General features: G+C 35.7%; 1 protein-coding gene and 1 long non-coding RNA gene across 2 annotated transcripts; one reads left to right on the plus strand and one right to left on the minus strand.

Annotated features, from left to right (window-relative positions):
* Positions 1-24,435: 24,435 nt before the first annotated feature.
* ppk26 (pickpocket 26) lies at positions 24,436-50,477 on the plus strand. The gene is made up of 9 exons (XM_075307669.1): positions 24,436-24,561; positions 24,704-24,910; positions 25,004-25,264; positions 33,910-34,170; positions 34,227-34,431; positions 34,489-34,628; positions 41,337-41,467; positions 49,793-50,054; positions 50,108-50,477. The coding sequence occupies exons 1-9, from the start codon at positions 24,506-24,508 to the stop codon at positions 50,361-50,363; spliced, it is 1,779 nt and encodes a 592-aa protein (XP_075163784.1). The 5' UTR covers positions 24,436-24,505; the 3' UTR covers positions 50,364-50,477.
* LOC142236442 (uncharacterized) lies at positions 36,629-37,108 on the minus strand. The gene is made up of 2 exons (XR_012722032.1): positions 36,979-37,108; positions 36,629-36,915 (listed from the first exon to the last, which is right to left on the minus strand). It is a non-coding gene; the product is annotated as an uncharacterized LOC142236442 (long non-coding RNA).
* Positions 50,478-72,089: the final 21,612 nt, after the last annotated feature.

A 72,089-nucleotide genomic window follows, 5' to 3' on the forward strand; every position in this document is an offset into this window, starting at 1 on the left:
GTAAGAAAAGGCATCTCATATTTCGTATTTCATCCTAATAATATGAAAGTTGGAGCTAAAGTCCATGAATTCAAATATGGGCCAATTTGCAATATCATCTGATCTACATCTACTACTTGTGCAAAGTTTCAAGCGGATAGCTTATTTCGTTTGGAAGTTAGCGTGATTTCAACAGACGGACGGACGTGGCCAGATCGACTCACAATTTCACCACCACCCAGAATATATATACTTGATGGGATCTAACACCAATATTTCGATGTGTTACAAACGGAATGACAATGCTAATATACAACCTATCCTGTGGTGAAGGGTATAAAAATGATTCATTTTTTTGTGAAATTCTGGCACCTGGGAAATTTGTAGTCGATTGGTCTAAAATTACGAACTAGTCATGATTACAAAAATGTGTTCATAGACAAACTGGTGTAGGATACAAATATTAACGGTTGCAGTGGCCGTGTCAAATGTCGGATCGATCTGAAAATTTGTATGAATTCTTCTAACTTTATATGCACCATACACTATATACATAACAGGTTGGCTGATAAGTCCCCGGTCTAACAAAGAAAATTACATTTTTCTTCAAAATTCGTTTTTATACCCTCCATCATAGGATGGGGGTATATTAACTTTGTCATTCCGTTTGTAACACATCGATATATTGCTCTAAGACCCCATAAAGTATATATATTCTGGGTCGTGTTGAAATTCTGAGTCGATCTAAGCATGTCCGTCCGTCGGTCTGTTGAAATCACGCTAACTTCCGAACGAAACAAGCTATCGACTTGAAACTTGGCACAAGTAGTTGTTATCGATGTAGGTCGGATGGCATTGAAAATGGGCCATATCGGTCCACTTTTACGTATAGCCCCCATATTAAGGGACCCTCATATTTGGCTTGTGGAGCCTCTAACAGAAGCATATTTCATCCGATCCGGCTGAAATTTGGTACATGGTGTTGATATATAGTCTCTAACAACTGTGCAAAAATTGGTCCACATCGGTCCATAATTATATATAGCCCCCATATAAACCGATCCCCAGATTTGGCTTGCGGAGCCTAAAAGAGAAGCAAATTTCATCCGATCCGGCTGAAATTTGGTACATGGTGTAGGTATATGGTCTCTAACAACCGTGCAAAAATTGGTCCACATCGGTCCATAATTATATAAAGCGCCCATATAAACCGATCCCCCGATTTGGCTTACGGAGCCTTTAAGAGAAGCATATTTCATCCGATCCGGCTGAAATTTGGTACATGGTGTTGGTATATGGTCTCTAACAATCACGCAATAATTGGTCCACATCGGTCCATAATTATATATAGCCCCCATATAAACCGATCCCCAGATTTGGGTTGCGGAGCCTCAAAGAGAAGCAAATTTCATCCGATCCGGCTGAAATTCGGTACATGATGTTGGTATATGGTCTCTAACAACCATGCAAAAATTGGTCCACATCGGTCCATAATTATATAAAGCGCCCATATAAACCGATCCCCAGATTTGGGTTCCGGAGCCTCAAAGAGAAGCAAATTTCATCCGATCCGCCTGAAATGTGGTACATGATATTGGTATATGGTCTCTAACAACCGTGCACAAATTGGTCCACATCGGTTTATAATTATGTGTAGCCCCCATATAAACCGATCCCAAGATTTGGCTTGCGAAGTCTCCAAGAGAAGCAAATTTCATCCAATCCGGTTGTAATTTGGAACATGGTGTTAGTATATGATCTTTAACAAGCGTGCCAGAATTGGTCCATATCGGTCCATAATTATATATAGCCCCCATATAAAACGTTCTCCAGATTTGACCTCCGGAGCCTCTTGGAGGAGCAAAATTCATCCGATCCGGTTCAAATTAGGAACGTGGTGTTAGTATATGGTCGCTAACAACCATACCAAAATTGGTCCAATCACACAAAAGTTGGTCCATATCGGTTCATAATCATAGTTGCCACTAGAGCCAAAAATAGTCTACCAAAATTTTATTTCTATAGAAAATTTTGTCAAAATTTTATTTCTATAGAAAATGTTGTCAAAATTTTATTTCTATAGAAAATTTTGTCAAAATTTTATTTCTAGAGAAAATTTTGTTAAAATTTTATTCGGTTCATAATAAAATTTTCATCATTGTCAAAATTTTATTTCTATAGAAAATTTTGTTTAATTTTATTCGGTTCATAATCATAGTTGCCACTCGAGCAAAAAATAACCTATTTTATTTCTATAGAAAATTTAGTCAAAAGTTTATTTCTATAGAAAATTTTGTGAAAATTTTATTTCTATAGAAAATTTTGTTAAAATTTTATTTCTGTAGAAAATTTTGTCAAAATTTTATGTCTACTTTGTCAAACTGAATTGGATCCATCTTTTTTTGATTTAATATATACCACGTATGGACTTACATACAATTTAGAAGATGGTGTTAGGAGGTTTTAAGATACCTTGCCATCGGCAAGCGTTACCGCAACTTAAGTAATTCGATTGTGTATGGCAGTGTTTAGATGAAGTTTCTACGCAATCCATGATGGAGGGTACATAAGCTTCGGCCTGGCCGAACTTACGGCCGTATATACTTGTTATTATTCAACATAGTTCCCTTCAAGAGCGATACAACGATTATAACGACCTTCCAATTTTCGAAGCCCAATTCATGAATTTTTGCTATCGTTCTCAATGACTTGTGGCACGGTGCGTTGTCTTGGTGGAACAACACTTTTTTCTTCTTCATATGGGGTCGGGGACCGGGGACTTATCAGCCAACCTGTTACACTATGGGAGGTACCGTAGTGCAATGGTTGACATGCCCGCCCCGCATACACTAGGTCGTGGGTTCGATTCTTCGAACGAACACCAAAAAGTTTTCAGCGGTGGATTATCCCACCTCAGTAATGCTGGGGAAATTTCTGAGGGTTTCAAAGCTTCTCTAAGTGGTTTCACTGCAATGTGGAACGCCGTTCGGACTCGGCTATAAAAAGGAGGTCCCTTGTCATTGAACTTAACATGGTATCGGGCAGCATTCAGTGAGAAGAGAGAAGTTCACCAAAGTGGTATCACAATGGACTGAATAGTCTAATTGAGCCTGATACCTCGGGTTGCCACCTAACCTAACCTAACCATACACTATATTTGCTTTTTTGTAGTTGTTGCTCAAATTCCTCATTTTTATACCCTCCACCATAGGATAGGGGGTATATTAGCTTTGTAATTCTGTATCGAAATATTGGCCTTAGACCCCATCAAGTATATATACACTGGGGTGAAATTCTGAGTCGATCTGATGATATCTGTTGAAATCACGCTAACATCTGAACGAAACAAGCTATCGACTTGAAACTTGTACATGTAGGTACTATTGATGTAGGTCGCATGGTATTGCAAATGGACCATATCGGATCACTTTTACGTATAGCCCCCATTTAAACCGACCGCCAGATTAGGTTTGCGGAGCCTTTTACTGAAGCAAATTTCATCCGATCCGGTTGAAATTTTGTACGTGGTGTCAGTATAAGACCTCTGACACCCGTTCAAAAATTGGTCCATATCGATTCATAATTATATATAGCCCCCATATGCACCGATACCCAGACATTGCTTGCGGATCCTCTTGGAGTAGCAAATTTCATCCGATCTGGTTGAAATTTGGTATGTTGTGTAAGTATATGATCTCTAACAACCATGCAAAAATTGGTTCATATCGGTTCATAATTATATATAGCCCCCATATAAACCGACCTTAGATTTTATCTCCGCAGCCTCTTAGAGGAGGAAATTTCATCCGACTCACTTGAAATTGTGTACGTTGTGTAAGCATATGACCAACCATGCCAAAATTGGCTTTCAAAGTTTCATGGAGGAGCCAATTTCATCCGATCACATTGAAATTTGGTACATTACGCTATTATATGGCTAACAACCATGCCAAAATTAGTCTATATCGGTCTATAGTTATATATAGCCGATCCCCAATCACACAAACATTGGTTCATATTGCCCAGAATAATCTACCAAAATTTTATGTCTATAGAAAATTTTGTCAAAATTTTATTTCTATAGAAAATTTTGTCAAAGTGTTATTTCTATAAAATTGTTTTGTAAAAATTTTGTTTCTATAGAAGGTTCTGTTAACATTTTATTTTTATAGAAAATTTTGTCAAAATTTTATTTTTTTTAGAAAAATTTTATTTCTATAGAAAATTTTGTCAAGGTTCAAGTGTAGTTCACTTTGGGTTGAGTGAATTACACGAATTTATTCTGATAATTGGTTGATAGTTTTGCTGTAAGTGGAGGATGCTGATGAGGAATGTGGTAATTCCGAAACGTGCGTCCATCCAACCATCTTGCAGTCTATAGGGCTTTGCCCAAATAAATTTGACAAGCACACTTTTCTTCTGTTGGTTAAGCTACACTTGTAGTTTAGTCAATGCATGGTTTTAAGCTGAGATCAAAAACAACAATAAAATTTTATTGCTATAGAAAATTTTGTCAAAATTTTATTTCTATAGAAATTTTTGTCAAAATTTTATTTCTATAGACAATTTTGTCAAAATTTTATTTTTATAGAAAATTTTGTCAAACTAAGTCATATACGTATTTTATCGGCCTTTTTTTGTTTAATATATACGCCGTATGGACTAACTTACACACAAAGAAAATTTCATTAAAATTGAGCCAACAAAAATTTTTCATTGATACAACGAAACATTTTCATTAAGACAATGAAACTATTCGTTAATAGTACGAAACGTTTCGTTTACTAACAGAAAATACGTTATAATAACGAAAAATTTCATTATATCAATGAATTTGTTTCATTGGCTCAATTTTAATGACACATTTCATTAATATAACGAAACTTTTTCTACCAGTGTACAGTTTGGAAGACGGTGTTAAGAAGTTTTAAGATACCTTGCCATCGGCAATTGTTATCGCAACCCAGGTAATTCGATTGTGGATGACAGTCTTTAGTAGAAGTGTGTATGCAATACATGGTAGAGGATACGTAAGATTCGGCCTGGCCGAATTTACGGCCGTAGATACTTGTTTTTTTTTTGGTCTTTGCTTTTTTTTTAATTTTAGAGATATCCGAGAAATTTCTCGTTTCCACAGGTGGTAAAACAAAACTGCGATTACCATCTTCCCGAAATTTCATCCATGTCAATACGAGACTTCAACAAACTATTTTATAGAAAAATAAATATTTTCATTTACATTACAAGTTTGTCCTTTTAGCCATGGGACTTTTTATTTCCATAGAATTTAATTTATATTCGCAGACACCGAAATATATCCCACAGGATCTGAATTTTTGTCAACATCAAGCCAATCCCTTTGGGTTTCCAGAAAAACTATTCCCAACGAGCACAATATAGATTCCATTAAAATGTTGTCACTGACAAACAATTGTGTCGGTTTTAATTAGCGTCGTAAGCATGTGGATAAAATGATGTGAATGAATATTAAGGTGGGTTATGAATGAATACGGTCGGGATGATAAGTTCTTGATTGTGAAGTCTATCGAGCAATGCCCGTCCTGTTGGTATCGCGTTAACTTTCTCTTTCGTTCGACTTCATAAAGAATTTTCTCCAATGTGTTTGACTAAAAAAAAAAAGAAAAAAATATCCGTTGATAAACTAAAGCTAAATTTAACTTATTTTAATGCAAAAATTATTTGGTTGTATTTAAATTTTATTCGTTTTTCGAATTTTTCCACAGACCAATGAAATCACTTTATGAACTAATCGTGGGTTCAATATGAACTAAAGCATTAGAATATTGTCGTACGACTCCTAACAATAGTAAGATCACTCAAAAAGAAGTGAAGTCTCTATTTCCCTAAAGCCAATTTAGCTTTATTTTAGTACGTGGAATTATTATGTTTCGGGAAATTTCCTTCACTATAATAATTTTTTGTGTACTTTAGTTAAATGAATTAAATAACAAGTAAGAGCCGTGCCGAAACTTAACCCTTTGGCGACGAATGCGACATATATGTCCCTTTTCGTTTTTCCATTGTAAAATAAAAAAAATATTTCAAGTATTGGTTGTCTAAGGTGGCTGTATTTTTGGTATAATGTGTATCAACTCATCCTCCATCGATAACGGTTTAAATGAAAAAATTCGGCTAAATGGTTTTTCTAAAAAGGTACCCACACTAATGGGACATATGTGTCCCATTCATCGTCTGGGGTAAGACAAATGATCAACCAACACAATGTCGGGAGTTTATGGATATTCATTACTACTATTAGCCCAAAAAAAAACATTAAACTCTTCTTGGCTTATAGGAAAAATAACAACTTTTTCAGCAATACATTTTGGTTTGCGAGCAAGCTTACACAAAGTGCTCAAAACCATGAACACTTGCTAAGTCGCATTTACTAATATTGAAAATTATTTGAAGACTATGTTTTTTATAATCCTATAAAAATACCGTCATGGTAACTATGATTTGTTGCGTATATATCCCCCGCACACTAGATATGCTAGTGTCTTCAAGACGTCAGATATCACTACTGATATCTGCTATAACGGGTTGCTGCCTGGTAGTCGAATTTGCAAACACTATTGAAACGAAGTATAATAATTATTGCATGAGCTGTCATAATGCAGAGGAAAAGGAATCCATTAAACGCCTCTTGCGTGAGTGTCTTGCAGTTAGAACAACTTCCAAATGTTTTGCTGAGTACTTGTGTAAAGTTTCATATCAACAGACGGACAGACGGACTTCGCTAGATCGGCTAAAATGTTACCACGACTCAGAATATGTATACGATTTATGGGGCCTGAGACCAATATATCGATGTGTTACAAGCAAAGTGACATAGTTCGTATACCCGATGAAAAAATATGATGTTATCAGTTCAATCACTTGATATATACCTACTAAATATTTTTCTCAGATTTCACAGCAAACAAACAATAAGGGCTTGTTCACAACAAATGTTCTCTATCGAGACATTTGTATCTTGACGCTCACTTCATACCGGTATACCTGGTATATGATGGTATAAACTAGTAACAGCAGAGTTATGTTCGGCCCGGCCGAAGCTTATATACCCACCACAATGGAAATGCAGAGAAATTCTATTAACATTGAGTTTTTATACCCTCCACCATAGGATGGGGGTATATTAACTTTGTCATTCCGTTTGTAACACATCGAAATATTGCTCTAAGACCCCATAAAGGTTATATATTCTGGATCGTGGCGAAATTCTGAGTCGATCTGAGCATGTCCGTCCGTCCGTCTGTTGAAATCACGCTAACTTCCGAACGAAACAATCTATCGACTTGAAAATTGGCACAAGTAGTTAATATTGATGTATGTGGGATGGTATTGCAAATGTGCCATATCGGCCCACTTTTACGTATAGCCCCCATATAAACGGACCCTCAAATTTGGCTTGCCGATCCTCTAAGAGAAGCAAATTTCATCCGATCCGGCTGAAATTTTGTACATGCAGGTAGTATATGGTCTCTAACAACCATGCAAAAATTGGTTCACATTGGTCCATAATTATATATAGCCCCCATATAAACCGATCCCCCGATTTGGCTTGCGGAGCCTTTAAGAGAAGCAAATTTCATTCGATCCGGCTGTAATTTGGTACATGATGTTGGTATATGGTCTCCAACAACTATGCACAAATTGGTCCACATCGGTCAATAATTATATATAGCCTCCATATAAACCAATCCCCCGATTTGGCTTGCGGAGCCTCTAAAGGAAGCAAATTTCATCTGATCCGGCTGAAATTTGGTACATGGTGTTAGTATATGGTCTCTAATGACCATGCAAATATTAGTTCAGATCGGTCCATAATTATATCTAGCCCTCATATAAACCGATCACCAGATTTGACCTCCGGAGCCTCTTGGAAGGCCAAAATTCATCAGATTCAGTTGAAATTTGGTACGTGGTGTTAATATATGGCCTCAAACACCAATGTAAAAATTGGTCGAAATCGGTCCATAATTATATATAGCCCCCATATAAACCGATCCCCAGTTTTGACCTCCGGAGCCCCTTGGAGGAGCAAAATTCATCCGATTCGGTGGAAATTTGGTACGTGATGTTAGTAAAGGGTGATACGGTCAAAATTTGGTCTAGGGAAAACGCGTGTAAATCGGTGAAATCGTATATTTAAACAAGTATATACGGCCGTAAGTTCGGCCAGGCCGAAGCTTATGTACCCTCCATCATGGATTGCGTAGAAACTTCTGCTAAACACTGCCATCCAGAATCGAATTACTTAAGTTGCGGTAAAGCTTGCCGATGGCAAGGTATCTTAAAACCTCCTAACATAATCTTCTAAATTGTATGTAAGTCCATACGTGGTATATATTAAATCAAAAAAGATCGATCCAATACCTATATAATTCAGTTTGACAAAGTAGACATAAAATTTTGACAAAAATTTCTACAGAAATAAAATTTTAACAAAATTTTCTATAGAAATAAAATTTTCACAAAATTTTCTATAGAAATAAAAATTTTGACAAAATTTTCTATAGAAAGAAAATTTTGACAAAAATTTCTACAGAAATAAAATTTTAACAAAATTTTCTATAGAAATAAACTTTTGACAAAATTTTCTATAGAAATAAAATCTTGGTAGATTATTTTTGGGTCGAGTGGCAACCATGATTATGAACCGAATAAAATTTGAACAAAATTTTCTATAGAAATAAAATTTTGACAAAATTTTCTATAGAAATAAAATTTTTACAATGATGAAAATTTTATTATGAACCGAATAAAATTTTAACAAAATTTTCTCTAGAAATAAAATTTTGACAAAATTTTCTATAGAAATAAAATTTTGGTAGATTATTTGGGCTCTAGTGGCAACCATGATTATGAACCGATATGGACCAATTTTTGTGTGATTGGACCAATTTTTGTACGGTTGTTAGCGACCATATACTAACACCACGTTCCTAATTTGAACCGGATCGGATGAATTTTGCTCCTCCAAGAGGCTCCGGAGGTCAAATCTGGAGAACGTTTTATATGGGGGTTATATAATTATGGACCGATATGGACCAATTCTGGCACGGTTGTTAAAGATCATATACTAACACCATGTTCCAAATTACAACCGGATTGGATGAAATTTGCTTCTCTTGGAGACTTCGCAAACCAAATCTGGGGATCGGTTTATATGGGGGCTATATATAATTATGAACCGATGTGGACAAATTTTTGCATGGTTGTTAGAGACCATATACCAATATCATGTACCAAATTTCAGGCGGATCGGATGAAATTTGCTTCTCTTTGAGGCTCCGCAACCCAAATCTGGGGATCGGTTTATATTGGGGCTATATATAATTATGGACCGATGTGGACCAATTTGTGCGTGTTTGGTAGAGACCATATACCAACACCATGTACCAAATTTCAGCCGGATCGGATGAAATATGCTTCTCTTAGAGGCTCCACAAACCAAATTTGGGGATCGGTTTATATGGGGGCTATATATAATTAAAAACCGATATGGACCAATTTTTGCATGGTTGTTAGAGACCATATACTAACACCATGCACCAAATTTCAGCCGGATCGGATAAAAATTGTTTCTCTTTGAGGCTCCGCAAGCCAAATCTGGGGATCGGTTTATATGGGGGCTATATATAATTATGGACCGATGTGATCCAATTTTTGCACGGTTGTTAGAGACCATATACCAACACCATGTACCAAATTTCAGCCGGATCGAATGAAATTTGCTTCTCTTTTAGGCTCCGCAAGCCAAACGTAAAAGTGGACCGATATGGCCCATTTTCAATACCATCCGACCTACATCGATAACAACTACTTGTGCCAAGTTTCAAGTCGATAGCTTGTTTCGTTCGGAAGTTAGCGTGATTTCAACAGACGGACGGACGGACGGACGGACGGACATGCTTAGATCGACTCAGAATTTCACCACGACCCAGAATATATATACTTTATGGGGTCTTAGAGCAATATTTCGATGTGTTACAAACGGAATGACAAAGTTAATATACCCCCATCCTATGATGGAGGGTATAAAAATCAAATTAAATTTCTTTTTATACCCTCCATCCTCTGATTTGGCTTGTGGAGCCTCTAAGAGAAGCATATTTCATCCGATCCGGCTGAAATTTGGTACATGGTGTTGGTATATGGTCTCTAACAATCATGCAAAAATTGGTCCATATCGGTCCTTAATTATATATAGCCCCCATATAAACCGATCCCCAGATTTGGCTTGCGGAGCCTCAAAGAGAAGCATATTTCATCCGATCCGCCTGAAATTTGGTACATGGTGTTGGTATATGGTCTCTAACAATCATGCAAAAATTGGTCCACATCGGTCCATAATTATATATAGCCCACATATAAACCGATCCCCAGATTTGGCTTGCGGAGCCTCAAAGAGAAGCAAATTTCATCCGATCCGGCTGAAATTTGGTACATGTTATTGGTATATGGTCTCTAGCAACCGTGCAAAAATTGGACCATATCGGTCCATAATTATATATAGCCCCCATATAAAACGTTCTCCAGATTTGACCTCCGGAGCCTCTTGGAGGAGCAAAATTCATCCGATCCGGATCAAATTAGGAACGTGGTGTTAGTATATGGTAGCTAACAACCATACCAAAATTGGACCAATCACACAAAAAATGGTCCATATCGGTTCATAATTATGTTTGCCACTAGAGCCAAAAATAATCTGCCAAAATTTTATTTCTATAGAAAATTTTGTCAAAATTTTATTCGATTCATAATAAAATTGTCATCATTGTCAAAATTTTATTTCAATAGAAACTTTTGTTCAAATTTTATTCGGTTCATAATCATGGTTGCCACTCGAGCCAAAAATAATCTACCAAGATTTTATATCTATAGAAAATTTTAAAATTTTATTTCTGTAGACATTTTCGTCAAAATTTTCTTTCTATAGAAAATTTTGTGAAAATTTTTATTTCTATAGAAAATTTTGTGAAAATTTTATTTCTGTAGAAAATTTTGTTAAAATTTTATTTCTGTAGAAAATTTTGTCAAAATTTTATGTCTACTTTGTCAAACTGAATTATATACGTATTGGATCGATCTTTTTTGATTTAATATATACCACGTATGGACTTACATACAATTTAGAAGATGGTGTTAGGAAGTTTTAAGATACCTTGCCATCGGCAAGCGTTACCGCAACTTAAGTAATTCGATTGTGGGTGGCAGTGTTTAGAAGAAGTTTCTACGCAATCCATGATGGGGGGTACATAAGCTTCGGCCTGGCCTAACTTACGGCCGTATATACTTGTTCAAGTTCAATTAGTATAAAATTAGGGAAAAATATTCAGTTATGCTTTCGCTTTTCCAAATCCGAATTGCCGGGCCTCACGCTTGACACCTGCCATCAGATTTTGTACAGCCACCCTGTCCACCTTCTTCGCCGCAGAAAGCCAGTTTGCCTTGAACTGCTGCTCGTCCTTAGCAGTTTTTTGGTCTTATGTAGGTTCCGCTTGACAATAGCCCAGTATTTCTCAATTGGGTGGAGCTCTGGCGTTTTGGGAGGGTTCTTGTCCTTGGGAACCACCTGCACGTTGTTGGCGGCGTACCACTCCATGGCCTTTTTACCGTAATGGCAAGATGCCAAATCCGGCCAAAACAGTACGGAACAACCGTGTTTCTTCAGGAAAGGCAGCAGACGTTTATTCAAACACTCTTTCACGTAAATTTCTTGGTTGACAGTCCCGGAAGCTATGAAAATGCTGCTCTTCAAGCCACAGGTACAGATGGCTTGCCAAACCAGATATTTCTTTGCGAACTTTGACAGTTTTATGTGCTTGAAAATATCTGCTACCTTTCCCCTTCCTTTTGCCGTATAAAACTCCTGTCCCGGAAGCTGCTTGTAGTCGGCTTTGACGTAGGTTTCGTCGTCCATTACCACGCAGTCGAACTTCGTCAGCATCGTCGTGTACAGCCTCCGGGATCGCGCTTTGGCCGTCGTATTTTGTTTATCATCGCGATTTGGAGTCACTACCTTCTTGTAAGTCGATAGTCCGGCTCGTTTTTTGGCTCGATGCACGGTTGTAGACGTTTGCGGCATCTCGGAGAGAGAGGTTAGGGTTTCGCTTGAAACTACCGGCAACTCTCTTTGTCGTCTCAGCGGCTTCCGGTTTTCGATTTCCCCCCGATCCAGACTTCCTGGCTGTCGACAAACGTTCCCCAAGCACTTTAAGTACATTTGTAACGGTTGATTTGGCAATTGTAACGGTTGATTTGGCGAATAAAAATGAAATTCCGGGATTTTTGGCAAATATTGTGAAAGATTCGGGACACTTCCTCAAGCACTTTAAGTACATTTGTAACGGTTGATTTGGCGAATAAAAATGAAATTTGGCAAATATTGTGAAAGATTCGGGACACTTCCTGGAGACGAAATTCCGGGACAATCCTGGGAATCCCGGCCATCTGGCAAGCCTACCTTCAATGTGCAATGCAGACACTGTCGTTGTCAGTTTAGAAATAGCCAAATGCAAATATTGGGTATCTTCGGTCTACATGGGACATGATAGGAAGATGCCTCCAAGTGCCGTTAACATCTTAGTTGAGGAGTCATTGAAAACAAAGACAAAACTCATTATGGGATGCGACGCAAATGCACATCATAGTATATGAGGAAGTGGTGTTTTAATACAAGAGGAGAGTAACCCCTAGAGTTTATTTTGCATACTAATTTGGTAGTTTGCAATAATGGAGATGCCCCAACCTTTGTCACTAAAAACAGGCAAGAGGTTTTGGACGTCACCTTGGCCTCGCAAGAACTGAATGAAATGATATCTGAGTGGCAGGTTTTAAGTGAATATTGCTTCTCAGATCAGTTTCAAATTTGATGTTCATACCACCAATACCATATTTCCGCCAAATGTTAAAATACTGGAAATACCAGAGAGAAATATGAGCACTGTGCAAGCTATCGAACACGCAGTGGAGGGGATTACTAAGGCCCTCAACATCTCACTGAAAGCTGCGTGCTCTAAAGGGAAGCCAAGAGGGAAAATCGACCGCCATGGTGGTCTACGGAGTTAAGTAATATGAGGAAATCCTGCAGGAAGCTCTTTAACGAAACAAAGTCCACCAGAGCTACGGAGGATTGGGACGCTTATAAAAAGAATCTGAGAGGATACAAGCGAGAACTGAGAAAGACTCAGCAGTAGTATTGAGAATACGTATCGGAATCTACACTGGTAGAAAAAGTTTCGTTAATACGATGAATTTCTACGTTGCATTAACGAAATTCTTCATTAAAAGTCAGCCAACGTAGCATTTCGTTATAACAACGTAATTTTACGTTATATTTACGAAACCCTTTATGGAATACATTTCGTAGTATTAACGAATAATTACGTTGCTATTACGTAGCGTTTTCGTTGTATTAACGACTATTATTCGTTGTATGCATGAAATTTATTCATTGTATGGATGCAGCTTATACGTTGTATGAATGAAAATCATTCATTGTATGAACCCAGTTTTTCATTGTATGAATGAAAGACGAACGTTGTATAAATGAACACAAACGTTATATTAATGAAACCCAACCAATTAGTGCATTTGAGTGTAGTCATTGGTAGTGATTTTTATACCCACCACCATAGGATGGGGGGTATATTAACTTTGTCATTCCGTTTGTAATACATCGAAATATTGCTCTAAGACCCCATAAAGTATATATATTCTGGGTCGTGGTGAAATTCTGAGTCGATCTGAGCATGTCCGTCCGTCCGTCCGTCCGTCTGTTGAAATTACGCTAACTTCCGAACGAAACAAGCTATCGACTTGAAACTTGGCACAAGTAGTTGTTATTGATGTAGGTCGGATGGTATTGCAAATGGGCCATATCGGTCCACTTTTACGTATAGCCCCCATATAAACGGACCCCAAAATTTGGCTTGCGAGGCCTCTAAGAGAAGCAAATTTCATCCGATCCGGCTGAAATTTGGCACATGGTGTTACTATATGGTCTCTAACAACCATGCAAAAATTGGTCCACATCGGTCCATAATTATATATAGCCCCCATATAAACCGATCCCCCGATTTGGCTTGCGAGGCCCCTAAGAGAAGCAAATTTCATCCGATCCGGCTGAAATTTGGTACATGGTGTCAGTATATGGTCTCTAACAACCATGCGAAAATTGGTCCACATCGGTCCATAATTATATATAGCCCCCATATAAACCGATCCCCCGATTTGGCTTGCGAGGCCGCTAAGAGAAGCAATTTTCATCCGATCCGGCTGAAATTTTGTACGTTATGTTAGTATATGGTCTATAACAACCATGCAAAAATTGGTCCACATCGGTTCATAATTATATATAACCCCCATATAAACCGATCACCAGATTTGACCTCCGGAACCTATTGGAAGACCAAAATTCATCTGATTCAGTTGAAATTTGGTATGTGGTGTTAATATATGGCCTCAAACTCTCATGCAAAAATTGGTCGATATCGGTCCATAATTATATATAGGCCCCATATAAACCGATCCCCAGATTTGACCTCCAGAGCCCCTTGGAAGAGCAAAATTCTTGCCATTCGGTTGAAATTTGGTACGTGATGTTAGTATATGGTATCCAACAACCATGCAGGAATTGGTTCCTATCAGTCCATAATTATATATAACTCCCATATAAACCGATCTCCAGATTTGACCTCCGGTGCCTTTTGGTGCCTTTTCATCCGATCAGCTTGAAATTTGGTACGTGGTGGTAGTATATGATATTTAACAACCATGCCAAAAGTGGTCCATATCAGTCCATAATTGTACATAGCCCCATATAAACCGATCCCGAGATTTGGTTTTGGAACCTCTTGGAGGAGCAAATTTCATCCGAGTGAGTTGAAATGTGGTACATTGTGCTAGTATATGGTCGTTAACAACCATGCCTAACTAGGTCCATATCGGTCTATAGTTATATATGGCACTCAGATAAATCGATCCCCAATCACACAAAAATTGGTCCATATCAAGTTCATAATTGTATATAGGCCCCATATAAGCGACCCCCATATTTAAATTCTTGCTCTCTACGTACAAAAAGTCCATATCGATTCGTTATTATTTGTAGACTTAACTATACATAACTTTTTTGTCTAATATATACCATGTATGGACTAAATCACAGTCTTTCGTAGAAGTTTCTACGCAATCCATGGTGGTGGGTACATAAGATTCGGCCTGGCCGAACTTGCGGCCGTATGTACTTGTTTTTGTTAAGATCTTTGAAATATGGTTTATATACAGTAGGAAATAATTTTTACTGATAATTTAAGTAATTTAATAATCATATATTGTGACTTTCACTTAAGAAAAAAGCCTCTTATTTCTAAGATCAAAAGCTGATACACACAAAGAAAATTTCATTAACGAACTATTTCATTGATATAATGAAACATTTTCATTGCGACAATGAAAATATTCGTTAATAGTACGAAACGTTTCGTTGATTAACAGAAAATTCATTATAATAACGAAAAATGTCGTTATATCAACGAATTTGTTTCATTGGGTCAATTTCAATGACACATTTCGTTAATATAACGAAGTTTTTTCTACCAGTGTAATCGTATCGCCGTGTCCATTTATCCAAGTTTTCTGCAACCAAGGTTCGTTACGGTAATTGTTCCGCCTTCTTCATCTGAAAGTTCACTTCCCCGGGGTATTTTCACTAAAGATTAAAAATGTACACTAAATTTCTTGCGAATATACAAAAAACACCAATTTAACTCACCCACCATCTATGTTTTTTATTCACAACGAAACTGTAATGAGCATGTGCACTCTTCAGCGAAAAGATCGTAAATGTTGTTAAGGTTTGCCCATCAGACAAGTTTTCTGTTGAACTTTTTACCGTTTGCTTTTCAAGACGCACACGCAAACATGTGTTTATTGCCTTGCTTAGATGTGTATGTACAAATTACATAGACGCTACAGACGTATTAGAGAGAGTATGGAGAGACGGTTTAGAGAGAGAGAGATAGAGAGTAAGGAGATGCAGAAATACTCAAACTGCCATTCGTATTATTAATGAACGTATTTCATTAATATGACGAAATTAACAATTTAAGATCCATATCATTATATTAACGATCGCTTTCGTTTCATAAATGAAATTTTCAATTCCAGTTTCGGAGTGTATAAACGACTGTTTTAAGGGCTAAAAGTTTCCAAAAGTTACCCTCTATGTGCAAATGATTATAATAATTTCATCTTGGAAAAAAATTTTATACTATTTCTTGAAAAAATTACAAAGTTAATATTCGTAATATTAACGAAACGTGTTTCATTAATATAACGAAAACCCAAAGCACAAAATTGTCTTTTAACGATTGATTTCGTTGTATTAACGATTACTTTCGCTCTTATAACGAAAAATTTCGTAATATTAACGAAAAATAATCAACGAAGCCCGTTCGTTAATAGTACGAAACATTTTTCTACCAGTGTAGAATAAAATGGGCGTTAAATAGTTTTGGATCATTCAAATCCCCGGGACATTATGGAATTACTCCGGCGGAGTTACAAACAGTGACAGACAGAATTATCCCCTGGTTGTCGGCGATATATACAGGATGTATCAACTTAGCATATATTCCAGAAAAGTGGAGGGAAACAAAAGTTGTTTTCATACGACTTTTGAGGATGATAGATATTTATCTTAGAACTAGCGTCGATTCAAGTTTGCTATCTAAATGACAGCATACATACTCGAAGGGCAGGTCTACTGAGACCGTATTACACGAACTAGTCAGCTTTATTGAAAGCTGACTAGTTCGTGTTTCTGGATATCGAGGGGGCATTCAATAACGTCCATCCGAGCTCGATATTAAATGGGCTGGCAACTCTGAATATTGATCCAGGTATACTTAGGCTGTTAGACGAACTTCTAATGAGGAGACATATTTTAGCCACACTAGCACAAGCAAACATACAGAGGTATGTGAACAGAGGCACTCCCCAAGGAGAAGTTCTATCACCTCTTCTTTGGAATGTTGCTATAAACAACCTTATGGTTTCCCTAGAAAAAGAAAGGATAAAAGTAGTGTCATACGCAGATGATGTTGCTCTAGAAGTCAGGGGAAAATTCCCATCCACAATCAGAGATATTATGCAGACAGCCTTCCAGATGACTGAGACATGGGCGAAAGAGAATGGTCTTGAGGTAAATCCTGCAAAGACAGAACTAGTCATGTACTGCAAAAATCGCAAAACTCCCACGGTTAAGCCCATATCCTTAAAGGGTATTGAAATTCCCTTTGGTGAGTGTGCAAAATACGTTGGCGTTATTTTGGACAGGAAGTTGAATATTACGCTTAATATTGAAGAAGGGGTGAGAAAAGCCACGGTAGCCTTGTATTCGTGCAAAAAGGCAATAGAAAACAAGTATATACGGCCATAAGTTCGGCCGGGCCGAAGCTTATGTACCCTCCACCATGGATTGGGTAGAAACTTCTTCTAAACACTGCCATCCAGAATCGAACTACTTGGGTTGCGGTAACGCTTGCCGATGTCAAGGTATGTATCTTAAACCCTTCTAACACCGTCTTCTAAATTATCAGTAAGTCCATATGTGTTATATATATTTAATTAAGAAAGACCGATTAAATACGTCTATAATTCAGTTTGACAAAATTTCCTATAGAAATAAAATTTTGACAAAATTTTTTATAGAAATAAAGTTTTGACAAAATTTTTTATAGAAATGAAGTTTTGACAAAATTTTCTATAGAAATGAAATTTTAACAAAATTTCCTATAAAAATAAAATTTTAACAAGATTTTCTATAGAAATAAAATTTTGACAAAATTTTCTATAGAAATACAATTTTGACAAAATTTTCTATAGAAATAAAATTTTGGTAGGTTATTTTAGGCTCGAGTGGCAACCATATAATCATATGAACCGATATGGACCAACCAATCATATGAACCGATATGGACCAATTTTGGCATGGTTATTAGCGACCATATACTAACACCACGTTCCAAATTTCAACCGGATCGGATGAATTTTGCTGTTCCAAGAGGCTCCGGAGATCAAACGGTTTATATGAGGTCTACACTGAAAGGAAAAAGTACGTCATGAGGATGAATCTTTACATCACGGTGACGAATTTTTCGTCAAAAATGAGCTAACGTAACATTTCATCCCATTGACGATTTTTTCGTCATAGCGATGAATTGAATTCATCCCTGTGATGAACTTATTTACATCCCATATACGACTATGTTACGTCCATCTATGTGATGATATTTTTCGTATCTGCGATTATTCTCTTTCATCCATGCGATGATAAAATTCTTCAAAAGTACGATTCTCGTTCGTCATCGCTACAAACGCCTTCGTCATAGCGATAAACTCATTCCCTAAATTTAACGTAATCCATTCATCAATATGATGTAATAGATTCATAAAATTTGATGTAATCGATTCATCAATACGACGTAAACATTAAATTGATAAATTGATTATTAGAAATATTTTCTACGACACTTTTAATAAAGAACCATATTGTTTTTTTTATACCTACCACCATAGGATGGGGGGTATATTAACTTTGTCATTCCGTTTGTAACACATCGAAATATTGCTCTAAGACCCCATAAAGTATATATATTCTGGGTCGTGGTGAAATTCTGAGTCGATCTGAGCATGTCCGTCCGTCCGTCCGTCCGTCTGTTGAAATCACGCTAACTTCCGAACGAAACAAGCTATCGACTTGAAACTTGGCACAAGTAGTTGTTATTGATGTAGGTCGGATGGTATTGCAAATGGGCCATATCGGTCCACTTTTACGTATAGCCCCCATATAAACGGACCCCAAAATTTGGCTTGCGAGGCCTTTAAGAGAAGCAAATTTCATCCGATCCGGCTGAAATTTGGTACATGGTGTAAGTATATGGTCTCTAACAACCATGCAAAAATTGGTTGACATCGGTCCATAATTATATATAGCCCCCATATAAACCGATCCCCCGATTTGGCTTGCGAGGCCTCTAAGAGAAGCAAATTTCATCCGATCCGGCTGAAATTTGGTACGTGATGTTATTATATGGTCTCTAACAACCATGCAAAAATTGGTCCACATCGGTTTATAATTATATATAGCCCCCATATAAACCGATCACCAGATTTGACCTCCGGAACCTCTTGGAAGACCAAAATTCATCTGATTCAGTTGAAATTTGGTACGTGGTGTTAATATATGGCCTCAAACTCCCATGCAAAAATTGGTCGATATCGGTCCATAATTATATATAGGCCCCATATAAACCGATCCCCAAATTTGACCTCCAGAGAAGAGCAAAATTCTTCCCATTCGGTTGGAATTTGGTACGTGATGTTAGTATATGGTATCCAACAACCATGCAGGAATTGGTTCCTATCAGTCCATAATTACATATAGCTCCCATATAAACCTATCCCCAGATTTGACCTCCGGTGCCTTTTGGAGATGCAAAATTCATCCGATCTGCTTGAAATTTGGTACGTGGTGGTAGTATATGATATTTAACAACCATGCCAAAAGTGGTCCATATCATTCCATAATCGTACATAGCCCCATATAAACCGATCCCGAGATTTGGTTTTGGAACCTCTTGGAGGAGCAAATTTCATCCGAGTGAGTTGAAATTTGGTACAATGTGCTAGTATATGGTCGTTAACAACCATGCCTAACTAGGTCCATATCGGTCTATAGTTATACATGGCCCTTAGATAAATCGATCCCCAATCACACAAAAATTGGTCCATATCAAGTTCATAATTGTATATAGCCCCCATATAAGCGATCCCCATATTTCAATTCTGGCTCTCTACGTACAAAAAGTCTATATCGATTCGTAATTATTTGTAGACTTAACTATACATAACTTTTTTTGTCTAATATATACCATGTATGGACTAAATCACAATTTAGAAAACGATGTTAAGAAGTTTTAAGATACCACAACCCAAGTAATTCGATTGTGGATGATAGTCTTTCGTAGAAGTTTCTACGCAATCCATGGTGGTGGGTACATAAGATTCGGCCTGGCCGAACTTGCGGCCGTATATACTTGTTTATTTTAATTAAATTTAAATTTTATTTATTTGAAATATGTTCAACTAACGAAGTAAAAACGTATACAATATTTTTCATACACATCTACCAATGCTGTTGATTTTGATAAATTGACCATCTAGACACACAAACATTCTGGTACCTTAATTAGTGTTTAGATCACCAAGGATGAAAAGTTTTATGGGTTCATCCTGTGGAGTAAAAAAAATATAAAGAAGAATTTAAAAATTCAAATTTTAAATTATTGTAAAATATATTCGATATTTTTAGAACAAAATTTAACTCACCCTTTTTGTGTCCAACTGTTCCTTTCCGTTTTGAATTGTTTGCTCATCCAATTCATCTTTATTCTTCAATTTCTTTATCCGTATTCAGTTTTCACAGAACGAAAAATGTTGCGGCATTTATCTGTAAATTTAGAAATACTTCCATAAACATATAAATGTTAAACAAGTATATACGGCAGTAGGTTCGGCCAGGCCGAAGCTTATGTACCCTCCATCATGGATTGCGTAGAAACTTCTGCTAAACACTGCCATCCAGAATCGAATTACTTAAGTTGCGGTAAAGCTTGCCGATGGCAAGGTATCTTAAAACCTCCTAACATAATCTTCTAAATTGTATGTAAGTCCATACGTGGTATATATTAAATCAAAAAAGATCGATCCAATACCTATATAATTCAGTTTGACAAAGTAGACATAAAATTTTGACAAAAATTTCTACAGAAATAAAATTTTAACAAAATTTTCTATAGAAATAAAATTTTCACAAAATTTTCTATAGAAATAAAAATTTTGACAAAATTTTCAATAGAAAGAAAATTTTGACAAAAATTTCTACAGAAATAAAATTTTAACAAAATTTTCTATAGAAATTAACTTTTGACAAAATTTTCTATAGAAATAAAATCTTGGTAGATTATTTTTGGGTCGAGTGGCAACCATGATTATGAACCGAATAAAATTTGAACAATATTTTCTATAGAAATAAAATTTTGACAAAATTTTCTATGGAAATAAAATTTTGACAATGATGAAAATTTTATTATGAACCGAATAAAATTTTAACAAAATTTTCTCTAGAAATAAAATTTTGACAAAATTTTCTATAGAAATAAAATTTTGGTAGATTATTTTTGGCTCTAGTGGCAACCATGATTATGAACCGATATGGACCAATTTTTGTACGGTTGTTAGCGACCATATACTAACACCACGTTCCTAATTTGAACCGGATCGGATGAATTTTGCTCCTTCAAGAGGCTCCGGAGGTCAAATCTGGAGAACGTTTTATATGGGGGCTATATATAATTATGGACCGATAAGGACCAATTCTGGCACGGTTGTTAAAGATCATATACTAACACCATGTTCCAAATTACAACCGGATTGGATGAAATTTGCTTCTCTTGGAGACTTCGCAAACCAAATCTGGGGATCGGTTTATATGGCGGCTATATATAATTATGAACCGATGTGGACAAATTTTTGCATGGTTGTTAGAGACCATATACCAATATCATGTACCAAATTTCAGGCGGATCGGATGAAATTTGCTTCTCTTTGAGGCTCCGCAACCCAAATCTGGGGATCGGTTTATATTGGGGCTATATATAATTATGGACCGATGTGGACCAATTTTTGCATGATTGGTAGGAACCATATACCAACACCATGTACCAAATTTCAGCCGGATCGGATGAAATATGCTTCTCTTAGAGGCTCCACAAGCCAAATTTGGGGATCGGTTTATATGGGGGCTATATATAATTAAAAACCGATATGGACCAATTTTTGCATGGTTGTTAGAGACCATATACTTACACCATGTACCAAATTTCAGCCGGATCGGATAAAAATTGTTTCTCTTTGAGGCTCCGCAAGCCAAATCTGGGGATCGGTTTATATGGGGGCTATATATAATTATGGACCGATGTGATCCAATTTTTGCACGGTTGTTAGAGACCATATGCCAACACCATGTACCAAATTTCAGCCGGATCGAATGAAATTTGCTTCTCTTTTAGGCTCCGCAAGCCAAATCTGGGGATCGGTTTATATGGGGGCTATATATAGTTATGGACCGATGTGGACCAGTTTTTCCATGGTTGTTAAAGACCATATACCAACACCATATACCAAATTTCAGCCGGATCGGATGAAATATGCTTCTGTTAGAGGCTCCACAAGCCAAATCTGAGGGTCCCTTTATATGGGGGCTATACGTAAAAGTGGACCGATATGGCCCATTTTCAATACCGTCCGACCTACATCGGACGGTATTGATCTAGACGAAACTAGATCATCAATGTGACGAACTATGAAAAGAACAAACATTGACTTTGATGATTGATTTCGTCACGTGGACTACCGAAATACTCCCATGGACGAAACTTTTCATCGCATAGACGAAAACGCATTGATGAAATTCAATCGTCAAGGTGACGAACGCTTTTTCTTTCGGTGTATATATAATTATGGTTCTATATGGACCAATTTTTGTATGGTTGTTAGAGACCATATACTAACACCACGTTCCAAATTTCAACGGATCGGATGAATTATGCTCCTCCAAGAGGCTCTGGAGGGCAAATCTAGGGATCGTTTTATATGGGGGCTATATATAATTATGGACCGATATGAACCAATTTTTGAATGGTTGTTAGAGACCATATACCAATTCCATGTACTATATGTCAGCCGGATCGGATGAAATTTGCTTCTCTTAGAGGATCCGCAAACCAAATCTGGGGATCAGTTTATATGGGGGCTATATATAATTATGGACCGATATGGACCCATTTTTGCATGGAGGTTTGAGACCATATACCAATACCATGTACCAAATTTCAGCCAGATCAGATGAAATATGCTACTCTTAGAGGTTCCGCAAGCCAAATCTGGGGGTCCGTTTATATGGGGGCTATATGTAAAGGTCGACCGATATGTCCCATTTGCAATACCATGCGACCTACATCAATAACAACTACTTGTGCCAAGTTTCAAGTCGATAGCTTGTTTCGTTCGGAAGTTAGCGTGATTTCAACAGACGGACGGACGCATATGCTTAGATCGACTCAGAATTTCACCACGACCCAGAATATATATACTTTGTGGGGTCTTAGAGCAATATTTCGATGTGTTACAAACGGAATAACAAAGTTAATATACCCCCCATCCTATGGTGGAGGGTATAAAAAATAATGTAGAATATTTGGTAGACGTTTCGTGGTTATATTCGTAAAATGTTCTTCGTAAAACCTACGAAAATCAATGAAAATTGAGGAGAATTTTTTCGGTGTATGGATCGATATGGACCACTATTTTCATCGTCGGTTCCGCAAGCCAAATCTGCGGGTCGTATAAAATGGAGCGTTCAACTCCAGCTTCGATCGAACACCAACAAGTTTTTCAGATGTGGATTATCCACTCTCAGTAATGCTGGTCATATTTCTGAGTGTTTCAAAGCTTCTATAAGTGGTTTCACCGCAATGTGGAACGCGGTTCGTACTCGGTTATAAAAAGTAGGTCCCTTGTCATCGAGCTAACACTTAGAATCGGGCAGAACTTAGTGATAAGAGAGAAACAAGGGATTGAATAGTCTAAGTGAGCCTGAAATATTACCAGACCCCTTTTATGCAATACCTTGGAAATGATGCAATTTACAGCGAAACCTCTCAAACTTGGACACTCTGCAAACAGGACACCTACAAAATGTGAACGGTTTTCTAGGGAAGTTTGCTATATTAAAATATTAAAACTAACCTCTCATAATTGGGCATCTCACAAATGTGGACAAAATTTAGGGGACCGTGAGTGTCCACCTTTCACGGGGGGTTCACAATGTAGTTCACTTAAGTTCACTTTATTCACCTTGTTTCTATTAGCGTTTCAATTCGATTTAGTTTAATTTAATTTCAAACTCAATTCATTTCATTTGAATTAAATAAATTCTGGACTCATCAGCTCTCTCTAAAAATTGACCCTTTCTAATGTGTCTTCTTTTACTTAAGCTTAAGCGAAAATAACTAATGAAATTAATTCCTTAGGTAAAGGGGTAAACATGACATTCACACACCAACCACTATGGGACATCATCTCCCAAGAGCGAGGGAATATATGTGCTTAGACAACCAAAAGATTATTGTGAAGTCCCAAAGGTGTAATAGGACGAAGCGAGTGTTTTTACAAAAATGCGATAAGACAATGTAACACAACGTGTGAGTGGCTTTATCCCAGGACTGCTTGTACCATTGGGCGAGTATATAAAAGGTGAACTCATCCATGATAACTTTCAATAGTCGTGGTTAAGACGTAGTGGTGTTCGTGTCAAACGTATTCCAATTTTTCGTAAAACCTAGTGAACGTCTTTTACTCGGGCAAGATGGAGCCAGAGAAGCGTCCTGAAACCGGGCCCCCAGTGAAGACATCACTGCAATGGTACGATGATAAAGCAGCATCGTCAAGTTGCATCATACAGACAATTGGATTTTGTGCTAAACGAGAATAGCAAAGAACTAAGGGACCTCATGCTCATGTTACATCCGCATCTAATGAGATTTGTTTTGTCTTATCCAATTAGGCAGCGTGCTGCATTGATGGCCAAGACCATAACAGCCTTTAAGGAAACCGTAGATGTGGACAGTGATGAAGATGTCGATAACAAGCAACAAATCAAGTATGGCAAACCATCACAGGCCGCCTGGGCCATATTTTCGGAATACTGTGACAACAGTACCATCCATGGGATTAAATATTTGGGAGAACAAAAACGGCCTGTATGGGAAAGGTATTCCACGATGATGGTGATCGCTTCTTAGAAAAAAGACTCCGTTTTGAGATTTGAAACAATGAGCTTATTGTGTATGTGTGTGTCTTTTAGATTATTCTGGATAATGGTGTTTGTCTTCTCCATATATCTGTGTGCCTCATTGACCATGAATATTTGGTTCAAATGGAACAATAATCCGGTTATTGTCAGTTTTGCTGAAAAATCAACGCCAGTCTGGCAAATACCCTTCCCTGCTGTAACTATCTGCACTGAGACAAAAGCCCGACAATCCTATTTCAATTTTACTGATACCTATTGGAGATACTTCGATTTCTATACGAATGTGACAATGGAAAATGTCACAAGTCAGGAGTAGGTTTTTATGAATTTGTGATGATATCATTTTATGCACAACATGAATTTGGGACGTGAAACTGAAGAGAACAAATTACGATTGTCGTATGTCTGTCAAGGTGAGTTTTAGGTATCAAAGATCGTAACATCATAGACCAATTAAAATAGAGACATACCTTGATAATTCACCATGGTGTTGTTTATTTGCAGTGCGCAGTCATTCCACTCAATTGCGCAGTCAAGTGACTCAATTTCTTTTTGGAAAAGAGAATTACCGTACAAATCAGTCAATTTGCATTACAAAAAAGATGTGGATGTATAGAATTTTACATGTTTTTCCAATATTTGGTGTTTCATCAAAAGAACAAACGAAAGAAACCGAATTAAAGCCAAATTTAAAAATCACTCAATTGCAGACGAAAAAGAGCCATCTACGGTGTGCAGACAAACTACAGCGATGTGAATTCACTTTCGTTGTCTATACCTTCCTTGGTCTATGGTAACATGAATTTATCCAAAAAGACAATAGCCCAATAGCATTAGCAATTTAGAATTTTTAAAAGTGGTAAAAAAGTGTAATTTTCAATCAAAAAATGGGAAAAAAAGTGCAACTTTTTTTTATACCCACCACCATAGGTTGGTGATGGAGGTATAATATGTTTACTATTCCGTTTGAAACACATCGACATCGATCGATTTCCGACTATTGAAGTAAATATATATTTTTGATGGGGGAAAATCTTACACTCGAACCAAGTAACAGGTTGGCTGATAAGTCCCCGGCCTATCAAAGAAAAACACATTTTTTTATACCCTCCATCATAGGATGGGGGTATATTAACTTTGTCATTCCGTTTGTAACACATCGAAATATTGCTCTAAGACCCCATAAAGTATATATATTCTGGGCCGTGGTGAAATTCTGAGTCGATCTAAGCATGTCCGTCCGTCCATCCGTCCATCCGTCCGTCCGTCCGTCTGTTGAAATCACGCTAACTTCCGAACGAAACAAGCTATCGACTTGAAACTTGGCACAAGTAGTTGATATCGACGTAGGTCGGATGGTATTGAAAATGGGCCATATCGGTCCACTTTTACGTATAGCCCCCATATAAAGGGACCCTCAGATTTGGCTTGTGGAGCCTCTAACAGAAGCATATTTCATCCGATCCGACTGAAATTTGGTATATGGTGTTGGTATATGGTCTTTAACAACCGTGGAAAAATTGGTCCACATCGGTCCATAATTATATATAGCCCCCATATAAACCGATCCCCAGATTTGGCTTGCGGAGCCTAAAAGAGAAGCAAATTTCATTCGATCCGGCTGAAATTTGGTACATGGTGTTGGTATATGGTCTCTAACAACCGTGCAAAAACTGGATCATATCGGTCCATAATTATATATAGCCCCCATATAAACCGATCCCCAGATTTGGCTTGCGGAGCCTCAAAGAGAAACAATTTTTATCCGATCCGGCTGAAATTTGGTACATGGTGTTAGTATATGGTCTCTAACAACCATGCAAAAATTGGTCCATATAGGTTTTTAATTATATATAGCCCCCATATAAACCGATCCCCAAATTTGGCTTGTGGAGCCTCTAAGAGAAGCATATTTCATCCGATCCGGCTGAAATTCGGTACATGGTGTTGGTATATGGTCTCTACCAATCATGCAAAAATTGGTCCACATCGGTCCATAATTATATATAGCCCCAATATAAACCGATCCCCAGATTTGGGTTGCGGAGCCTCAAAGAGAAGCAAATTTCATCCGATCCGCATGAAATTTGGTACATGATATTGGTATATGGTCTCTAACAACCATGCAAAAATTTGTCCACATCGGTTCATAATTATATATAGCCCCCATACAAACCGATCCCCAGATTTGGTTTGCGAAGTCTCCAAGAGAAGCAAATTTCATCCAATCCGGTTGTAATTTGGAACATGGTGTTAGTATATGATCTTTAACAACCGTGCCAGAATTGGTCCATATCGGTCCATAATTATATATAGCCCCCATATAAAACGTTCTCCAGATTTGACCTCCGGAGCCTCTTGGAGGAGCAAAATTCATCCGATCCGGTTCAAATTAGGAACGTGGTGTTAGTATATGGTCGCTAACAACCGTACAAAAATTGGTCCAATCACACAAAAATTGGTCCATATCGGTTCATAATCATGGTTGCCACTAGAGCCAAAAATAATCTACCAAAATTTTATTTCTAGAGAAAATTTTGTTAAAATTTTATTCGGTTCATAATAAAATTTTCATCATTGTCAAAATTTTATTTCTATAGAAAATTTTGTCAAAATTTTATTTCTATAGAAAATTTTGTTCAACTTTTATTCGGTTCATAATCATGGTTGCCACTCGACCCAAAAATAATCTACCAAGATTTTATTTCTATAGAAAATTTTGTCAAAAGTTTATTTCTATTGAAAATTTTGTTAAAATTTTATTTCTGTAGAAATTTTTGTCAAAGTTTTCTTTCTATAGAAAATTTTGGCAAAATTTTTTATTTCTATAGAAAATTTTGTGAAAATTTTATTTCTATAGAAAATTTTGTTAAAATTTTATTTCTGTAGAAATTTTTGTCAAAATTTTATTTCTGTAGAAATTTTTGTCAAAATTTTATGTCTACTTTGTCAAACTGAATTATATAGGTATTGTATCGATCTTTTTTGATTTAATATATACCACGTATGGACTTACATACAATTTAGAAGATTATGTTAGGAGGTTTTAAGATACCTTGCCATCGGCAAGCTTTACCGCAACTTAAGTAATTCGATTCTGGATGGCAGTGTTTAGCAGAAGTTTCTACGCAATCCATGATGGATGGTACATAAGCTTCGGCCTGGCCGAACTTACGGCCGTATATACTTGTTTCTGGTTGTATCTTCAAATATACAGTGCACATTTAAAGGTTATATAGACGAACGGACAGACATCGCTACATGGACTTTCACCTCGGTCAAGGCTATATACGAGGGCGGTTCGGGAACTTCTTAGCCTATCAATGAAAGAGAATAGTTAGTTTTTCAAAAATATTTTTATTTTTCAATATAATCTCTTGAAGCTTCAATACACTTAGTCCAACGCTTTTCTACCAATTCTATCCCTTGATTAAAATAGTTTTCCTCAAGGCCTTCAAAATTGTGGTTTACAACTGTAATTGCATCTTCATTTGAGGCAAAACGCTTGCCAGCAAGGAATTTTTTTAGATTTGGGAACGAGTAAAATTCACTGGGAGCTAAATCAGGAGAATAAGGTGGGTGGTCAAGCAACTCGTATTTTAATTCGTTGATTTTAGCCATTGTTAAAACACTCTTGTGCGCTGGTGTGTTGTCTTGATGAAAAATAATTTTTTTGTGTTGTAAGCCAGGACGTTTCTCGAATTTGTACATTTAATTGATCCAAAAGGTTGCAATAGTACTCTGAATTTATTGTTTTACCCCTTTGCAGATAGTCAATCAATAAAATACCTGTGAAGTCCCAAAAAACCGTTGCCATAACCTTACCAGCCGATTGAATTGTTTTTGCACTTTTGGGGCACTTCCTCCAGATTCAGTCCATTGTTTGGATTGTTCTTTTGTCTCTGGAGTATAGCGGTGGATCCATGTCTCATCAAAAGTTATGAAACGACGCTTAAAATCCATTTTATTTCGCTTAAAACGGTCCAAACAAGTTTGAGAAATCTTCATTCTTATGCGTGTTTGATCGACTGTTAACAAATGCAGCACCCATCTTGCAGAAAGCTTTTTCATCTGTAGTTCTTCTTGCAAAATTAAATGGACTCGACCATTTGAGATGCCCATGATATTAGCCATTTCACGCACTTTTATTCGTCGATTATTTAATACCATATCATGCACTTTGGCCACAATTTCTGTTGTTGTTGCTGTTTTTGGACATCCACTACGTGGTTCATCTTCAATGCTTGTACGACCACGTTTAAATTCAGCAACTCAATTTTTTACTGTTGCATATGAAGGAAAACTTTTACCTAACACATTCACCATATGAATATGAATTTCTTGTCCCAATAAACTTTTTTATGTAAATATTTAATGGCAGCACTCATTTCTAATTTTTCCATTGTAAAAAATTGGGGATGCGTCTTTTTTGAACACCTGTTTGTATATGAAGGAGTTGTCAGATCGAAACAAAATTTAACACGTGTTCATAGCAGAGATGGAAGTTTTCAAAACACTCAAGTTTTTTCTGTTTATACCGCGCTTTTTGTGCTAGGCTAAGAAGTTTCCGAACTGCCCTCGTATACTTTATTGGGTCTAAGATATAACAAGAATATACGGGCGTAAGTTCGGCCATGTCGAATCTTATGTACCCTCCACCATGGATTGCGTAGAAACTTCTAATACAGACTGTTATCCACAATAGAATTACCTGGGTTGCGGTACGCATCTTAGGTATCTTAAAACTTCTTAATACTGTCTTCTAAATTGTTAGTCCATACGTGGTATATATTAAACGAAAAGGCCGATAAACTACGTATATAATTCAGTTTGACAACATTTTCAATAGAAATAACATGTTGACAACATTTTCTTTAGAAATAAAATTTTGATAAAATTTTGACAAAATTTTCTATAGAAATAAAATTTTGAGAAAATTTTCTACAGAAATAAAATTTTGACAAAATTTCCTATAGTAGTAAACTGTTGGCAAAATTCTATAAAATTTTCTATATAAATAAAATTTTGAAAAAATTTTCTATCGACATAAAATTTTGACGACATTTTCTATAGAAATAAAATGTTGAAAAAATTTTCTATAGAAACAAAATGTTGACAAAACTTTCCATAGAAATAAAATTTTAACAAAATTTTCTATAGAAATAAAATTTTGGTAGATTATTTTTGGCGATATGGACCAATTTATGTGTGATTGCAATGTACCAAATTTCAACCGAATCGGATGAATTTTGCTCCATATAATTATGGATCGATATGGACCAATTTTTGCAAGGGTGTTAGAGACCATATACGTACATGACGCACCAAATTTCAACCGGATCGGATGATGTTTGTTCTTCCAAGAGGCTCTGGAGTTAAAATTTGGGGATCGGTTTATACTGAGCCTATATATTATTATGGACCCATATGGACCAATTTTTGCATGATTGTTAGGGACAATGTACAAACACCACGCAACACAATTTTGCTCTTCCAAGAGGCTCCGGAATCTGGGGATCGGTTTATATGGGGGCTATATATAATTATGGACCGATATTGACCAATTTTTGCATGATTGTTAGAGACCATACACTTAAACCACGTACCAAATTTCAACCGGATCGGATGAATTTTGCTCTTCCAAGAGGCTCCGGAATCTGGGGATCGGTTTATATGGGGGCTATATATAATTATGGACCGATATTGACCAATTTTTGCATGATTATTAGAGAACATAAGTGTACGTACCAAATTTTAACCGGATCGGATGAATTTTGCTCCTCCAAGGGGCTCCGGAGTTCAAATCTGGGGATCGTTTTATATGGGGGCTATATATAATAATGGACCGATTTGGACCAATTTTTGCATGGTTGTTAGAGACCATATACTTGCAATATGTATCAAATTTCAACCTGATCGGATGAATTTTGCTCCTCCAAGAGGATCCGCAAGCTAAATCTAGGGGTCGGTTTATATGTGGACCATACATAGAAGTGGTCCGATATGGCCCATTTGCAATACCACCCGTCCTACATCAATACTGACTACTTGTGCCAAGTTTCATGTCGATAGCTTGGTTCGTTCGGAAGTTAGCGTGATTTCAACAGACGGACGGACATGTTTAGATCGACTTAGAATTTCACCACGATCTAGAATATATATACTTTATGGGGTCTTAGAGCAATATTTCGATGTGTTACAAACGGAATGACAAAGTTAATATACCCCCAACCTATGGTGGAGGGTATAAAAAAGTGAATATATTACTCTCAATTAAACGTTTACTTGGATCCACAGATTTTTGCTTTCCTTTATGGATTTCGGTACTGATTTCGAAGCAAAGATTCTTTTTAGGGACCTATTTAGCTTTAAATCTAGGATCAATTAAATTAAAAGCGTTTTAATCTTAAATCTAAAGTTTCAGTATATCAGTTTATTTAAAGATGTTTTCTTTAGATCATTTACAGGGGCTATTAGAATAATTTTTGTATCGGCAAAATTATTTAGACCACTCTCAGCAAACAATGGAGCACTATTTCAGCAGGATTTTAAGGGAGTGAGGCAGTACCAACTGCTTACAAATGCTTACAAAACAACCGAATCAGCGCTGATTTCTGTGGGCGATGTTCCGATTTAGAGCAGCTTCTACATATCGCTGATATATTTGCTCATTTTAATAGAAATATCAGAAGTGATATATAATCTTGAGTATAGCATTGTTGGCGTGAAGGAAAACAGCACTACCTTTAATGCATCTATACTGCATGAATTGGTTGCAATAACGTAAACGAATGATCATAAACTAGTTTGATTACTCGTTTACGTTATTACCATCGATTCATTCAGTGTGGATGCACTGCCTACTTTATTGTATATCAAAAAGCGCAACTAAACTCTTACTGTTGAAGTATTTTTTGCTGGGCTCTTTAAAGAAGAAAATTCGATTGATTGAAATCCATGACTTTTTATACCCTCCATCATAGGATGGGGGTATATTAAATTTGTCATTCCGTTTGTAACACATCGAAATATAGCTCTAAGACCGCATAAAGTATATATATTCTGGGTCGTGGTGAAATTCTGAGTCGATCTAAGCATGTCCGTCCGTCCGTCCGTCCGTCTGTTGAAATCACGCTAACTTCCGAACGAAACAAGCTATCGACTTGAAACTTGGCACAAGTAGTTGTTATCGATGTAGGTCAGATGGTATTGAAAATAGGCCATATCGGTCCACTTTTACGTATAGCCCCCATATAATGGGACCCTCAGATTTGGCTTGTGGAGCCTCTAACAGAAGCATATTTCATCCGATCCGGCTGAAATTTGGTATATGGTGTTGGTATATGGTCTTTAACAACCATGGAAAAATTGGTCCACATCTGTCCATAATTATATATAGCCCCCATATAAACCGATCCCCAGATTTGGCTTGCGGAGCCTAAAAGAGAAGCAAATTTCATTCGATCCGGCTGAAATTTGGTACATGGTGTTGGTATATGGTCTCTAACAACCGTGCAAAAATTGGATCACATCGGTCCATAATTATATATAGCCCCCATATAAACCGATCCCCAGATTTGGCTTGCGGAGCCTCAAAGAGAAACAATTTTTATCCGATCCGGCTGAAATTTGGTACATGGTGTTAGTATATGGTCTCTAACAACCATGCAAAAATTGGTCCATATCGGTTTTTAATTATATATAGCCCCCATATAAACCGATCCCCAAATTTGGCTTGTGGAGCCTCTAAGAGAAGCATATTTCATCCGATCGGGCTGAAATTTGGTACATGGTGTTGGTATATGGTCTCTACCAATCATGAAAAAATTGGTCCACATCGGTCCATAATTATATATAGCCCCAATATAAACCGATCCCCAGATTTGGGTTGCGGAGCCTCCAAGAGAAGCAAATTTCATCCGATCCGCCTGAAATGTGGTACATGATATTGGTATATGGTCTCTAACAACCGTGCAAAAATTTGTCCACATCGGTTCATAATTATATATAGCCCCCATATAAACCGATCCCCAGATTTGGTTTGCGAAGTCTCCAAGAGAAGCAAATTTCATCCAATCCGGTTGTAATTTGGAACATGGTGTTAGTATATGATCTTTAACAACCGTGCCAGAATTGGTCCATATCGGTCCATAATTATATATAGCCCCCATATAAAACGTTCTCCAGATTTGACCTCCGGAGCCTCTTGGAGGAGCAAAATTCATCCGATCCGGTTCAAATTAGGAACGTGGTGTTAGTATATGGTCGCTAACAACCGTACAAAAATTGGTCCAATCACACAAAAAATGGTCCATATCGGTTCATAATCATGGTTGCCACTAGAGCCAAAAATAATCTACCAAGATTTTATTTCTATAGAAAATTTTGTCAAAAGTTTATTTCTATAGAAAATTTTGTTAAAATTTTATTTCTGTAGAAATTTTTGTCAAAATTTTCTTTCTATAGAAAATTTTGTCAAAATTTTTATTTCTATAGAAAATTTTGTGAAAATTTTATTTCTATAGAAAATTTTGTTAAAATTTTATTTCTGTAGAAATTTTTGTCAAAATTTTATGTCTACTTTGTCAAACTGAATTATATAGGTATTGGATCGATCTTTTTAGATTTAATATATACCACGTATGGACTTACATACAATTTAGAAGATTATGTTAGGAGGTTTTAAGATACCTTGCCATCGGCAAGCTTTACCGCAACTTAAGTAATTCGATTCTGGATGGCAGTGTTTAGCAGAAGTTTCTACGCAATCCATGATGGAGGGTACATAAGCTTCGGCCTGGCCGAACTTACGGCCGTATATACTTGTTATAAATTATAGTTTTCTTAGGGGAGGCTTTAACCAAAACGACATGTTTCAATTCTTGTTAGCATAAAATGATATCGTTTACCATTTCATCGTGTGTGAAATCAATAAAATATGAAATCATACATTAAAGGTTTATTCAATTGAATTCAGCGCTACAAGTATGCGATGCTCATTTGATGGAGTTCACCAATGGTGAGAATTTTACCAATAGCAAACAACTTCTGGACACTCTAAGTGATATTATGCCAGAATTCTTGGAGATATTCCAAAAGTGCAAATGGCGCAATATGGCTACCGAATGTAATGAATTATTTCATACATTTGTAACCGATGATGGACCCTGTTATACATTTAATACACTCAGTGCCTTTGATATCTTCCGGAAAGAAGGGTACGGATTTGCACTCTTTGGAAATGCAGTTTCAATAATTGTGAGAAATATTTTAGATTAATTAAAGATTTCATAGTGCGCATGGAGAATCCAACAACAACCGATTGGAATGTAGAAGATGGCTATAGTGCTAATGCAAATACGGAAACCTATCCCTATCGTGTTTTGGGTTCTGGTGCCAAAGCTGGACTCGATTTACTTTTAAGTGGTGTGGAGAAGGATTTCGATAATCTTTGTCGTGGTCCCATACAAGGATTTAAGGTGACATGCATTTGCACTAGAGTTCCAGGTCTAATACCAAAATCTTTAATTTTTCAGTTGGTTTTACACACACCTGGAGAGATACCTCAAGTTGCCAAACAATATTTTCGTATACCATTCAGTCAAGAGGTTTTAATAGCCATTAAACCAAAAATTATCACAACATCGGATGGTCTAAAACATTATGAGCCCCATAGGTGAGTACACACAAAAAAATATCTTTTTTTGATTTACAATCACGAAATTGATTGATCCGATTAATTTTTAATTGAAATGTGTTCAATCACAGAAATGATAGTATCAATTAAAACATTAATTGAAAGCCAATTAAAAAATCCAATTAAAAAACAAGTATATACGGCCGTAAGTTCGGCCAGGCCGAATCTTATGTACCCTCCACCATGGATTGCGTAGGAACTTCTACTAAAGGCTGTCATCCACAATCGAATTACTTGGGTTGCGATAACACTTGCCGATGGCAAGGTATCGTAAAACTTTTTAACACTGTCTTCTAAATTGTAAGTTAGCCCATACGGGGTATATATTAAACAAAAAAAGGCCGATTAAATACGTTTATAATCTAGTTTGACAAAATTGTCTATAGAAATAAAATTTTGACAAAATTTTCTATAGAAATAAAAATTTGACAAAATTTTCTATAGAAATAAAAACTTGACAAAATTTTCTATAGAAATAAAATGTTGACAAAATTTTCTATGGAAGTAAAATGTTGACAAAATTTTCTATAGCAATACAATTTTGACAAAAATTTCTATAGATATAAAATGTTGACAAAATTTTCTACAGAAATAAATTTTTTACAAAATTTTCTATAGAAATAAAATTTTGACAAACATTTCTATAGAAATAAACTTTTGACAAAACTTTCTATAGAAATGAAATTTTAACAAAACTTTCTATAGTAATAAAATTTGACAAAATTTTCTATGGAAATAAAGTTTTGGTCGATTACAAAATTTTCTATAGAAATAAAATTTTGACAAAATTTTCTATGGAAATAAAATTTTGACAAACATTTGTATAGAAATAAACTTTTGACAAAACTTTCTATAGAAATGAAATTTTGACAAAACTTTCTATAGTAATAAAATTTGACAAAATATTCTATGGAAATAAAGTTTTGGTAGATTATTTTTGGCGATATGGACCAATTTTTGTGTAATAAGTCATCGGCTATATATAACTAAAGACCGATATGGACCAATTTTTACATGGCTGTTAGAGGCCATATATTGACAAAATGTACCAAATTTCAACCGTATCGGATGACTTTTGCTCCTCCAAGAGATTCCGGCGTCAAATCTGGGGACGGTTTATATGGGAACTATATATAATTATGGACCGATATGGACCAATTTTTGCATGGTTGTTAGAGACCATATACTAACACCATGTACCAAATTTCAACCGGATCGGATGAATTTTGCCCCTCCAAGAGGCTCCGGAGGTCAAATCTGGGGATCGGTTTATATGGGGGCTATATATAATTATGGACCGATATGGACCAATTTTTGCATGGTTGTTAGAGACCATATACTAACATCAGGTACCAAATATCAATCGGATCGGATGAATTTTGCCCCTCCAAGAGGCTCCGGAGGTCAAATCTGGGGATCGGTTTATATGGGGGCTATATATTATTATGGACCGATATGGACCAATTTTTGCATGGTTGTTAGAGACCATATACTAACACCACGTACCAAATTTCAACCGGATCGGATGAATTTTGCTGCTCCGGGAGGCTCCCCAAGCCAAATTTGGGGATCGGTTTATATGGGGGCTATACGTAAACGTGGTCCAATATGGCCCATTTTCAATACCATCCGACCTACACTGGTAGAAAAAGTTTCGTTAATACGATGAATTTCTACGTTGTATTAACGAAATTCTTCATTAAAAGTCAGCCAACGTAGCATTTCGTTATAACAACGTAATTTTACGTTATATTTACGAAACCCTTTATGGAATACATTTCGTAGTATTAACGAATAATTACGTTGTTATTACGTAGCCTTTTCGTTGTATTAACGAATATTATTCGTTGTATGAAGGAAATTTATTCATTGTATGGATGCAGCTTATACGTTGTATGAATGAAAATCATTCATTGTATGAATGAAAGGCGAACGTTGTATAAATGAACACAAACGTTATATTAATGAAATCCAAGCAATTATTGCATTTGAGTGTAGTTATTAGTAGTGTATTATTTTTTGTTAATATCTTTGAAATATGATTTATATACAGTAGGAAATAATATTTATTGATAAATTAAGTAATTTAATAATCATATATTGTGACTTTCACTTAAGAAAAAAATGCCTCTTATTACTAAGACCAAAAAATGATAATCGTATGTTATCGCCGTGTCCATTTATCCAATTTTTTTGCAACCAAGGTTCATTGCGTTAATTGTTCTGCCTTCTTCATCTGAAAGTTCACTTCCCCGGGGCATTTTCACTAAAGATTAAAAATGTATACTAAATTTCTTGCGAATATACAAAAAACACCAATTTAACTCACCCACCATCTTTGTTTATTATTCACAACGAAACTGTAATGAGCCTGTGCACTCTTCAGCGAAAAGAACGTAAATGTTGTTAAGGTTTGCCCATCAGACAAGTTTTCAGTTGAACTTTTTACCGTTTGTTTTCCATGACGCACATACAAACATGTGTATATTGCTATGCTTACATGTGAATGTACAAATTACATAGACGCTACAGACGTATTAGAGAAAGTATGGAGAGACGTTTTGGAGAGAGAGTGTAAGGAGAGGCAGAAATACTCAAACTCCCATTCGAATTATTAATGAACATATTTCATTAATATGACGAAATATAACAATTTAAAATTTATTTTTTAACGATCCATATCATTATATTAACGATCGCTTTCGTTTTATAAATGAAATTTTCAATTCCAGTTTCGGAGTATATAAAACGACTATATTAAGGGCTAAAAGTTTCCAAAATTTACTCTCTATGTGCAAATGATTATAATAATTCCATCTTGGAAAATTTGTTTATTCTAATTCTTGAAAAAATTACAAAGTTAATATTCGTAATATTAACGAAACGTGTTTCATTAATATAACGAAAAGCCAAAACACAAAATTGTCTTTTAACGATTGATTTCGTTGTATTAACGATCACTTTCGTTCTTATAACGAAAAATTTCGTAATATTAACGAAAAATTATCAACGAAGCCCGTTCGTTAATAGTACGAAACATTTTTCTACCAGTGTACATCAATAACAACTACTTGTGCCAAGTTTCAAGTCGATAGCTTGTTTCGTTCGGAAGTTAGCGTGATTTCCACAGACGGACGGACAGACGGACGGACGGACGGACATGCTTAGATCGACTCAAAATTTCACCACGACCCAGAATATATATACTTTATGGGGTCTTAGAGCAATATTTCGATGTGTTACAAACGGAATGACAAAGTTAATATACCCCCATCCTATGGTGGAGGGTATAACAAGTAAGGAAAGTCTAAAGTCGGGCGGGGCCGACTATATTATACACTGCACCACTTTGTAGATCTAAATTTTCGATACCATATTATATGTGTCAAATGTGTTGGGGGATATATATAAAGGTTTGTCCCAAATACATACATTTAAATATCACTCGATCTGGACAGAATTTGATAGACTTCTACAAAATCTATAGACTTAAAATTTAAGTCGGCTAATGCACTAGGGTGGAACACAATGTAAAACAAGTATATACGGCCGTAAGTTCGGCCAGGCCGAAGCTTATGTACCCTCCATCATGGATTGCGTAGAAACTTCTGCTAAACACTGCCATCCAGAATCGAATTACTTAAGTTGCGGTAAAGCTTGCCGATGGCAAGGTATCTTAAAACCTCCTAACATAATTTTCTAAATTGTATGTAAGTCCATACGTGGTATATATTAAATCAAAAAAGATCGATCCAATACCTATATAATTCAGTTTGACAAAGTAGACATAAAATTTTGACAAAAATTTCTACAGAAATAAAATTTTAACAAAATTTTCTATAGAAATAAAATTTTCACAAAATTTTCTATAGAAATAAAAATTTTGACAAAATTTTCTATAGAAAGAAAATTTTGACAAAAATTTCTACAGAAATAAAATTTTAACAAAATTTTCTATAGAAATAAACTTTTGACAAAATTTTCTATAGAAATAAAATCTTGGTAGATTATTTTTGGGTCGAGTGGCAACCATGATTATGAACCGAATAAAATTTTAACAAAATTTTCTCTAGAAATAAAATTTTTACAAAATTTTCTATAGAAATAAAATTTTGGTAGATTATTTTTGGCTCTAGTGGCAACCATGATTATGAACCGATATGGACCAATTTTTGTGTGATTGGACCAATTTCTGTACGGTTGTTAGCGACCATATACTAACACCACGTTCCTAATTTGAACCGGATCGGATGGATTTTGCTCCTCCAAGAGGCTCCGGAGGTCAAATCTGGAGAACGTTTTATATGGGGGCTATATATAATTATGGACCGATATGGACCAATTCTGGCACGGTTGTTAAAGATCATATGCTAACACCATGTTCCAAATTACAACCGGATTGGATGAAATTTGCTTCTCTTGGAGACTTCGCAAACCAAATCTGGGGATCGGTTTATATGGGGGCTATATATAATTATGAACCGATGTGGACAAATTTTTGCATGGTTGTTAGAGACCATATACCAATATCATGTACCACATTTCAGGCGGATCGGATGAAATTTGCTTCTCTTTGAGGCTCCGCAACCCAAATCTGGGGATCGGTTTATATTGGGACTATATATAATTATGGACCGATGTGGACCAATTTTTGCATGATTGGTAGAGACCATATACCAACACCATGTACCAAATTTCAGCCGGATCGGATGAAATATGCTTCTCTTAGAGGCTCCACAAGCCAAATTTGGGGATCGGTTTATATGGGGGCTATATATAATTAAAAACCGATATGGACCAATTTTTGCATGGTTGTTAGAGACCATATACTAACACCATGTACCAAATTTCAGCCGGATCGGATAAAAATTGTTTCTCTTTGAGGCTCCGCAAGCCAAATCTGGGGATCGGTTTATATGGGGGCTATATATAATTATGGACCGATGTGATCCAATTTTTGCACGGTTGTTAGAGACCATATACCAACACCATGTACCAAATTTCAGCCGGATCGAATGAAATTTGCTTCTCTTTTAGGCACCGCAAGCCAAATCTGGGGATCGGTTTATATGGGGGCTATATATAATTATGGACCGATGTGGACCAATTTTTCCATGGTTGTTAAAGACCATATACCAACACCATATACCAAATTTCAGCCGGATCGGATGAAATATGCTTCTGTTAGAGGCTCCACAAGCCAAATCTGAGGGTCCCTTTATATGGGGGCTATACGTAAAAGTGGACCGATATGGCCCATTTTCAATACCGTCCGACCTACATCGATAACAACTACTTGTGCCAAGTTTCAAGTCGATAGCTTGTTTCGTTCCGAAGTTAGCGTGATTTCAACAGACGGACGGACGGACGGACGGACATGCTTAGATCGATTCAGAATTTCACCACGACCCAGAATATATATACTTTATGGGGTCTTAGAGCAATATTTCGATGTGTTACAAACGGAATGATGAAGTTAATATACCCCCATCCTATGATGGAGGGTATAAAAATATGGGAAACATTTAAATCTGAAGCAATTTTAAGAAAACTTCGCAAAAGTTTATTTATGATTTATCGCTCGATATATATGTATTAGAAGTTTAGGAAAATTAGATAATTTTTACAACTTTTCGACTAAGTAGTGGCGATTTAACAAGGAAACTGTTGGTATTTTGGCCATTTTTGTCGAAATAGAAAAACATATATATGGGAGCTATATCTAAATCTGAACCGATTTCAATCAAATTTGGCACACATGACTATATTACAAATTGTACTCCTAGTGCAAAATTTCAAGCTAATCGGGATAAAACTCTGGCTTCTGGGTCCATATAAGTGCATATCGGGCGAAAGATATATATGGGAGCTATATCTAAATCTGAATCGATTGCAACCAAATTTGGCGCGCATAGGTACAATGCTAAATCTACTCCCTGTGCAAAATTTCAACCAAATTGGGCCAAAACTCTGGCTTTTAGGACCATATTAGTCCATATCGGGCGAAATATATATATGGGAGATATATCTAAATCTGAACCGATTTCAATCAAATTTTGCACACTTGACTATACGACTAAGTGTTATGTTTGTACAAAATTTCACGGAAATCGGTATAAAAGTCTGGGTGCTTGGTCCATATTAGTGCATATCGGGCGAAAGATATATATGGGAGCTATATCTAAATCTGAACCGATTTCTTCCAAAATCAATAGGATTCTATTCTGACCCAAATTAGGAACATGTGCCAAATTTGAAGGCGATTGGACTTAAATTGCGACCTAGACGTTGATCACAAAAATGTGTTCACAGACAGACGGACGGACGGACAGACGGACAGACGGACATGGTTATTTCTACTCAGGGACCCACCCTGAGCATTATTGCCAAAGACACCATGTGTCTATCTCGTCTCCTTCTGGGTGTTACAAACATATGTACTAACTTATAATACCCTGTTCCACAGTGTGGCGCAGGGTATAATTAATTGATACTATTAATTTTTGTTTCAATTAAATAATTTTTTGAATCAATTAAATTTCTAATTGAATAGTTTTTAAAACTCACTTAAGACTTTAATTGGAAAAATTTTCGTGACATTTTTTTCTGTGTACTGTAGCACATGGAATTCTTTCTCAAGCCGGGACTATTATAAAATGACAAAAGTACACTTTTTTTCAATTTCAGACGTCAATGCTATTTCCAGAAAGAACGAGATTTGCGATTCTTCCAAATCTATACACAAAGTAATTGCGAACAGGAGTGTTTGGCTAACTTCACGTTAGCCAAATGCGGATGTGTAAAATTCTCTATGCCAAGTAAGTACACGAAAAAAAAACAATTCTTTCTTACCAAACGAAATTTTAGACAAACAAATGTTATTTTCCATTTGATTTTCGTTGTAAGCAAGTTTGTTTGGAAGAAAAGTATATACAGTCGAAGCTCGGTTTAATGAACGATATATTGTCAGGCCCTTTCGTTATTTAGAAATATTCATTAAATTGAGCGGGAATATTAAATACTTTTTTTATTGAAAATCATAGTTTTTTTTTTTTTTACCAGATGAATAAAAATTCTGAAGCATGTGGCAAACATTAAAAAATGTCATTTTAACATAAATAATCCTTAAAAACTGATGAACTTGATATATCTAGGTTAGGTTAGGTCGAAAAGAGGATTCGATTCCAAGATCTCATGAGAGCATGTGTGCACCCATGGCAATAGTGGCCTCGATGTGTGCTCTAACTTCTTGGACGAATTCCCTAATTTGTTTCCAGTCCCCGGTTTCAAGATGGGTCAGGCATAGGTAGTGTTCATAGTAACATCTTCCTAAAATGTCCAACATACATCATTACTCTGCTGTTCCTGTCGGCATAGATGTACTCTCAACGCTAGATTACAGTTTCGGCAGAGCACCAAGAAAGTTTTTCAGCGGTAATTTATCCCTCTAAGTAATTATGCTGATATTCCTGTGTATTTCATAGTTTCTCTTCAGGACTCCATCATAGGATGGGGGGTATATGAACTTTGTCATTCCGTTTGCAACACATGGAAATATTGCTCTAAGACCCCATCAAGTATATATATTCAGGGTCGTGGTGAAATTCTGAGTCGATATAAGCATGTCCGTCCGTCCGTCTGTTGAAATCACGCTAACTTTCGAACAAAACAAGCTATCGACTTGAAACTTGGCACAAGTAGTTGTTATTAATGTAGGTCGGATAGTATTGAAAATGGACCATATCGGACCACTTTTACGTATAGCCCCCATATAAACCGACACTCAGATTTGGCTTGCGGAGCCTCTTGGAGGAGCAAAATTCATCCGAACCGGTTGAAATTTGGTACATGATGTTAGTATATGGTCTCTCACAACCGTGCAAAAATTGGTCTAAATCGGTCAATAATTATAAATAGCCCCCATATAAACCGATCCCCAGATTTGACTTGCGGAGCTTCTAAGAGAAGCAAATTTCATCCGATACGGCTGAAATTTGGTACGTGTTGTAAGTATATGGTCTCTAACAACTATGCAAAAATTGGTCCACATCGGTCCATAATTATATACAGCCCCCATATAAACCGATCCCCCGATTTGGCTTGCGGAGCCTCTAAGAGAAGCAAATTTCATCTGATCCGGCTGAAATTTGGTACATGGTGTTAGTATATGGTCTCTCACAATCATGAAAAAATTGGTTCACATCGGTGCATAATTATATATAGCCCCAATATAAACCGATCCCCAGATTTGACCTCCGGAGCCCCTTGGAAGAGCAAAATTCTCTGGGTGTAATTTATTGATTTTTATACTCTATTGATTATAAAATCTTATTGGATCTAGACATTTACCTATGGGTCCAAGCCGTGACCTGCAGTGTAAATTTACCCCGTCAATGACAAACCTGTGTTAAAATGACCGATCCCGTCCATACTTTTCGACCAGGCCTGGGACTGGTCCATTATCATCAGGGAGTAGTAATGTACTGTTTCTGGAGTATATCCATTTCCCGTTGTGGAGCTGTCACTCTATCTAACCAAACTTTACCTAGTTACCCGGCCATTGAATATGTGTTTCCAAACATTTGATGGAATCTAAATATCTTGGGAACGCCGTATTTTGTGGACATTTCCGACGGACTTGAGACACTCTCACAATCATGAAATATTGCTGATTTTTAAAAGCATTTTCGTTATATCGAACGTAAATTTTGTTCAAACGTTTGTTATTTACACTGAAAAAAATAATTACGTGATATTAAAGATTACGCAACCTCAATTTTAGGATGCGAAATTTACAAAACATTAAGGTAAAATTTCTTTAAAAGAATGAAATTATAATTAAAATAAAGTTTATAACCTTTGCTTCAAAAATTATTTTCATTAAATTTAGGACACAAATTTTGTAAATTTTAAAGTCCCATGTCTTTGAACTAAGGCTAATTTTCCTTAAAGTAAAGAAATACATTTTTGATTTAAAGACATTGTCCTTAAATTAACTGAAATATAGAAACTTTAGATTTAAGATAAAAACGCTTCAAATATTGGCTAAGACTTATTTTGAGGATTTAGCGTCTTTGGTTTAAAATTTTTTTTGGAATTAAGAAAAAAAATTTTACTTTGAAGTATCCGTTATAATTTGGATTTTTAAACTGGCATTTGTTTGTACGTGAGTACCATTATTAATAAACCGCGAAAAGAGAATGAAAATTTGATAAATGAGATCTGTATCCTAATTTTAATTTTATTGGTCCTAGATTTAAAGCCAAATAGGTCACAAAAAAAATTTCTTTATTTTAAAGAAGCCCCATCTTTGGCTCGGAATCAATACCAAAATCCTTAAGGGAAGGTCAAAATCTTTGAATCCAAGTAAACTTTTTTTGAGTGTAGAACGCTCAATGTTAAGAATTTGGACGTTCGTTAAATTGGATTTTCGCTAAATGGGATATTCGTTAAACAGAGCTTCGACTGTACTTTTTATGATTCTTTTACAGAATGTAAACTAATTTCATTTTTTTCTGGCTAATTGCATCTTCCCTCACGTCTTTCTCACTTCCATGAGTTTTTTCGCCTTACCACCTTTTTCTGTAACACAAATAATTTTGAAGAAATTGTTTGATTTTATAATTTTTATACCCTAAACCACAAGTCTGTAAAATTTCATCCAAATCGGTTCAGATTTAGATATAGCTCTAATATATATGTATCGCCCGACTTTCCCAAATTTGGCCACAAAACCTTTATTTATCAACCGATCTTACTCAAAGTGGGCTAAATGTAATCTTCTATATCACTAACTATATGTGCAAAAAATCGAAATCGGTTCAGATTTAGCTATAGCTCCCATACATATATGTACCGCCCGATTTTTCTAAATTTGGTCATAAAACCCTTATTTATCAACCGATCTTACTTAAATTTGGCTAAATGTAGTCTTCTATAGCACTAACAAATTTGATCAAATTTAGATATAGCTCCCATATATATGTATCGCCCGATTTCGACAAATGAAGTCACGTTGCGCTATTTTACAAACCGATCGTCATCAAATTTTGCACATAGTAAACATTTTCATCACCCTTTAAGTCTGCAAAATCTCATCGAAATCGGTTCAGATTTAGATATAGCTCGCATATATATGTATCGCCCGATTTTCCCTAATTTGGCCATAAAAACCTTATTTATTAAGCTATCTTACTCACACTTGGCTTACTCTAATGGTCCTAGAAGCCAGAGTTTTGGCCCAATTTGGTTTAAATTTTGCACTAGGAGTACAATTAGCAGTATAGTCAAGTGTGTCAAATTTGATTGCAATCGGTTCAGATTTAGATATAGCTCCCATATATAGCTTTCGCCAGATTTACACTCATATGACCACAGAGGCCAATTTTTTTACTCCGATTTAGTTGAAATTTTGCACAGGGAGTAGAATTAGCATTGTAACTATGTGTGCCAAATTTGGGTGAAATCGGTTCAGATTTGGATATATCTCCCATATATATGTTTTTCTGATTTCGACAAAAATGGTCAAAATACCAATATTTTCCTTGTAAAATCGCCACTGCTTAGTCGAAAAGTTGTAAAAATGACTCTTATTTTCCTAAACTTCTAATACATATATATCGAGCGATAAATAATAAATAAACTTTTGCGAAGTTTCCTAAAAAATTGCTTCAGATTTAAATGTTTCACATATTTATACCCTTCACTACTACTGTGGTACAGGGTATAATAAGTTTGTGCACTTGTACACTGAAAAAAAAAGCATGCCCGGTTCCAAAGATTTTGTCTTTACTTTAAAAATGTTGGTATTGATTCCGAGCCAAAGAAGCGGAGAATAAAAGTAAGCATACTTTTACGACACAATTTTCTTTAAAATTTGGGTTTTGTGTACTTGCTTCTAGGAAGCCAATTTTAATTTTTTGCTTTTTCACCTTTTTTTCTTCATAAGCCATCAAAGTCCCTTAAAACGAGTTAACGACAACTTTATTTTCCAAATTCAGACTCGACTTCCAGTAAAATTTTTGCCATGTTTCAAGTAAAAAGCGTCTTTAAAATAAAGTGTTGAAAATCATGTCCTATATTTGAACGATTTTTTGCTTTGTAGTGAAGATGCAAAAAGACAACAAATTTAAAGACAATTTCATTAATTTTAAAGAATTTTTCTGAATAATTAAAGTCACGTTGACCTTAGCCCAAACATTTTTTCTTTCATGTTATGATACCCATTTTTAATTGAAATCACTTAATTATACGGACAATACGACTTCATTGAAAAGTTTATCGACTTTTGGAGAAGGAAAAAATCTTTATATTAGAGAAATGCGTCTTCTATGCTAAGCAAAATTCGCATTCGTATTTTAAAGACATTAAATCTTTGACCTCACGACAATATTTTTTTCAGTGTATGTAACGCCAAGAAGGAGTAATCTTAGACCAACCTTTTAGTATACGGATCGGCTTAGAATTAAATTCTGAGTCGATTTAGCGATGTCCATCCGTCTGTCTGTCTGTCTGTCTGTTGGTGTATTTTTGTGTGCAAAGTACAGCTCGCAGTTTTAGTCCGATTGTCCTAAAATTTGGTATAGAGTCCTGTTTCGGCTCAAAGACGATCCCTATTGATTTTGGAAAAAATCGGTTCAGATTTAGATATAGCTGCCATATATATTTTTCACCGATCTGGTCATAATTGGCGTGTATATCACCCGATCTTCCTCAAATTCCGTACATCTGAATATTTTATAGGTCTCGAAAAACTTGCTTATTATCAGCCAAATCGGTTCAGATTTAGATATAGCTCCCATATATAGCTTTCGCCCGATTTACACTCATTTGCCCACAGAGGCCAATTTTTTTGCTCCGATTTAGTTGAAATTTTGCACAGGGAGTAGTAATAGCATTGTAGCTATGCGTGTCAAATTTGGTTGAAATCGGTTCAGATTTAGATATAGCTGCCATATATAGCTTTCGCCCGATTTACACTCAAATGACCACAGAGGCCAATTTTTTGCTCCGATTTAGTTGAAATTTTGCACAGGGAGTATAATTAGCATTTTAGCTATGCATGCCAAATTTGGCTGAAATCGGTTCAGATTTTGATATAGCTCCCATATATAGCTTTCGCCCGATTTACACTCATATGACCACAGAGGCCAATGCTAGAATTAGCATTGTAGCTATGCGTGCCATATATATATGTTTTTCTGATTTCGACAAAAATGGTCAAAATACCAACAATTTCCTTGTAAAATCGCCACTGCTTAGTCGAAAAGTTGTAAAAATGACTCTAATTTTCCTAAACTTCTAATACATATATATCGAGCGATAAATCATAAATAAACTTTTGCAAAGTTTCCTTAAAATTGATTCAGATTTAAATGTTTCCCATACTTTTTTTTACTAACATTGTGTTGCACCCTAGTGCATTAGCCGACTTAAATTTTGAGTCTATAGATTTTGTAGAAGTCTATCTAATTCGGTCCAGATCGAGTGATATTTAAATGTATGTATTTGGGACAAACCTTTATATAAAGGGTGATACGGTCAAAATTTGGTCAAGGGAAAACGCGTGTAAATCGGTGAAATCGTTTATTTAAAAAATCAAATTAAATTTCTTTTTCAAGTTCAATTAGTATAAAATTCAGGAAAAATATTCAGTTAGGCTTTCGCTTTTCCAAATCCGAATTGGCGGGCCTCACGCTTGACACCTGCCATCAGATTTTGTACAGCCACCTTGTCCACCTTCTTCCTTGAACTGCTGCTCGTCCTTAGCAGTTGTTTGGTCTTCTTTAGGTTCCGCTTGACAATAGCCCAGTATTTCTCAATTGGGCGGAGCTCTGGCGTGTTGGGAGGGTTCTTGTCCTTGAGAACCACCTGCACGTTGTTGGCGGCGTACCACTCCTTTTTACCGTAATGGCAAGATGCCAAATCCGGCCAAAACAGTACGGAACAACCGTGTTTCGTCAGGAAAGGCAGCATACGTTTATTCAAACACTCTTTCACGTAAATTTCTTGGTTGACAGTCCCGGAAGCTATGAAAATGCTGCTTTTCAAGCCACAGGTACAGATGGCTTTCCAAACCAGATATTTCTTTGCGAACTTTGACAGTTTTATGTGCTTGAAAATATCTGCTACCTTTCCCCTTCCTTTTGCCGTATAAAACTCCTGTCCCGGAAGCTGCTTGTACTCGGCTTTGACGTAGGTTTCGTCGTCCATTATCAAGCAGTCAAACTTCGTCAGCATCGTCGTGTACAGCCTCCGGGATCGCGCTTTGGCCATCGTATTTTGTTTATCATCGCGATTTGGAGTCACTACCTTATTGTAGTGACCGGCTCGCTTTTTGGCTCGATGCACGGTTGTAGACGATACACCCAGCTTATTTGCGGCATCTCGGAGAGAGAGGTTAGGGTTTCGCTTGAAACTACCGGCAACTCTCTTTGTCGTCTCAGCGGCTTCCGGTTTTCGATTTCCCCCCGATCCAGACTTCCTGGCTGTCGACAAACGTTCCCCAAACACTTTAATTACATTTGTAACGGTTGATTTGGCAACTTTTAGCGATTTTGCCAGCTTTGCGTGCGAGTAGCTCGGATTTTCGCGATGCGTGAGCAAAATTTTGATACGCTGCTCTTCTTGCTTGGACGGCATTTTTACAACTGAAGAGTGAATTCCAAAATCAAAATAGGAGCAACATTCTACACACACACCTTCAAAATGAGGGGTGTTCAGGTTTTTTAAATGCAAAATTGAAAGAAATACGTCAAGTTTATATTGACCAAATTTTGACCGTATCACCCTTTATAGCACCCAACTCATTTGACGGATGTGATATGGAATCGAAAATTTAGATCTACAAAGTGGTGCAGGGTATAATATAGTCGGCCCCGCCCGACTTAAGACTTTCCTTACTGGTTTTTTACTAACATTGTGTTCCACCTTAGTGCATTAGCCGACTTAAATTTTGAGTCTATAGATTTTGTAGAAGTCTATCAAATTCTGTCCAGGTCGAGTGATATTTAAATGTATTTAGGTGGGACAAACAACAACATATTTGACGGATGTGATATGGTATCGAAAATTTAATTCTACAAAGTGGTGCAGGGTATAATATAGTCGGCCCCGCCCGACTTTAGACTTTCCTTACTTGGTTTTTCATTGAGAATTAACAAAAAATTAAAAATTATCATAATTTGAAAAATCTTCTCAGAAGAACTTCCATGGATGTGAAAAAGTCAGTTATTATTTTTTTTTAATTATTTGTTGATTTTTTATTGATTTTCTATTCTTTTTTTGCGAATTTTAATTGTGTAAAATTTAAATTTTCACTTAAAACGGCCTTGATCCGTACTTTCTAAGACTTGTCCAAAATGACTGCATCGGAAGTGGAAAACAAATCGATAGGGTATCCCGGGAAGCTTTTTAAAGAAATGTTTGTGGATTTGTCCTAAAGGACTGCATCGAAGTAGAAAAAATTGATGGATATTCTGGGATGCGCTTAAAAAGAAATGTTTGTGGAACAACTTCCAATTTTTTTGCTGGGTTGGTATGAATACTAATTTACACTTCTTTCGTTTTTAAACGATATTTACATTATAAATGAATCTAATTATACATCTAAAATTATTTCCGCTACCAAGATTCGAACCTGGGTTGTCTGCTCTCTACCCGTTAACAGTCGCCTTGGCACATTGCACCCCGGACGGAGTTGCCATACAGATTCCAAAGGACAAAACCGTGAATATTCCGCTTTGATTTTTCGTGAACGTTGACGTTTCATTTAGTTACCGTCCGTTCACGAATTTGGAACGTAATGTATTTCTATTAGTGTAAGCGACCTCCGGTATTTTTGCACTTGTACGATCTGAGAATACAATTCTGAAATTGGCTCAGATGCGGATATTGCTCTTGGCCAATTGGAACGACTGGTTTGGTCTACAAAGTAGTGGAGGGTATAATATATTAGGGTCCACTGGACTTTGGATTTTCCTTAATAGTTACGTCTCACTTATTTTTGTTTTTTTTTTTTTTTTTTTTTGCAGGATACAGCGAAAGTAACGTTATATTTATTTATGTTTACATGACATTGAATGATTAAAATATGTATATTTAACAAGCGAAACAAATACAACAAATTTCTTTTCGTTTTACAGGAAATGAAAAAACTCCTGTTTGTGGAGCGAAAAATGTGATCTGCTTTAATAGTGCAGAAGACGAACTTGCACTACGTGAATTTGACCAAGGAATAGCAACCTCAGGGGAAAATGTTCGAGGCGTTACTACCTGTAACTGTTTGCCATCATGTACATCTATAGCTTACGAGGCTGAAATTTCCCAAGCCGATTATGATTATGCAGCTTCGCTGAAGGGACTTACTAAACAAACTGATCCTGTGGCTGATGACAATTCCTTGGAGTAAGTTTCCAAAATTTTATCGAATCATATATTTGTAATAATTCTTATTCTAGCACCAAAAAGACACGCTTGTCCATATTCTTCAAGGAGGCGCAATTTCTCACCTCGAAAAGATCTGAGCTATATGGTACAACAGACTTTTTGGCCAATTGTGGTGGTCTACTGGGTCTCTTTATGGGCGTATCCACCTTAAGTATTGTGGAGATTGTCTACTTCTGTACGGTTCGTTTGATAACAAATTTGAAAATGCGTTACCGTAAACGCAAAGAAATGGTCAATGTTGAAAAGAACAATGAGAAGAATGCCTAATTTGTTTGTTCATTTTTGTACATAGTTGATGTCTTAGTTTAGTATTTATTTTTGGATAATCTATAATGATTTGTGATCATAGGATGTTGTTTAAATAAATAATTTACATATGTTCTTATTTGTTATTAATGCAATGGAATAGAAATAAATATAAGTATAAAACCAGTAAGGAAAGTCTAAAGTCGGGCGGGGCCGACTATATTATACCCTGCACCACTTTGTAGATCTAAATATCACATCCGTCAAATGTGTTGGGGGCTAAATATAAAGGTTTGTCCCAAATACATACATTTAAATATCACTCGATCTGGAAGAATTTGATAGACTTCTACAAAATCTATAGACTCAAAATTTAAGTCGGCTAATGCACTAGGGTGGAACACAATGCTAGTAAAAAAATATGGGAAACGTTTAAATCTGAAGCAATTTTAAGGAAACTTCGAAAAAGTTTATTTATGATTTATCGCTCGATATATATGTATTAGAAGTTTAGGAAAATGAGAGTCATTTTTACAACTTTTCGACTTTAGTTGAAATTTTGCACAGGGAGTATAATTAGCATTGTAGCCATGCGTGCCAAATTTGGTTGAAATCGGTTCAGATTTAGATATAGCTCCCATATGTATGTTTTTCTGATTTCGACAAAAATGGTCAAAATACCAACATTTTCCTTGTAAAATCGCCACTGCTTAGTCGAAAAGTTGTAAAAATGACTCTTATTTTCCTAAACTTCTAATACATATATATCGAGCGATAAATAATAAATAAACTTTTGCGAAGTTTACTTAAAATTGCTTCAGATTTAAATGTTTCCCATATTTATACCCTTCACCACTACTGTGGTACAGGGTATAATAAGTTTGTGCATTTGTATGTAACGCCAAGAAGGAGTAATCATAGACCAACCTTTTAGTATACGGATCGGTTTAGAATTAAATTCTGAGTCGATTTAGCGATGTCCGTCTGTCTGTCTGTCTGTTGATGTATTTTTGTGTGCAAAGTACAGCTCGCAGTTTAAGTTCGATCATCCTCAAATTTGGCACAGAGTTGTCCTTTGGCTCAAGACAATCGCTATTGATTTTGGAAAAAAATCGGTTCAGATTTAGATACTTACTGCTGTATATACACGCAAAAAAATAATTCTTTCCTCCCAAACGAAATTTTAGACAAACAAAGTTCGTTTCTCATTTGCTTTTCGCTGTAAGGAAGTGTATTTGGAAGAAAAGTATATACTTTTTGTGATAAACGTTTATTCTTTTCTAGGATGTAAAAACAATTTCATAAAGACTTACTCAAAAAAAAAACATTGTTTTCTTGCTAATTGCATTTTCCCTCACATCTTTCTCACATCCACGAGGTGTTTTAGTTCTTAACACCTTTTCCTGTAAAACCAACAATGTAGAAGAAATTATACGATTTTATAAATTTTTAATTTTTTTTACCTTTCGCCTGGACGGAGAATCGAACCTCGGACCATGTACTTTTTAAGCCCACACATTAACCACTGAGCTATGTACCTGTTATGGTCATCAATAAATAATTATCCATATAACTTATATTTATATAGCATAGCTTGCGGCGCCCATGAACCGAATAAACAAAGTTTATTTAACAGAAACAAACATTTAGTTTGGCACCGTGGAGCAGTGGTTGCTACGTCCGACTTGCATGCCAAGGGTCGTGGGTTCGATCCCTGCTTCGACCAAAGTTTTTTTTTGTTTTTTTGTTTTACATATATTCCAGATGTGTTCGAAAAATTCCGAAAAAATGTTCAACATTACATTGTAGTATATTAAATTTTGAACTGTAAAATGTGTCTTATTAAAGACCTAAAGTCAGAAAAGAACAGTGTTTGATATAAACGAAACGGACTGTGTTGTTGTTTCAAAAATAACTTTTTATACCCTCCACCATAGGATATATTAACTTTGTCATTCCGTTTGTAACACATCGAAATATTGCTCTAAGACCCTATAAAGTATATATATTCTGGGTCGTGGTGAAATTCTGAGTTGATCTGAGCATGTCCGTCCGTCCGACCGTCTGTTGAAATCACGCTAACTTCCGAACGAAACAAGCTATCGACTTGAAACTTGGCACAAATAGTTGTTAATGATGTAGGTCGGATGGTATTGCAAATGGGCCATATCGGTCCACTTTTACGTATAGCCCCCATATAAACGGACCCCCAAATTTGGCTTGCGAGGCCTCTAAGAGAAGAAAATTTCATCCGATCCGGCTGAAATTTGGTACATGGTGTAAGTGTATGGTCTCTAACAACCATGCAAAAATTGGTCCACATCGGTCCATAATTATATATAGCCCCCATATAAACGGATCCCCCGATTTGGTTTGCAGAGCCTCTAAGAGAAACAATTTTCATCCTATCCGGCTGAAATTTGGTACATGGTGTTAGTATATGGTCTCTAACAACCATGCACAAATTGGTTCATATCGGTCCATAATTATATATAGCCTCCATATAAACCGATCCCCCGATTTGGTTTGCGGAGCCTCTAAGAGAAGTAAATTTCATCCGATCCGGCTGAAATTTGGTACATGGTGTTAGTATATGGTCTCTAACAACCATGCAAAAATTGGTCCATATCGGTCAATAATTATATATAGCCCCCATATAAACCGATCCCCCGATTTGGCTTGCGGAGCCTCAAAGAGAAGTAAATTTCATCCGATCCGGCTGAAATTTGGTACATGGTGTTAGTATATGGTCTCTAATGACCATGCAAAAATTGGTCCACATTGGTCCATAGTTATATATAGCCCCCATATAAACCAATCACCAGATTTGAACTCCGGAGCCTCTTGGAAGACCAAAATTCATCTGATTCAGTTGAAATTTGGTACGTGGTGTTAATATATGACCTCAAACGCCCATGCAAAAATTGGTCGAAATCGGTACATATAGGCCCCATATAAACCGATCCCCAGATTTGACCTCCTGAGCCCCTTGGAAGAGCAACATTCATCCTATTCGGTTGAAATTTGGTACGTGATGTTAGTATAGGGTATCCAACAACCATGCAGGAATTGGTTCCTATCAGTCCATGATAATATATAGCTCCAATATAAACCGATCCCCAGATTTGACCTCCGGTGCCTTTTGGAGAAGCAAAATTCACCCTATCTGGTTGAAATTTGGTACGTGGTGGTAGCTTATGATATTTAACAACCATGTGGGTTGAAATTTATGGATGACAGTCTTTCGTAGAAGTTTCTACGCAATCCATGGTGGAGGGTACATAAGATTCGGCCTGGCCGAACTTACGGCCGTATATACTTGTTTTTATTAAAAAAATAAAAATTTTGTAACAAACGAATTTTTTTAGTGATAAAAGTTTAAAATTTTCGAAGCAATTCAAAAAATTCAAACAAAAGAAAACCGTTTTCGGTACACGTTTTCCAAACGTTTATTTTTTTTCTTTGCGTGCATACACGCCATTTTCAGCACACGTATTTGTGGTCCTACAATACTTTAGATTTCCAATTTCAGACAAATCGAATAAAAATTACGGTTTTTAGAAGCCAAAGAAGTAAAATCGGGAGATCGGTTTATATGGGGGCTATATCGAAAAATGGACCGGTACTCACCATTTTCTGCACACCTCTTTATGGTTGCAAGATACTTATAGATTTCAAAGTTCAGGTAAATTGGATAAAAGATACGGTTTCAACAAGCCCAAGAAGTAAAATCGGGAGATCGGTCTATATGGGGGCTATACCAAAACATGGACCGATACTCACCATTTTCGGTACACCTTTTTATGGTCTTAAAATACCTCTAGATTTCTAATTTCAGGCAAATTGGATAAATCTACGGATTCTATAAGCCCAAGACCCCAAATCGGGAGGTCGGTTTATATGGGGACTATATCAAAACCTAGACCGATATAGCCCATCTTCGAACTTGACCGGCTTGGATATAAAAAACGAGCTTGTGCAAAAATTAAGCAAGACTGTAGCGTGATTACAACATACATCCAGACAGAGATACAGACGGACATCGCTATAACGTCTTAGAATTTCTCCCTCATCAAGAATATACACTTTTTATAGTAGAGTTTTAAAAGAATCGCATAATTTCTTTCATTTCAATCAAAATTAATTGAGAGCTTGGTGGCGTACTATATGAGCATATTAGTTTAAATTCACTATCAATATCAATTAATCATTTAATTGAACCGATAAACTAGTTGATTGATTTCGCTACACCATTCTCTCCATATTGTCCAAAGTTTCAGAACTACACATAAAACAACATTTTTGAAGTAAATCGTATCGAATACATTTTTTTTCAGTTCTTTCCATAGATCTTCGGCTATTACATTTGTATGATTACTTACACATGGCTTAGTATTAAAATAAAAAAAGCAACAAGAGACAGATACTATCATCATCGATATATATAAATAAAATTGTCATAATTGTATGCTTTTTTCGTGCTGTCCTTTTTTTATTGCGCAGTCAATACCAAGCTATAAAACATCGAATGGCAAACACATTCACATGTACGAATTGGAGAGTGGTAAAATTTTGCCACGATACTACGATAATTCACATGATAAATGAAAGTATTTTTTATACACTATAAACTCCGTACTTCAAATTGAAAGTCAACTGCGTGTTGGGAAACTGGAGAGCCAATTGACGATTCACAGTGCATAAACAGAGAAACGAAACAAATATTTTAAACTCCAATATTAAAAGAACAAATTCCATCCGATCCGGTTCAAATTTGATACGTGATGTAAGTATATAGCTTCTAAAAAACATGCAAAACTTGATCCATATCGGTCCATAATTGTATATACACCGAAAAAAAGTGAACTGTTTTATAGGAAGACTGAACTACCACGCACGAACATTGAACTAAATTTTACTCCAAATTTTGAGATTTCCACAAATCTCCAAATATATATATATATATATATATATATATATATATATATATATATATATATATATATATATATATATATATATATATATATATATATATATATATATATATATATATATATATATATATATATATATATATATATATATATATATATATATATATATATATATATATATATATAAATTTGCCCATTATTTATTAACCAATCTTATTCAAAGTTGGCACAAATTTAACTCTAAAGGGTCAAAATTTGGTCAAGGAAAAACGCGTGTAAATCGTTTATTTAAAAAATCACATTAAATTTCTTTTCCAAGTTAGGCTTTCGCTTTTCCAAATCCGAATTGCCGGACCTCACGCTTGACACCTCCCATCAGCTTTTGTACAGCCACCTTCTTCCCCGCAGAAAGCCAGTTTGCCTGCTGCTCGTCCTTAGCACTTTTTTTGCTCTTCTTTAGGTTCCGCTTGACAATAGCCCAGTATTTCTCAATTGGGCGGAGTTCTGGCGTGTTGGGAGGGTTCTTGTCCTTGGGAACCACCTGCACATTGTTGGCGGCGTACCACTCCATTGCCTTTTTACCGTAATGGCAAGATGCCAAATCCGGCCAAAACAGTACGGAACAACCGTGTTTCTTCAGGAAAGGCAGCAGATGTTTATTCAAACACTCTTTCATATAAATTTCTTGGTTGACAGTCCCGTAAGCTATGAAAATGCTGCTTTTCAAGCCACATGTACAGATGGCTTGCCAAACCAGATATTTCTTTGCGAACTTTGACAGTTTTATGTGCTTGAAAATATCTGCTACCTCCTGTCCCGAAAGCTGCTTGTAGTCGGCTTTGACGTACGTTTCGTCGTCCATTACCACGCAGTCAAATTTCGTCGGCATCGTCGTGTACAGCCTCCGGGATCGCGCTTTGGCCGTCGTATTTTGTTTATCATCGCGATCTGGAGTCACTACCTTCTTGTAAGTCGATAGTCCGGCTCGTTTTTTGGCTCGATGCACGGTTGTAGACGATACACCCAGCTTATTTGCGCCATCTCGGAGAGAGAGGTTAGGGTTTCGCTTGAAACTAACGGCAACTCTCTTTGTCGTCTCAGCGGCTTCCGGTTTTCGATTTCCCCCCGATCCAGACTTCCTGGCTGTCGACAAACGTTCCCCAAACACTTTAATTACATTTGTAACGGTTGATTTGGCAACTTTTAGCGATTTTGCCAGCTTTGCGTGTGAGTAGCTCGGATTTTCGCGATGCGCGAGCAAAATTTTGATACGCTGCTCTTCTTGCTTGTACGGCATTTTTACAACTGAAGAGTGAATTCCAAAATCAAAATAGGAGCAACATTCTACACACACACACAACTTCAAAATGAGGGGTGTTCAGTTTTTTTAAATGCAAAATTGAAAGAAATACGTCAAGTTTATATTGACCAAATTTTGACCGTATCACCCTTTATCTAGGATTAGAAAAATATCAGGCATAAATATCTAACGAAGCATCTGCCACATTGTGTTAGATTTAAGGTTATCTCCCCTGCTGATTTTGATAATAAACCCCAACTTTTTAAGTTTAGTAATTCAATAAGGGTGACTTAGGTTTGGTAAAGTAGAAACTCGACCCTGTCTGACTTTCAACTGTACTCACTCGATTTAAACTGTGAATAATATTTTTTCTTCTTGCCTCCACAAGACTCAGGCTTTGGTGAAACAGTTTTTGTGGCAATCCCACTCACTGTACCTTTCCCATTGGGTACGCCAGCCTAATGGGCCGTTGTGCGGTATGTCATCAATGTTGGCCATTACTGACACTTCTGACTTGTATGGTAATGTACGACTATTGGTATATAAATGCCTGGATGGATGCATGGATGGATGAATGGCTGACTGCACTTGTCACTTTTCCGTTTAAAAATGTATGATGTTGGAAAAGCGAAATATTCATTCATTTTGTTTCCATTTTTTTGCTTTCGTTCTATTTGCCAGCGTGAGTGGATACTTTGGTGTGAAAATGGCGCGAAATAACTATGAAAATTTTATTAGATCCTTATTCATTTTATATGGCGAGAGGTATGTCATACACATACACGGACAAAAATAGGGTATGTGTTCTGTGATTAAACATTTTTTCAAGTGCAAGTATACAATGTTCTTAAACTATGTAGTATAAAATTCGTTATTAATCATTAATCTTCAATCTTCATATTTATACCTTAAACCACATAGTGGTCAGGGTAGAATAAGTTTGATCTGCCAAAAAAATGTGCCTACCAGAAATATTGATTTTAGACCCCATAAAATATATACCGATCGACTCAGAATCACCTCCTGAGTCGATCTAACGCCTGGTGTCCGTCCGTCCGTCTGTCCATGTATTGGTTGTTTACAGGATTCCGGTCGCAATTATTAACCGATTTTAATGAAATTTGGTGTAGGGAGTTTTTTTGGCACAAGGACGAACGCTATTGAATTTGGAAGAAATCGGATGAAATTTAGATATAGCTCCCATATATAAATATCACCCGATTTCAACAAATGGGGTTACGTTGCGCTTGTTTTCAAACGGATCGTCACCAAATTTGGCAAAAGGTAATATTTTTCATCGCCCTTCAAGTCTGCAAAATTTCATCCAAATCGGTTCAGACTTAGATATAGCTCTCATATATATGTATCACCCGATTTTCCCAAATTTCGCCACAAAACGCTTATTTATCAACCGATCTTACTCAAAGTTGGCTAAATATAATCTTCTATAGCACTTACTGTATGTGCAAGGGAGCCACCGTGGTGTAATGGTTAGCATGCCCGCCTTGCATACACAAGGTGGGTTCGATTCCTGTTTCGACCGAACACCAAAAGTTTTTCAGCGGTGGATTATCCTACCTCAGTAATGCTGGTGACATTTCTGAGGGTTACAAAGCTTCTCTAAGTGGTTTCACTGCTATGAGGAACGCCGTTCGGACTCGGCTATAAAAAGGAGGTCCCTTGTCATTGAGCTTAACATAGAATCGGGCAGCACTCAGTGAGAGAAGTTCACCAATGTAATATCACAATGGACTGAATAGTCTAAGTGAGCCTGATACATCGGGCTGCCACCTAATCTAATCTACTGTATGTGCAAAATTTCATCGAAATCGGGTCAGATTGAGATATAGCTCCCATATATATGTATAGCCCGATTTCCCAAATTTTGCCATAGAACCCTTATTTATTAACCGATCTTACTCACAGTTGGCTAGCTCCACTCCTCTATAGTACTAAGCGTATGTGCAAAATTTCATCGAAATCGGTTCAGATGTAGATATAGCTCCCATATATATATCGCCCGATTTTGAAGAATTTGCCCTAATAACCTTATGTTTGACCATAGAGGCCTCAATTCTAAACTGATTTTACTCAAATTTTGCACAAGGTAACCTTTTGTGGTATTAATCAAACCCGCAAAATATTATGCAATTTGGTTCAGATTTACATATAGCTTCCATATATATGCATCGCTCGATTTTCCCAAATTTGGCCATAATACTCTTATTTATTAACCAATGTTACTCAAATTTCAAATTTTGATGTACTAGCCGATCGTATTTATACGTACTTGGATTTATTACCCAGACTAATCGAGCGATGTTCTCTTTTTTAATAATGGGCTCAATATTAGTGGCATACTAACCCCGTACACTCAAAAAAAAGTTTACTTGGATCCAAAGATTTTGACCTTCCCTTAAGGATTTTGGTATTTATTCCGCGATGCGGCTTCTTAAAAATAAAGATTTTTTTTAGCGACATATCTGGCTTTAAATCTAGGATCAATAAAATTAAAATTAGGATACAGATCTCATTTATCCAATTTTCATTCTCTTTTCGCGGTTTATTAATAAAGGTACTCACGTACAAACAAATGTCAGTTTAAAAATTCAAATTATAACGGATACTTCAAATTACAAAAATTTTTCTGAATTCCAAAAAAACTTTAAACCAAAGACGCTAAATCCTCAAAATAGGTTTTAGCCTATATTTGAAGCGTTCTTATCTTAAATCTAGAGTTTCAATATTTCAGTTAATTTAAGGACAATTTCTTTAAAACAAAAATGTGTTCCTTTACTCTAAGCAAAATTAGCCTTAATTCAAAGACATGCGACTTTAACGGAGGGGCGCAAATTTACAAAATTTGTGTCCTAAATTTAATGAAAAATATTTTTGAAGCAATAATTATAAACTTTGTTTTAATTATAATATCATTTCAAACAATTTTTCTGAATTCCAAAAAAAAAACGTTAAACCAAAGACGCTAAATCCTCAAAATAAGTTTTAGCCTATATTTGAAGCGTTCTTATCTTAAATCTAGAGTTTCAATATTTCAGTTAATTTAAGGACAATTTCTTTAAAACAAAAATGTGTTTCTTTAGTCTAAGCAACATTAGCCTTAGTTCTAAGACATGCGACTTTAACGGAGGGACGCAAATTTACAAAATTTGTGTCCTATTTTAAGCAATGATTATAAACTTTGTTTTAATTAAAATTTCATTATTTTAAAGAAATTTGTCCTTAATATTTTAGAAATTTCGCATCCTAAAATTTAGGATGCGTAATCTTTATAATCACGTAAATATTTTTTTTTCAGTGTAGGTGCAATATCAACTACAGGCAGTGTTGCTAGAAGTAGGGGAAATTCCCTATATAGGGTTTTTTTCTAATATTTAGCGTCTTGTAGGACGTAGGGCCACAATGTAGGGATATTTTCACTCAACACAATTTGTAATAATTTTTACATTTTGGTGGCTCTATATTAGGAAATTAGAAGCCGGCAAGGCTTGATCTTTAACAATGTGTGGTAACAACAGTTACCACTCGTACCAAAAAAAAAATTAACAACATTTGAAGATTACCGCAAATTACGACAAATCTACCAAACAAAGATTTCTATAGAAATGTTTGTCAAAACTTTATTCCTGTAGATAATTTTGTCAAACTTTATTTCTATAGAAAATTTTGTCAAAATTGTATTTTTATAGATTTTTTTTTTTCAAAATATTATTTCCATAGAAAAATTTCTCAAAAATTTATTTCTATAGAAATATTTCTCAAAAAAAAAAAAATTATAGAAACTTTTTCCAAAATTTTATTTCTGTAGAGATTTAACAAAAAAATTACTATTTTTGGTAGAATTCTACCATCTGTGGCAACCGTGGTGGTAATAGAAATTTATTTTCTAGGTTATATACGTTGCATTTTCATGTTTTAAAATAAAAAGTATTTAGAACCACTTTTGTTTTGTAAAATATGTTTAAATTTAACGAAAAATATTGTAGGGAAAATTGTTTGGGAGTGTATGGGAAAGTAGGGAACTTTTTTTTGTCCTTATAGGATAAACCGAACATTTTCCCTGGCAACACTGACTATGAGCTATAGTCAGATTGAGACAAAACACCCATAAACATGTACCCCTTAATTTTCTTAAATATGCAACTGCGGTTTATCTCCCAGACCTATATCAATGTTACCCCACAAATAATTATGATTACTAACTCAGTAAGGGTGGTTTAGGGTATGATATAGTCGGCCCCGCCGACTATACTTGTTTTCAAATAAAAACAAGTCGGACGGGGCCACCCATACTGAATTAGTAAACCTAACCACCTGAGGGGTATTAAAAAAATAAATTTGGGAGATAAACCTAAATCGCACACAATGTTATTGATGCATCGTACTTCTATTTTCTCAGAACTTTAAATGGTGCAAATTTATGTGAATATTATATAAATATACTTAATAGTTATATTTTTATACCCACCACCATAAAATGGTGACGGGGGTATAATAAGTTTGTCATTCCGTTTGTAACACATCGAAATATCGATTTCCGACTATATAAAGTATATATATTCTTGATCAGGGAGAAATTCTAAGACGATATAAGCATGTCCGTCTGTCCGTTTTTTCGTCTGTCTGTCTGTCTGTCTGTCTGTTGTAATCACGCTACAGCCTTCAATAATGGCGCTATCGTCTCGAAATTTGGCACAGATTAGTTTTTTGTTTGCAGGCAGGTCAAGTTCGAAGATGGGCTATATCGGTCCATGTTTTGGTATAGCCCCCATATAGACCGATCTCCAGATTTTGCTTCTTAGGCGTCTAGAAACAGTATTTTCTATCCGATTTGTCTGAAATTGAAAATCTAGAGGTATTTTAGGATCATAAGGAGGTGTGTCGAAAATCGTTCGTATAGGTCCATGTTTTGATATAGCCCCCATATAGACCGATCTCCCGATTTTGCTTCTTGGGCGTCTAGAAACTATATTTACCATCCGATTTGCCTGAAATTTGAAATCTAGAGATATTGTGGGACTATAAAGAGGTGTGTCGAAAATGGTCCATATCGGTCCATGTTTTGGTATAGCCCCCATATAGACCGATCTCCCGATTTTGCTTCTTACGCGTCTAGAAACAGTATTTTCTATCCGACTTGTATGAAATTGAAAATATAAAGGTATTTTGGGACCATAAAGAGGTGTGTCGAAAATGGTCCGCATCGGTCCATGTTTTGATATAGCCCCCATATAAACCAACCTCCCGATTTGGAGTCTTGGGCCTATAAAAACCGTAGTTTTTGTCCAATTTGCCTGAAATTGAAAATCAGAGGTATTTGAGGACCATAAAAAGGTGTGCCGATAATGGTTCTCATCGGTCCATGTTTTTGTATAGTCCCCATTTAGACTGATATCCCGATTTTGCTTTTAGGGCTTCTAGAAACTATAGTTCCTATCCGATTTTCCTGAAATTGAAAATGTAGAATTCTTTTGGGACCATAAAAAGGTGTGCCGAAAATGGTGCCCATCGGTCCATTTTTTGGTATAGCCCCCATATAGACCGATCTCCCATTTTGCATCTTGGGCTTCTAGAAACTATATTTGCCATCCGCTTTGCCTGAAATTCTTGAGCTACAATAAATTGTATTTATTACATGATTTGCATGAAATTCGAAATCTAGAGGGATATTTAGTCCACAAATAACAGTGCCGAAATTGAGGTATATCGGTCCATATAGACTGATCTCTCGATTTTTACTTCTTGGGCGTCTTGAGACTATATTTTCTGGCTGATTTGTTTGAAATTGAAAATCTGGAGGTATTTTAAGATCACAAATATGTGAGTAGCAAATGGTGCTTATCGGTCCATGTTTTGGTATAGCCCCACATACACCGATCTCCCGGCTTTATTTCTTGGGCTTCCAGAATCCGTAGTTTTTATCCAATTTGCTGGAAATTAGTAATCTATAATAAAATTTTATTCAACGATTGTCTCTAAAATTTGTGTCAAAAGAAAACTTTGATTGTCTAAAATTACGTTTCTCAAAAAAGAAAACACTTCTTTCAGGGTATAGCAGACGCACTGATCATGAAAATTGCTTCAAACTGAAAGTAAAAGTTCCAGATTTTACCCATCGTATTTAAATAAATGCGGAAAAATCTACAGATTTAAGATTTTAAATCAAGGCGTCATTTCAACATATACACGATATGTTTATATTTTCTCTAAAACTCAAAATTGGTTCTCATAAATCCAGAATCTTATCTAGTCTTTATAGGTAGAATCTTTAAAGTTTGTATTCGGGAGCTGGCTCGTTTGGGAGAAGATTTGTCATCAAACCCCCTACAATTCTATATATCATCAAGTAACCCACTACGACGAAGAGTTTTCATAGTAAACTATTATACTTGATTCATGGTGGGTTATATATAATACACTAACAAATATTTTCATAAAAACTAAGGACAAGACACCAATTATGGAGACATCGAATGTTATTTATCAAATAACATGTAATGGAGACAACAAAGAACCATGTGACAAATATATTGGAACGACTGAAAATAACAAACTCCAAAAAACAGCGCTGGCAACAGTGCGACAACGAAACATCACCCGAACTTTGACGATGTGAGAGTATTGGAGAGAGCAACAACAGTAAGCAAATTTGGAAGAAATCGGGTCAAATTTAGATATAGCTCCCATATATATGTATCGCCCGATTTCGACAAATGGAGTCACGTTGCGCTTTTTTACAAACCAATCGTCATCAAATTTTGCACATAGTAAACTTTTTCATCACTCTTTAAGTCTGCAAAATTTCAGCGAAATCGGTTCAGATTTAGATATAGCTTCCATATATATGTATCGCCCGATTTTCCCAAATTTGGCCATAAAAACCATATTTATTAAGCGATCTTACTCAAACTTGGCTTACTCTAATCTTTTATGGCATATGTGCTAAAAATCATCGAAATCGGTTCAGATTTAGATATAGCTCCCATATATATCGCCCGATTTTGAAAAATTTGCCCCTAATAACATTATTTTTGATCATAGGAGCCTCATTTATTAACTGATCGTACACTCAAAAAAAAAGTTGACTTGGATCCAAAGATTTTAGCCTTCCCTTAAAGATTTTGGTATTGATTACGTGCCAAAGATGGGGCGTCTTTAAAATAAAGACATTTTTTACGGACCTCCCTGGCTTTAAATCTAGGATCAGATACATTAAAATTGGACACAGATCTCATTCATCGAGTTTTTATTTTCTTTTTGCGATATATTAGTAAAGGTATTTATGTACAAACACATTCCAATTTCAAAATCCAAATTATGCCAGGTATTTCAAAGTAAAAACAGTTTTTTAATGCTAAAAAACTTTAAACCAAAGATGCAAATCCTTAAAATAAGTCTTAGCCTGTATTTGAAACGATTTTATCTTAAATTTAAAAATGCAATATGTCAGTTTAGTTAAAGACGATTTCTTTAAATTAAAAATGTTTTTTCTTTATTTTAAGGAAAATTAGCCTTACTTCAAAAATCTACAACTTTAGTAGAGAGACGGAAATGTTCAAGATTTGTGTCCTAAATTTAATGAAAAAAAAATGTTGAAGCAAGGATTATAAACTTTCATTTAATTAAAATGTGAATATTTTAAAGAATTTTGTCCTTACCTTTGGGAAAATTCGATTCCTAAAATTTAAGTTGCATAATCTTCCATATTAGGTCAATATTTTTTTCAGTGTATATGGTCTCTAAAAAACACGCAAGAAGTGGTCCATATCGGTCCATAATTATATATAGACCCCATATAAATCGATCCCCAGGTTTGATCTCTGGAGCCTCTTGGAGGAGCAAAATTCATCCGATCCGGTTGAAATTTGGAAAGTGGTGTTAGTGTATGGCCACTAATAACAATGCCAAAATGGGTCCATATCGGTCTATAGTTATATATAGCCGATCCCCAATCACACAAAAATTGGTTCATATCGATTCATAATCATGGTTGCCACTCGAGCCAAAAATAATCTTTCAAAATTTTATTCCTATAGAAAATTTTGTCAAAATTTTATTTCTATAGAAAATTTTGTCCAAATTTTACTCCTATAGAAAATGTTGTCAAGATTTTATTTTGTCAAAATTGTGAAAAATGTTGGTTAAGCTACACTTGTAGTTTAGTCGATGCATGGTTTTAAGCTGAGATCAAAAACAACAATAATGATTGAAGAGAAAACAACAATAACAAACAAAACGAATGAACATAGAGGAAGAACGCTCAAAAACAAACACAGCCAACTACATTCAATTGGCAAAGGAAACGTTTTAAAGTTTTTTTTTCATTTCGCGTTCGATTGGGATGCCCAAATTGAAACAGATTTCTAAGAGTTTGTCCGAGACTGATTCTTGAGGACCTGTCTATGGGGTGCTCCTGGTAAATTGTCGCAGTACGTGTCCTTTGGGATGAGTCCAAGAAGCGGCCTAAAATGTAAATTTACCCCGCCAATGACAAACCCATATTAAAGTGACCGGTCCCTTCCATACGTTTCGACCAGAACTGGGACTGGTCCATACACACTAGGAAATAGACCTGTACCGGTTCTGTGGTTGATCCATTTCCTGTAGGGATTATACAAATTGGTTCATATTTAGATATAGCTCCCATATATATGCATCACAAAATTTAGATTTTTTTCCAAATTGGTTCGTCGCTGTATCAAAAAAAAACGCCATGTACCACATTTCATCGAAATCGGGTAAAAATTTCGACCAGAATCATGCGAAAAACAAATACATACATGGACAGATGGACGGACGGAATAGTTGACAGCAGCGTATCTTTTTTTGAGGGTGTACATTCTCAGTTAGCCCAACAGACAGAGTAAGTCCTGCCATCAACTTTATTTTCAATTTTCAATCAACAAATATGTTATTGCACACCCATACAGTTATTTATGTGTGTGAGAATGTAAATGTATTGAGTGTCATCCTTGCACAAGTACGTATTCACACTCGACCATTGCCCATTCCTCGATTAAATGAGAACTTGCATGCCGATATCTATTTATTCTCGTAATGATAAGTGAAAACAAAATCAGTCCATTTGGACATTTTCTCTTGATAGGATTTTGATAGCACTTGAAGAAAAAACCTGTAGAAGCTAATAAATAAAATTTGTTTCCTACATTTATATAAGTTAATTATTTCCTATTTGTCCGATTTTCAATGGAATAGCCCATGTAATATTGCTGTATGTGTGTGTGTATGTATGTACATTGTACGATGTGCCATAAATGTCGAAAGCATGAAAAACACTTGTTGCCATTATGGTAGTGTATCGAAAAAGAAATAAATATGCGACTATACCGGAAATACAATTCATGTACTCGCCTATATGTTCTGCATTAACATTTTCCATCAAAAACTATTAAATTGAAATTCAATTTACATCGTCAACAACTGTTGCATGTCCGGCAACATTTTCAAAACGATGTTTGGTGATGAGACAGCTTTGCAAAGGTTCTTAGTATATTTTTCTACAATTATGTGTAAATAATTTAATAATTGAAATGAAATTGTTTTAATTAAAAACTTGTAAAATAGACTGTGGTGTTCGACAGAGGCAAGGCTTAAATTAAAAGGTGTCAAAAACTAAACAAACCACCTAAAGTACGCTTTTGATGAATTTTAAATATGATATTTTTTTTTTGGAAAATCAATATTTATTTAATATATGTTTATTGCTGACTGTGAAAACAGCAAAAAAATCTTTAGTTATATTTAAATCTCGATACTTACTGCAAAAACCGAACACTCTTTACAAAACTCAAGTATTTACATTGGCAAAAAAATTGAGATTTCGTTTATTTGCGGATTTAACATCTGTTTTTATACCCTAAACCACAGAACTACCTCCATAGTAGATGCAGTCCTTGGTGTCCGACCGTCCGGCTACAAGGACGTATTGAATTTAGAGCAAGTATACACGTCCGTAAGTTCGGCCAGACCGAATCTTACACTGAACAAAAAGCATGTCCTGTTCCAAAGATTTCGTCTATACTTTAAAAATTTTGGTAATTTTTAAAAATTTTTAATTTTTCGCTTTTTCAGTTTTTATACCCTCCGCCATACACCCAGAAAAAAGTGACCTCTTCTTTAAGTTAAAATGAACTCATTGTGAAGAAAGTTGAACTTCGTATAGCGCCAAAGACATTATTATTTTTTTTAACGATGTGATTTTCGTTGAAATTAGGTAGAATGCTTTCCATATATTAGTTAAAATTTTCCTATATTTATGTACCCTTATACTACAGAATGAAAACAAGTATATACGGCCGTAAGTTCGGCCAGGCCGAAGCTTATGTACCCTCCATCATGGATTGCGTAGAAACTTCTTCTAAACACTGCCATCCAGAATCGAATTACTTAAGTTGCGGTAACGCTTGCCGATGGCAAGGTATCTTAAAACCTCCTAACACCATCTTCTAAATTGTATGTAAGTCCATACGTGGTATATATTAAATCAAAAAAGATCGATCCAATACGTATATAATTCAGTTTGACAAAGTAGACATACAATTTTGACAAAATTTTCTACAGATATAAAATTTTAGCAAAATTTTCTATAGAAATAAAATTTTCACAAAATTTTCTATAGAAATAAAAATTGTGACCAAATTTTCTATAGAAAGAAAATTTTGACAAAAATTTCTACAGAAATAAAATTTTAACAAAATTTTCTATAGAAATAAACGTTTGACAAAATTTTCTATAGAAATAAAATCCTGGTAGATTATTTTTGGCTCGAGTGGCAACCATGATTATGAACCGAATAAAATTTGAACAAAATTTTCTATAGAAATAAAATTTTGACAAAATTTTCTATAGAAATAAAATTGTTGGCTCTAGTGGCAACCATGATTATGAACCGAATAAAATTTGAACAACATTTTCTATAGAAATAAAATTTTGACAAAATTTTCTATACACCCTCAAAAAAAATCGCTTCTTTAACATATGTTCCAAACATATTTTGCAGGAAGCACATATATTATTGCATACTGCCGAAACATTAATATGTTTGTTTTATGTGAACATATTATATGTTTGGAAGCATTTTGAGCCAAAAATATTATATGCTTGGAAGAATTTTTCCCAAACACGATTGTGCTCATTCCCTAACATACTCGTAATTTTCACTTCCACGAATTTTTTTAGTTATTGGCACCTTTCTCTGTAATACAAATAATGTTGAAGAAATTATTCACTTTTATAAATTTTTTAAATTTTACCTTTCGCCTGCACGGAGAATCGAACCGAGGACCATACAGTTTGTAAGCCAACACACTATCCACTGGGCTACGTAGCTGTTATAGTCACCAGTAGATAATTATCGTTTTAAGTTACATTTATGTAGCATAGTTTGCAGCGCCCACGAGCCTATGCAAACATAACATTATTTAACAGAAACATACATTTGTTTGCTACGTGGAGCAGTGGTTAGCATGTCTGCCTTGCATGCAAAGGGTCGTGGGTTCAATCCCTGCTCCGACCGAACATTTTTTTTTTTTTTTTTTTTTTTTTTTTTAATTTACACATTTATATTTATACTATATTAATTTTTTTTTAAATGAAACTTCGAAATGTGCGTTATTAAAGATTTATAGTCAGTAACAGTGCTTGATATAAACGAAATTGACTGATTTTTGGATAAAATATTATTTTTTATTGCAAAAATAACAATCTTGTAATAAAAAACTGTTTTTGTACAAAACTTTAAAATTTGGAAGGAATTCAAAAACTAACAAAAGAAGAACGTGGAGTCGAGTATAAACATACATACATAATTTTATAATATAAACATAAATTTATTTAGGAGTGAACAGTTTTTTACTAGCATTTAACACCATCGCTCTAAAATTCCTTTTATTTTTCTTTAATAATTCATTTTAAAGAAAATAAACTTTTTAAATTGTTTTAGCTGTAAAATTCGAACTTAATGCCCGCTTTTATATTTGATGGTGTCCGTCAACTCCTCGTGGACTACATTTTAATAAAGAGGAACTAAAGTTTGTTTTTTTACATTTTACTGTGTAATTTTTCACTATTTCCTCCTTATATCATTTTACTGTCCCAACTCTAAAAAGAGTATAGTGCCCTTTCGTTATTTTTATGAAGACCCCTGATTTCTTTTAACGAACCAAGAAAAAAATTGTGCCCATAATGCCAAAATGATAAACAAAACACATGTCCACACATACATAAAATGCTGCTCTCAAGGCGAAAATATAAGCTGTTTGTTTTTCAAATGTCTATTCTCTTGGTTCAGAATGTATATTCTCTTTATTCAAATTAAATAATATTTAGACTTAAACATATCAAATTTTTGGCCTTATCATAAAACAGTTTTCCGAAACAACATACAAGCGGTTTCACAGAAATTGTTCTCTTTTGACTCTTTTGCTGTGTTATATTGATATCTTTCGTCAACTCTCCCGGTTTCCATCTCTATTTCTCTCTATACTCTCTCTGTCGCTTTGAATAAAATATCACAACATATGTATGTTTAGTCGAAATTTGTAAATTTTTATATGTTTGTATTCACACATATGATTTTTATGAAACATTCATGCCCCAAACATAATATATTCTAACATATTAACATAGATGTCCCAAACATTTAGTGTTAGTTCAGGAACATTACATGTTCGCACTTAAATATATTGTGGTTTAAAGTCGAGCCCGAAACACATTTTGTTTACATCGGAACATATGAAAAACATATTTTTCTAACAGTGTAGAAATAAAATTTTGACAATGATGAAAATTTTATGATGAACCGAATAAAATTTTAACAAAATTTTCTATAGAAATAAAATTTAGGTAGACTATTTTTGGCTCTAGTGGCAACCATGATTATGAACCGATATGGACCAATTTTTGTGTGATTGGACCAATTTTGGTATGGTGGTTAGCGACCATATACTAACACCACGTTCCTAATTTGAACCGGATCGGATGAATTTTGCTCCTCCAAGAGGCTCCGGAGGTCAAATCTGGAGAACGTTTTATATGGGGGCATATATAATTATGGACCGATATGGACCAATTCTGGCACGGTTGTTAAAGATCATATACTAACACCATGTTCCAAATTACAACCGGATTGGATGAAATTTGCTTCTCTTGGAGACTTCGCAAGCCAAATCTGGAAATCGGTTTATATGGGGGCTATATATAATTATGAACCGATGTGAACCAATTTTTGCATGGTTGTTAGAGACCATATACCAATACCATGTACCAAATTTCAGGCGGATCGGATGAAATTTGCTTCTCTTGGAGACTTCGCAAGCCAAATCTGGGGATCGGTTTATATGGGGGCTATATATAATTATGAACCGATGTGGACCAATTTTTGCGCGGTTGTTAGAGACCATATACCAATACCATGTACCAAATTTCAGCCGGATCGGATGCAATTTGCTCCTCTTTGAGGCTTCGCAAGCCAAATCTGGAGATCGGTTCATATGGGGTCTATATATAATTATGGACCGATGTGGACCACTTTTTGCATGATTGTTAGAGACCATATACCAACACCATGTACCAAATTTCAGCCGGATCGGATGAAATATGCTTCTCTTAGGGGCTCCACAAGCCAAATCTGGGGATCGGTTTATATGGGGGCTATATATAATTAAGGACCGATATGGACCACTTTCTGCATGGTTGTTAGAGACCATATACCAACATCATGTACCAAATTTCAGCCAGATCGGATGAAATTTTCTTCTCTTTGAGGCTCCGCAAGCCAAATCTGGGGATCGGTTTATATGGGGGCTATATATAATTATGGACCGATGTGAACCACTTTTTGCATGATTGTTAGAGACCATATACCAACACCATGTACCAAATTTCAGCCGGATCGGATGAAATATGCTTCTCTTAGGGGCTCCACAAGCCAAATCTGGGGATCGGTTTATATGGGGGCTATATATAATTATGGACCGGTGTGGACCAATTTTTGAATGGTTGTTAGAGACCATATACCAACACCATGTACCAAATTGCAGCCGGATCGGATGAAATATGCTTCTGTTAGAGGCTCCACAAGCCAAATCTGAGGGACCCTTTATATGGGGGCTATACGTAAAAGTGGACCGATATGGCCCATTTTCAATACCATCTGACCTACGTGATTTCAACAGACGGACGGACGGACATGCTTAGATCGACTCAGAATTTCACCACGACCCAGAATATATATACTTTATGGGGTCTTAGAGCAATATTTCGATGTGTTACAAACGGAATGACAAAGTTAATATACCCCCATCCTATGATGGAGGGTATAAAAATTAACTGAATTGAATTCATATATGGAATGATTTTCAAACTTACAACTGCTTACCTTCGTTTTTAAATACAATTTTACTTATTTATATAGACAATTTTTTCTTCAATAAAATACACGTTTTATTAATTTATTAAATATATTTATTAAGAATCAACAGCATCGACTGGCCTTGAGATATTAGTTTATTATTCCACTATTTCACATTTCCATGTAATGTCATCAACTGTAAAACACATTTTTTCTTCTTCTTGTACCTTTCACTTTTAATAAGTTGCTGCGTAACGAATTTGTCCTCCTTTTACAATTTCAATACCTACAAATATAAAACAAGTATATACGGCCGTAAGTTCGGCCAAGCCGAATCTTATGTACCCTCCACCATGGATTGCGTAGAAACTACGAAAAACTATCATTCACAACCGAATTACTTGGGTTGTGGTATCTTAAAACTTCTTAACATCGTTTTCTAAATTGTGAGTTAGTCCATTCGTGGTATATATTAGACAAAAAAGTTATGTATAGTTAAGTCTACAAATAATTACGAATCGATATGGACTTTTTGCACGGTACGTAGAGAAATACGGGGGTCGCTTATATGGGGGCTATATAGAATTATGCACTTGATATGGACCAATTTTTGTACGATTGGCGATCGATTTATCTGAGGGCTATATATAACTATAGACCGATATGGACCTAGTTAGGCATGGTTGTTAACGGCCATATACTAGCACAATGTACCAAATTTCAACTGACTCGGATGAAATTTGCTCCTCCACGAGGCTCCAAAACCAAATCTCAGGATCGGTTTATATGGAGGATATATATGATTATGGACTGATATGGACCATTTTTGGCATGGTTGTTAAATATCATATACTACCACCACGTACCAAATTTCAACCAGATCGGATGAATTTTGCTTCTCCAAAAGGCTCCGGAGGTCAAATTTGGGGATCGGTTTATATGGGGGCTATATATAATTATGGACCGATATGGACCAATTTTTGCATGGTCATTAGGGAGCATATACTAACACTATGTACCCAATTTCAGCCGGATCGGATGAAATTTGCTTCTCTTAGAGGCTCCGCAAGCCAAAGGGATTGGTTTATATGGGGGCTATATATAATTATGGACCGATGTGG

Source organism: Haematobia irritans, chromosome 4, assembly GCF_050003625.1.
Source record: "Haematobia irritans isolate KBUSLIRL chromosome 4, ASM5000362v1, whole genome shotgun sequence".
NCBI classification, from domain to species: Eukaryota; Metazoa; Arthropoda; class Insecta; order Diptera; family Muscidae; genus Haematobia; species Haematobia irritans.

Excerpts from the sequence above, each read along its gene's own strand:
- ppk26 (XM_075307669.1), top strand. The coding sequence starts at position 24,506 with ATGGAGCCAGAGAAGCGTCCTGAAACCGGGCCCCCAGTGAAGACATCA. Across the intron at positions 34,432-34,488 it reads GTCCCATACAAGGATTTAAG|TTGGTTTTACACACACCTGG; the intron begins GTGACATGCATT and ends TTAATTTTTCAG. Across the intron at positions 34,629-41,336 it reads AAACATTATGAGCCCCATAG|ACGTCAATGCTATTTCCAGA; the intron begins GTGAGTACACAC and ends TTTCAATTTCAG.